This window comes from Mustelus asterias, chromosome 24, assembly GCF_964213995.1.
Source record: "Mustelus asterias chromosome 24, sMusAst1.hap1.1, whole genome shotgun sequence".
Lineage (NCBI taxonomy): Eukaryota > Metazoa > Chordata > Chondrichthyes > Carcharhiniformes > Triakidae > Mustelus > Mustelus asterias.
In genome coordinates, this window is record NC_135824.1 from 50,977,831 (window position 1) to 51,046,338 (window position 68,508).

The 68,508-nt window shown below is 47.1% G+C and overlaps 1 protein-coding gene across 5 annotated transcripts; it reads right to left on the minus strand.

The window, feature by feature from the left end:
* Positions 1-21,160: 21,160 nt before the first annotated feature.
* Positions 21,161-55,000, minus strand: srsf7a (serine and arginine rich splicing factor 7a). Of its 5 annotated transcripts, XR_013500801.1 has the most exons (9): positions 54,672-54,757; positions 38,671-38,895; positions 33,263-33,442; positions 30,874-30,960; positions 30,723-30,767; positions 28,174-28,221; positions 27,370-27,398; positions 23,573-23,623; positions 21,161-21,643 (listed from the first exon to the last, which is right to left on the minus strand). XR_013500801.1 is itself a non-coding variant. In XM_078241692.1 (8 exons), the coding sequence occupies exons 2-8, from the start codon at positions 38,883-38,885 to the stop codon at positions 21,589-21,591; spliced, it is 681 nt and encodes a 226-aa protein (XP_078097818.1). In that variant the 5' UTR covers positions 38,886-38,895; positions 54,672-54,855; the 3' UTR covers positions 21,161-21,588. The 5 variants fall into 5 exon arrangements, 4 of the variants coding, with proteins under 4 accessions (XP_078097818.1, XP_078097821.1, XP_078097819.1 ...); XM_078241692.1 differs by lacking the exon at positions 27,370-27,398 and having other exon boundaries at positions 54,672-54,855; XM_078241695.1 differs by lacking the exon at positions 23,573-23,623.
* Positions 55,001-68,508: the final 13,508 nt, after the last annotated feature.

Genomic DNA, 68,508 nt, shown 5'->3' on the forward strand with positions numbered 1-68,508 from the left:
TATACCTCTCCCAGAAGGCGGAGCCAACTGGGGTGTACCATAGGACTATATTAACAGGTAGAACAGCCCAACCCTAACCCCAACAGTAACATATCTACAGACTCATAGTACTGGCCAAACCATGGCTCAGCACTCCTGGTGGTAACCAACAATGGTTCACCACACACGGCAATGAAATTACTGCGAAAATCCCCTAGTCGCCACACTCCGGCACCTGTTCAGGTACACACCGAGGGAGAATTTAGCATGGCCAAAGCACCCTTACCAGCACGTCTTTTGGAATTCAGGAGGAAACCGGAGCACCCGGAGGAAACCCGCGCAGACACAGGGAGAACGCGCAGATTCCGCACAGACAGTGACCCAAGCCAGGAATTGAACCCAGGTGCCTGGCGCTGTGCGAACCACCGTGCCACCCTGAGTTGCACATGAAGATAATGGACTTGATGATCAAAGAGGTGGCTTTTAAGGAGCGTCTTCAAGAAGGGAAGAGAGGTGGAGAGATACAGAGAGGGAAATCCAGAGGTTAGGATAGAGGGAGCTGAAGGTCGCTGATAATGATGGAGTGATTAAAGTGGGGAATTCTCAAGAGACCAGTATTGGCAGAGCACAGAAAACTAGCAAGAGTTTGTCAGGCTGAAGAAGCTAAAGAACATCGGCATGAGGATACATCGCAGTACAAGGTGTCAAAACAGAACCTGATTTACGACTTGGAGTTTTTCAGAAATGAGATACACAGCATTGTAAGATGGAGGTGGGGTGATGTACTGATATTGTCACTGGACTAGTAATCCAGAGAGAAAATATTGTGGATGCGGGAATCTGAAACAAAAACAGAAAATGCTGGAAAATCTCAGCAGGTCTGACAGCATCTGTGGAGAGAGAATAGAGCCAATGTTTCCGGCCTTGATCCAGACTCGAAACGTTGGCTCTATTCCCTCTCCATAGATACATCTATCCATAGATGGATAGATTCCCTTTCCATAGATGGGGCGGCACGGTACCACAGTGGTTAGCACTGCTGCTTCACAGCTCCAGGGACCTGGGTTCAATTCCCGGCTTGGGTCACTGTCTGTGTGGAGTTTGCACATTCTCCCCGTGTCTGCGTGGGTTTCCTCCGGGTGCTCCGGTTTCCTCCCACAGTCCAAAGATGTGTGGGTTAGGTTGATTGGCTATGCTAAAATTGCCCCTTAGTGTCCTGGGACGCGTGGACTAGCGGGTAAAATATGTAGGGATGTGGGGGTGGGATTGTGGTCGGTGCAGACTCGATGGGCCGAATGGCCTCTTTCTGCACTGTAGGGTTTCTATGCTGTCAGACCTGCTGTGGCTTTCCAGCATTTTCTGTTTTAGTGACTCAGAGAGCCCGGGTAATGCTCTGGGGACCTGGGGCGGGGGGGGGGGGGGGGGGGGTCCTATGCGGCCCATCTGGGCTCTGAGTGCGGCCTGCACCAGACATTTTGTTGACCGTTGCCTGGACGCGGGGTTGCCACATTCCGCTGATTTCCATCCGTGTACTTATTTTCCTCCCGGTGTGACTGAAGCGATTCGCACGTAAAGCAAGGGTGAGTGAAGTGAGGTGAGTGCTGATTGCTCACAACACTGACTGTGAGAGCCGTGCGCTCCCTCTGTGTCCAAACTGTCAATATCTCTTATGTTTTTAACCATTTGAAGTTGATGAGAGTTCCATTGATATATAAATGATGAAGCATTTTCTATAACTCGCTATGAAATATCCAGGGGGGTTAGGTTTATTTAGTCTTATTCATGGGGTCACGGTGAGTGAACAAGCCCGGTTTCAATCTTGGGGCCTACTGAGATGAAGGAGGGCCACTCACGCGGCCCACTCACCAGCCTAGGTTGCCCAGCACTAATGTAGATGAATTTGAAATCATTCACTTTGGATCTAAAAGGCAACACGGTGGCACGGTGGTTAGCACTGCTGTCTCACAGCGCCAGGGACCCGGGTTCGATTCCAATCTTGGGTGACTGTCTGTGTGGAGTCTGCACGTTCTCCCCGTGTCTGCGTGGGTTTCCTCCCACACTCCAAAGATGTGCGGGTTAGGTTGATTGGCCATGGTAAATTGACTCTTGGGGGACCAGCAGGGTAAATACGTGGGGTTACGGGGATAGGGTGTGGTGAATAGGGGATTTTCACAGTGGCTTCATTGCGGTGTTAATGTAAGCCTACTTGTGACACTAATAAATAAATTTATTTTCAACTGTACAAAACCCTGGCACATGGAGTCTGTGAGCAGTTCGAGAAGGATATATTAACTTTGGACAGAGAACAGTATGGGTTCACTAGAATGTTACTGTGCTCCAAGGGTTAAGCTCTGGGGATAGAGATAAACTAGGTTTGTATTCCCTTGAACTTAGAAGGTTAAAGGAAGATTTGATTGAAATTTTCAAGGTATTAAGGGGGAGAGAGAGAGAGAGATATAGAGAGAGAGACTATCTCTGCTCGTGGGGTGTCTGGGGCTATGGAGCTTAGTCTAAAGGCTTAGAGTAGATCCAGACCCTTCAGGAGTGAGATTAGGAAATATTTCTTCCCACAAAGGGTGAAACAGGTCTGGCACTTTTTTTTTTGCACGGGGCTTTTGATGCCAGGTCGTCTGTCATTTTAAAACTGCGATTGGTATATTTTTGTATTCCAAAGGCATCCAGGAACTTGGGGCAAAGGCGGTGAGTTGGGATTCCATCAAACAGTTAAAAGGGGTAAATGGTCTCTGCCTGTCCCTGTCACAGAATCCCTACAGTGCAGAAGGAGGCAATTTGGCCCTTCGAGTCTGCACCAACTTTCTGAAATAACATCAAGCCACCCCCCCCCAACACCACCACCATACATCCCCATAACCCTATGCATTTAGCATGGCCAATTCACTGACCTACACATCTTTGGACACTAAGGGGCAATTTAGCATGGCCAATCCTCCTAACCTACACATCTTTGGACACTAAGGGACAATTTAACATGGACAATCCACCTAACCGATACATCTTTGGACACTGATGGGCAATTTAGCACGGCCAATCCACCTAACCGACACATCTTGGGACACTAAGGGTCAAGTTAGCATGGGCAGTCCATCTAACCTACATACCTTGGGACACTAAGGGGCAATTTAGCATGGGTAATCCACCTAACCTGCACATCTTTGGACTCAAAAAGGCAATTTAGCACGGCCAATCCACCTAACCTACACATCTTGGGACACTAAGGTTCAAGTTAGCATGGCCAATTCATCTAACCCGCACATCCCTGGACACTAAGGGGCAATTTAGCACGGCCAATCTTAGAATCTTAGAAACCCTACAGCACAGAAAGAGGCCATTCAGCCCATCGAGTCTGCACCAACCACAATCCCACCCAGGCCCTACCCCCATATCCCTACATATTTACCCACTAATCCCTCTAACCTACGTATCCCAGGACACTCAGGGCAATTTTAGCATGGCCAATCAACCTAACCCGCACATCTTTGGACTGTGGGAGGAAACCGGAGCACCCGGAGGAAACCCACGCAGACACGAGGAGAATGTGCAAACTCCACACAGACAGTGACCCAAGCCGGGAATCGAACTCAGGTCCCTGGAGCTGTGAAGCAGCAGTGCTAACCACTGTGCTACCATGCCAATCCACTTAACCTACACATCTTTGGACACTAAGGGGCAATTTAGCATGGCCAATCCTCCTAACTTGTACATCTTTGGACTCTAAAAGGCAATTTAGCATGGCCAATCCTCCTAACTTGTACATCTTTGGACACTAAGGGACAATTTCACATGGACAATCCACCTAACCTATACATCTTTGGACACTAAGGGGCAATTTAGCATGCCTCATCCACCTAATCTACATATCTTGGGACACTAAGGGTCAAGTTAGCATGGGCAGTCCATCTAACCTACACACCTTGGGACACTAAGGGGCAATTTAGCATGGGTAATCCACCTAACCTGCACATCTTTGGACTCAAAAAGGCAATTTAGCATGGCCAATCCATCTAACCCGCACATCCCTGGACACTAAAGGGCAATTTAGCATGGCCATTCCACCTAACCTACACATCCTTGGTCTGTGGAAGGAAACCAGAGCACCCGGAGGAAATCCATGCAGAAACGGGGAGGACTGTCTCTCCACCTGGTCCACCAGAATTGAAGGTAATGCTCAGATTTATGTCCTTCCCTTTATATAGTTGACTCCTTACAGGCCCCATACAGTCCACCTTGAGAGACTGGTATTTCCTGAGCTCAGCAATGATGGGACTGGTGATCAACAGATACAGCATTTGTGACAGCGATATAATACTCACACTCTGTCTCAATGGGGTAAAGTCCTGTTCCCAGAATCATTTGATCAGGATCAGGAATGCAGCTGGATGGGGTAAGAACTCATTTCAAATTGACGTCTGTTAGAGTTCAGATCTTTTCCCCAACATTTACTTCCAGTGTTTGTAGTTGCATTAAGTTCCCACAACCGACCCATGATTCTTATTCTCTGTTATATATGTATACCAGATGGCCCAGTGGTATTATCGCCAGGCAATTAATTCAGAAACTCAGCTAAGGTTCTGGGGACCTGGGTTCGAATCCCGCCACGGCAGATGGTGGAATTTGAATTCAATAAAAACTAATCTGGAATTAAGGATCTATCAATGACCATTGTCAATTGTCAGAAAAAGCCATCTGGTTCACTAATGCAAGTTTAGGGAAGGAAATCTGCCATCCTTACCCTGGTCTGGCCTACATGTGACTCCAGAGCCACAGCAATGTGCATTCTTGTGCCCCACTGCCCTGTGGGGCACAAGGGCAACTAGGAAGGGGCAATTATTGCCGGCCAGCCAGCAATGTCCATGAAATGGCGAGACAACAATAATCTCTCCCTCAGTGTCAATAAAACGAAGGAGATAGTCATCAACTACAGCAAGCGTAGTGGAGGAAATACCCCCGTCTACATCAACAGGGGTGAAGTAGAAATGGTCAAGAGCTTCAAATTTCTAGGTGTCCAGATCACCAACAACCTGTCCTGGTCCCCCCATGCCGACGCTATAGATAAGAAAGCCCCACCAGCTCCACTACTTTCTCAAAAGGCTGAGGAAATTTGGTATGTTTACGATTTACATAGATGATTTGGAGTTGGGGACCAAGTGTAGTGTGTCAAAATTCGCAGATAACACTAAGATGGGTGGAAGAGCAAAGTGTGCAGAGGACGCTGAAAGTCTGCAAAGGGATGTAGATAGTCTAAGTGAGTGGGCGAGGGTCTGGCAGATGGAGTACAATGTTGGTAAATGTGAGGTCATCCACTTTGGTAGGAATAACAGCAAAATGGACTATTATTTAAATGGTAAACAATTGCAGCATGCTGCTGTGCAGAGGGACCTGGGTGTCCTTGTGCAGGAATCTCAAGGAGTTGGTTTGCAGGTGCAGCAGGTAATTAAGAAGGCAAATGGAATTTTGTCCTTCGCTGCGATAGGGATGGAGTTTAAAAACAGCAAGGTTATGTTGTAGCTGTATAAGGTGCTGGTGAGGCCACACCTGGAGTACTGTGTACAGTTTTGGTCTCCTTACTTGAGAAAGGATATACTGGCATTGGAGGGGGTGCAGAGGAGATTCACTAGGTTGATTCCGGAGTTGAGAGGGTTGGCTTATGAGGAGAGACTGAGTAGACTGGGACTATACTCATTGGAATTCAGAAGAATGAGGGGAGATCTTATAGAAACATATAAAATTATGAAGGGAATAGATAAGATAGAAGCAGGGGAGTTGTTTCCACTGGCGGGTGAAACTAGAACTAGGGGGCATAGCCTCAAAATAAGGGGAAGCAGATTTAGGACTGAGTTGAGGAGGAACTTCTTCACACAAAGGGTTGTGAATCTGTGGAATTCCCTGCCCAGTGAAGCAGTTGAGGCTACCTCATTGAATGTTTTTAAAGCAAGGATAGATAAATTTTTGAACAATAAAGGAATTAAGGGTTATGGTGAGCAGGTGGGTAAGTGGAGCTGAGTCCACAAAAAGATCAGCCATGATATTATTGAATGGCGGAGCAGGCTCGAGGGGCTAGATGGCCTACTCCTGCTCCTAGTTCTTATGTTCTTATGTTATGTCCATTATGACTCTCACCAATTTTTACAGATGCACCATAGAAAGCATCCTTTCCAGCTTGGAATGGCTCCTGCTCTGACCAAAGCCACAAGAAATTACAAAGGGTTGTGAACGTAGCCCTGTCCATCACGCAAACCAGCCTCCCATCCATTGATTCCGTCGACACTTCCTGCTGCCTCGGAAAAGCAGCCAGCATAATCAAGGACCCCACGCACCCCGGACATTCTCTCTTCCACCGGGAAAAAGATACAAAAGTCTGAGATCACGTACCAACCGACTCAAAAACAGCTTCGTCCCTGCTGCCGTCAGACTTTTGAATGGACCTACCATGCATTAAGTTGATCTTTCTCTACACCTTAGCTATGACTGTAACACTACATTCTGCACTCTCTCCTTTCCTTCTCCCCTGTGTACTCTATGAATGGTATGTTTTGTCTGTATAGCGTGCAAGAAACAATCCTTTTCATTGTATCCCATTACATGTGACAATAAATCAAATCGAAATCAAACATCCCATGAATGAATAAAAAAAATGAAGGTGTCCAAGTTTGCAACTGAAAGAAGGAACATATATTTATATTGAACAGGCAATTAATGTCTAATTGCTGCAGCTCACTTAGTGGATAACATGTGGGATGCCGAGCACCTCTCAGACCAATGTGTAAAGGATAAATTACTGGGATCACATCTATTTACAAATGAATTAATACACAGACGCAAAAAAAATGAAATATACAGTAAATGGCAGAACCCTTAAGAGTATTGATAGGTAGAGGGATCTGGGTGTACAGGTACACAGGTCATTGAAAGTGGCAATGCAGGTGGAGAAGGTAGTCAAGAAGGCATACGGCATGCTTGCTTTCATTGGCCGGGGCACTGAGTTTAAAAATTGGCAAGTCATGTTGCAGTTTTATAGAACCTTAGTTAGACCGCACTTGAAATATAGTGTTCAATTCTGGTCGCCACACTGCCAGAAGGATTTGGAGGCTTTGGAGAGGGTACAGAAAAGATTTACCAAGTTGTTGCCTGGTTTGGAGGGCATTAGCTATAAGGAGAGGTTGGAGAAACTTGGTTTGTTCTCACTGGAGCGACGGAGGTTGGGGGGGTGACCTGATAGAAGTCTACAGGATTATGAGAGGCATGGACAGAGCGGATAGTCAGAAGCTTTTTCCCAGGGCGGAAGAGTCAATTACTCGGGGGCATAGGTTTAAGGTGCGAGGGGCAAGGTTTAAAGGAGATATATGAGGCAGGTTTTTTTACACAGAAGGTGGTGGGTGCCTGGAACGCGCTGCCGAGGGAGGTAGTGGAAGCGGATACAATAGTGACTTTTAAGGGGCATCTTGACAAATACATGAATAGGATGGGAATAGAGGGATATGGTCCCCGGAAGAGTAGGGGGTTTTAGTTCAGTCGGGCAGCATGGTCGCTGCAGGCTTGGAGGGCCGAAGGGCCTGTTCCTGCGCTGTAATTTTCTTTGTTATTTGTAACACATGGAGGATGCAGATACGCTTCAAGGGGATTTGGAGAGGATAGATGTGTGTGCAAAAATTTGGCAGATTGGCGCATTGGTTAGCACTGCTGCCTCACACAGCAAGAAGTTTAACAACACCAGGTTAAAGTCCAACAGTTAACCTGGTGTTGTTAAACTTCTTACTGTGTTTACCCCAGTCCAACGCCGGCATCTCCACATCATGCCTCACACAGCACCAGGGACCCAGGTTCGATTCCCGGCTCGGGTCACTGTCTCTGCGGAGTCTGCATGTCCTCCCCGTGTCTGTGTGGGTCTCCTCCGGTTGCTCTGGTTTCCTCCCACAGTCCGAAAGTCGTGCTGGTTAGGGTGCATTGGCTATGCTGAATTCTCCCTCAGTGTACCCGAACAAACGCCGGAGTGTGGCGACTAGGGGATTTTCACAGTAACTTCATTGCAGCGTTAATGTAAGCCTGTTTGTGACACTAATAAATAAACTTCAAACTTTAAAGAAATGTGGTGTCAGAAAAACAGAAATATAGAATATTTCTTAAATGGAGAGAGGTTGGGAAGTGTGGAACTCTGAATGTGTCTTTGTTCATGAGTCACTGTTCGTTACAGCAAGGGATGTTGTATTGTAGAACAGTGGCTCCCAATCTTTTATTTATCATGGCACACCTCGAAACTATAAAATAACTTTGAGACACACCTCTTACTTTCCCTGTCTTCTTCCCGCGCCGGGAACTTTGTAACTTCTCCCTGTCCTCTGGCCTTTTTTTTAAACCACTCCCTGTCTCTCTCGCTTCTGTGTGTGGCAAAGGTGTGGCTTTTGCTACCAAATAAACCTGTTGGACTTTAACCTGGTGTTGTTAAACTTCTTACTGTGTTTACCCCAGTCCAACGCCGGCATCTCCACATCTCTCGCTTCTCCCAGGGTCTCTGCACCCTTTTTGAGTTGTTGCTTTTTGTACGGGCAAATATGAGACTTTGTCTTCAGCTCCAAGTCACGTTGGTCAATGGACATGAGGCCTGACCAACATTAAAAAATGCGCGTCCGGCTCTTTCCCAGCCGGCACACCCGCGGGAGACCCGAGATTCGCCGGGTCTTGGAAATGTCGACCACAGAGCTGAGGACGAAGGTTAGTTTTTAGTTTCATTACAGGAATTTTGAATCATTTTGAGTCTTTTCTTGTGGAACACTGTGGGGGGTCTTCACAGCACACCACCATCACAGAATCCCCACAGTGCAGAAAGAGGCCATCCGGCCCATCGAGTCTGCACCAAATATCCAAAAGAGCATCCCACCCAGGCCCTGCCCTCCACCCTATCCATGTAACGCCACACATTTACCCTGTTAATCCACCTAATCTGCACATCTTTGGACAGTAAGGGGCAATTTATCATGGCTAATCCACCTAACCTGCATCTTTGGACACTAAGGGGCAATTTAGCATGGCTAATCCACCTAACCTGTACATCTTTGGACACCAAGGGGCAATTTAGCATGGCCAATCCACCAAACCTGTACATCTTTGGACACTAAGGGGCAATTTAGCATGGCTAATCCACCTAACCTGTACATCTTTGGACACTAAGGGGCAATTTAGCATGGCCAATCCACCTAACCTGTACATCTTTGGACACTAAGGGGCAATTTAGCATGGCCAATCCACCTAACCTGTACATCTTTGGACACTAAGGGGCAATTTATCATGGCCAATCCACCTAACCTGCACATCTTTGGAATATGGGAGGAAACCGGAGCACCCGGCGGAAACACCTGCAGACACGGGAAGAACGTGCAAACTCCACACAGTCACCCAAGGCCGGAATTGAATCAGGGTCCCTGGCGCTGTGAGGCAGTAGCGCTAACCACTGTGCCACCCACATAATTATTCATTCATGGGATGTGGGTCAGCATTTATTGCCCATTCCTAATTGCCCTTGAACTGAGTGGCATGCTATGCTATTTCAGAGGGTAATTAAGAGTCTGGAGTTACAAGCAAGCACCAGGACATTACGGATTTTTCTGACAACGACTTTTGAGTCCAGATTTTTTTAATTGAATTCAAATTTCACCATCTGCCATGGTGGGACTCGAACCTGGGTCCCCAGGGAATTACCCTGGGTCTCTGGATTACTAGTCCAGTGACAATACCGCTAATGCACTGCCTCACCCCTCCACTGAAAATGGTGGAAAATCTCAGTAGGTCTGACAGCATCTGTTGGAGAAAGCACAAAGCCAACGTTTCGAGTCTAGGAGACCCTTCGTCAGAGTCCAAAAACAGGTATCCATTTCCGCGCTCTTTGTGGGTGCTTGCTGTTCACCAACCAGCTGCTGGATTTCCTACATTAGGAAAGTGACTACACGGCAAAACTACTTCATTGACTGTAAAGCACTTTGGGATATCCTGAGGTTATGAAAATGCAACTGATGAAAAAAAAATTTCCCATGCAATTTCAAACCCAATATAATTAATTTCCTTCACCCACCCCTCCACCCAAAAGGCTAATATATATCTAGGGGGCGGCACGGTAGCACAGCGGTTAGCACTGCTGCTTCACAGCTCCAGGGACCTGGGTTTGATTCCCGGCTTGGGTCACTGTCTGTGTGCAGTTTGCACATTCTCCTCGTGTCTGCGTGGGTTTCCTCTGGGTGCTCCGGTTTCCTCCCACAGTCCAAAGATGTGCGGGTTAGGTTGATTGGCCATGCTAAAATTTCCCCCTAGATGCAGAGATTAGAGGGATTAGCGGGTAAAATATATGGGGGTAGGGCCTGGGTGGGATTGTGGTCGGTGCAGACTCGATGGGCCGAATGGCCTCTTTCTGTACTGTAGGGTTTCTATGATCTATGATCAAATTTATATTGTAGGGGAAGCAGTGGTATTATCACTGGACTTGTAATCCAGAGACTCAGGATAATGCTTTGGGGTCCTGGGTTCAAATCCCACCATGGCAGATGGTAAAAGAAATTTTACTGGCGGCACGGTGGCACAGTGGTTAGCACTGCTGTTTCACAACGCCAGGGACCCGGGTTCGATTCCCGGCTTGGGTCACTGTCTGTGCGGAGTCTGCACGTTCTCCCCGTGTCTGCGTGGGTTTCCCCTGTGTACTCCGGTTTCCTCCCACAGTCTGAAAGACGTGCTGGTTAGGGCGCATTGACCCGGATTGTGGCGACGAGGGGAATTCTAACTTCATTGCAATGTTAATGTAAGCCTTACTTGTGACTAATAAATAAATTTTAACTTTAAAATCTGGAATTACCGATGACCATGAATCGATTGTTGTAAAAACCCATGTGGTTCCTTTAGGGAAGGGAATCTGCAGTCCTTACCTAAACGTGACTCCAGATCCAGGGCAATGTGGCTGAATCTGAAACACTCTCTGAAAGGGCCGAGCGTGACACTCAGATCAAGGGCAAATTAGGGATGGGCAACAAATGCTGGTCCAGTAAACATCGCCCGCATCCCATGAGTGAAAAAAAATAACAGAACTGCTTTCTCAAAAGTAAATCCTAACAATAGGGAACTGCAAAAATACCAAGGTTTGAACCTTTGAAAGAGACTGACAAACAGAAGTTGCAGAATCTTTAATTCAAGGGGGCAGCTTTAGAAACACAGGTTATGGAGTATTCCATCCCTCTCACTCATACGCAGTCCCTTAGGATCGAGAATGTTTTGCTTCCACTTTGGTTCAGTGGGTTCTGAAATGGCTGATAAGTTCAACGCACAATTTGCAGGCTTTGCCACGATTTACAATCCCAGCTGATGTTACTACTGGACAGACAGGTCCCCGAACAGAACCCTGGCTCGATAGATCGTAACTTCAATTTTTTTTTTGTTTTGAGACGTGGATGGGCTGCCGATTAATTTTCAATAAAAGAATAAAACAATTATTAAACATGAAAAGATTAACTATAATACTTCCATCATAACCCATCTGCCCCCCCCCCCTCCCCCCGGCATTGTGGCACAGTGGTTAGCACTGCTGCCTCACAGCTACAGGGACCCGGGTTCGATCCCAGCCTCAGGTTACTGTGTGGAATTTGCATGTTCTCCGCGTTTCCATATTTCATCAGTTTCTTCCCACAGTCCAAAGACATGTAGGTTAGGTGGATTGGCTGTGCTTAGTTGTCCCTTAGTGTCCAAAGATGTGCTGGTTAGGTGGATTGGCTGTGCTTAGTTGTCCCTTAGTGCCCAAAGATGTGCTGGTTAGGTGGATTGGCCATGCTAAATTATCCCTTGGTGTCCAAGATGCGCTGGTTAGGTGGATTGGCTATGCTAAATTGCCTCTTTGCGTCCAAAGATGTGTAGGTTAGGTGGATTGGCCATGTTAAATTGCCTCTTTGTGTCCAAAGATGTGCAGGTTAGGTAGATTGGCCATGCTAAATTGCCTCTTTGTGTCCAAAGATGTGTAGGTTAGGTGGATTGGCCATGTTAAATTGCCCCTTATTGTCCAAAGATGTGCAGGTTAGGTGGATTCACCATGCATAATTGCCCCTTAGTGTCCAAAGATGTCTAGGTTAGATGGATTTGCCATGGTAAATGTGTAGGCTTACAGGGAAATGGCAGGAGGTGGGCCTGGGTAAGATACTCTGACAGAGAGTCGGTGCAGACTTGATGGGCTGAATGGCCTCTCCTGCATTGTAGGGATTCTATGATATTCTATGATATCATTACACATGCTCAGGGATTTATAAGGATAATACAAGTTGCAAAAGGTATCTTATATTCTAATGTTCTCAGAAAGTATACAGTCCATGTTAAACAAACAGGCCAACAGGGGTCAGATACACCACCCTCTGAAACCAAGTGATAGATGTCACCCAATATAACTGCAGTGGATTTCTCATCAAATCTCCCCAGATGTTTATCACACTGTGAGGCAGCTGGTCTCACTGGAATTCTGACTTCCACATGAGTGTTCCCAAACTCCACTGTCGGAAAACACAACTTGGAATCTTTTCCCAAACAATGCTTTCCCTCAGAAGCTTTCACCAAGGATCCACTTCCAGGATTTCAATCTCCCCTTTTAGTGTTCCTCTGCCTTGGAATGCCACGTGCATTCAAGCTTCCACACATTCTCTCAGGTATCCAGCCATGCCAACAGAACACGACTACTCACAGGTTTGTTTGAAGATGTCACCAAACCTTTGATTTACCTTTGTTCTATGTCTGCCTTCATCAAGAGGACGCTCCCAAGATATGGGAAATGGTCCATATTTTTTCAGGACCTTGGACCAGAATTCTCTGGCCATTCACGCTGGTGGGATTTTCCGGTTTCCGTGGGGTGACGTCAATGGGAATTCCCATTGAAAGTGACAGGGACCAGAGAATCCCGCTACTGGCAAACAACACGCTACCTCCCGCCGGTGGGAAACATGTGACTGGGAGGCCAGGGAATCTCGCCCCTGCTGTTAAATGATGAGAAGTGTCGTGCTTTGAGATTGGCTGGAAGAAGATGTTAGATTTCTGAGTATTTAAAGGCAACCGTCCAAACACCTTCTTCACTACCCTGTCCACCTGTGACGCCACTTTTAAGGAACTATGTACCAGCATCACTAGGTCTCTGTGGTGGCATTCCAGGGATTTGTGCCATTCCCAATTCCGACGTTGAAATCTCCAAAGAGAATCAATTGGTTGCCCGCAGGTTAAGGTTGGTATCGAATCTCTTTGGCCTCAAATGAAGGAATGTATGTGCTGATGACAGCGGGATGTTAATTCCTCTTCAGGTTGAACAGAGCAGTATATGAAGCATTCGCATATCCCACACGAGGAGTCATCTGTAGTACCAGACACTGTGGGTGGCACGGTGACACAGTGGTTAGCACTGCTGCCTCACAGCGCCAGGGACCCGGGTTCGATTCCTGGCTTTGGTCACTGTCTGTGTGGAGTTTGCACGTTCTCCATGTGTCTGCGTGGGTTTCCTCCGGGTGCTCCGGTTTCCTCCCACATTCCGAAAGACGTGCTGGTTAGGTGCACTGACCCGAACAGGCGCTGGAGTGTGGCGACTAGGGGAATTTCACAGTAACTTCACTGCAGCGTTAATGTGAGCATTACTTGCGACTAATAAATAAACTTTACTTGAAAGCTCATTTCTGATGGCGAGACCCATCCTCTGGAGGCGTCATTTCTTTTCTGTAAGACCCTTCCAGGAAAAGTGTACCCGCCACCTTGCTCCTTCAGTTGGGCTTCTCCTGCACATCATGTCTCACCGAGGGCAGCAATGTTAAGGTTGAGGATCCTGAGCTAAGATGGCAATGTGGCACTCAGGTCTGCCATTGCTGGGGTTGTTCAAGGGTTGCGACATTCCAAGACCCAATTTTCATATTGTCAAGTAGAGAATGCCTGAGATATTTTCAAAAACACGTTGTTTGTCATTTATATAAATGATTTCAATGAGAATATAGGAGGCGTGGTTAGTAAGTTTGAGGATGACACCATCCGCAGTGTGTTGACAGTGAAGAAGGATATTTAAGACTACAACTGGATCTTGATCAACTGGGCCAGTGGGCTGAGGTGGAGGTGGAGCTTAATTCAGATAAATGCGAGATATTGCGTTTTGGCAAGGCAAACCAGGGCAGGACTTACACAGTTAATGGTAGGGCCGGGGGAGTGTTGTCGAACAGGGACCTAGTGGTGCTGGCACATAGTTCTTTGAAAGTGGCATCACAGGTGGACAGGGTGGTGAAGAAGATATTTGGAACACTTGCCTTTATCAGCCAGAGCATTGAGTCCAGGAGTTGGGACATTATGTTACAATGTACAAGACATTGGTAAGGCCACATTTGGAGTACTGCATACAATTCTGGTCGCCCTGCTATAGGAAGGATGTTATTAAACTGGAAAAGGTGCAAAAAAGATTTACAAGGATGTGACCGGGACTGGAATGTTTTAATTATAAGGAGAGGCTGGATAGGCTGGGAGGAGGATGAGGAGGAGTGACCTTATAGAGGTTTATAAAATCATGAGGGACATAGGTAAGGTGAATAGCCAAGGCTTTTCTCCAGGGTTCCAAAATTAGAGGGCATAGGTTTAAGGTGAGAGGGGAAAGATTTAAAAGGGACGTGAGGGGCAAGCTTTTCACACGGAGGGTGGTGTGTATATGGAATGAGATGCCAGAGGAGGTGGTAGAGGCGGATACAATTACATTTAACATACATTTGGACAGGTACATGGATGGGAAAGGTTTGGAGGGATATGGGCCAAACAATACTTGTCACTGTATGCAAATACATGTGACAATAATAAATCAAATCAAATCAGAAAACGCATTCAGGAGACCTGGTCAGCATGGACGGGTTGGGCCAAAGGGCCTGTTTCCGTGCTCTGTATCTCTATGAGGTGTTTGTTGGGAGTACCACATGGTCTTAACAGAGAAGGACCTTTGTTAAATGGCAAAGGGGTTCCAAGATGATTGGAAGCCAGGCTCTGCTATGAAACACTGGCATGATCTATGCATGGTCATATGCAAGTACCTATGTGGTTGCAGGGACATAGGCAACTTATATCCCTGACTTCCGTCCACCCCTCCCTCTCCCTATTCCACCCCCCACCATCTTCCTCCTACATTCTTGCTGCAGTAATGCGCTTGCATCCAGTCACCCACTCTCCCAGATTTTGTCAACCTCCTACAGGACCCCCATGGTGGCACAGTAGTTAGCACTACTACCTCACAGCGGCTGGGACCCAAGTTCGATTCCCGGCTTGGGCCACTGTCTGTGTAGAGTCGGCACGTTCTCCTCGTGTCTGTGTGGGTTTCGTCCCACAGTCTGAAAGACGTGCTAGTTAGGTGCATTGACCCGAACAGGCGCCGGAGTGTGGCAACTAGGGGAATTTCACAGTAACTTCATTGCAGTGTTAACGTAAGCCTTACTTGCTACTAATAAATAAACTTTAACTTCTAACCCCAGCCCTTCAGTCACGATCCCTGAGCTGCCCTCTCTACTTCCAGGCCTCCCGTTCTTCCTCTTGTCCTTCAGTTCCCAGCTGGTCCTCCATGTGAGGAGGTCCTTCGGGATCGCAATTCTCCTTCCAGGGCTGAGGGATCACTACAGTCATGGATCCACCAGTGACTGAGGTAAGTCACCATCTCAAAGACTGTGGGGTCATCATAGAATCACACAGCACAGAGGCCATTCAGCCCATCAAGCACATATCTATTCTAATCCCATTTTCCAGCATTTCTTTCTTGGCCTATGCTATGTTGATCAATTGGGCCAACAGGTTGACAAATGATAGATGGGAGTTTAATTTAGATACATGAGAGATGATGCATTTTGGTAGATTGAACCAGGACAGGACTCACTCAGTTAATGGTAAGGTGCTGGGGAAAGTTATAGAACAAAGATCATGGGGTACAGGTTCATAGCTTCTTATAAGTGGAGTCACAGGTGGACACAGTGGTGAATAAGGCATTCGGCATGCTTGGTTTCATTGGTCAGAACATTGAATACAAGAGTTGGAACATCTTGTTGAAGTTGTACAAGACATTGGTAAGGCCACACTTGGAATACTGTGTACAGTTCTGGTCACCCTATTAGAGAAAGGATATTATTAAACTCGAAAGAGTGCAGAAAAGATTTACTAGGATGCTACCAGGACTTGATGGTTTGAGTTATAAGGAGAGGCTGGATAGACTGGAACTTTTTTCTCTGGAGTGTAGGAGGCTTAGGGTGGCCTTATAGAGGTCTATAAAATAATGAGGGGCATAGATCAGCTAGATAGTCAATATCTTTTCCCAAAGGTAGGGGAGTCTAAAACTAGAGGGCATAGGTTTAAGGTGAGAGGGGAGAAATACAGAAGGGTCCAGAAGGGCAATTTTTTCACACAGAGGGTGGGGTGTGTCTGGAACAAGCTGCCAGAGGTAGTAGAGGTGGGTACAATTTTATCTTTTAAAAAGCGTTTAGATACATGGGTATAGAGGGATATGGGCCAAACACGGGCAATTGGGACTCGCTTAGGGGTTAAAAAAAGGGGTGGCATGGACAAGTTGGGCCGAAGGGCTTGTTTCCATGCTGTAAACCTCTGTGACTGAGGGAGAATTTAGCACGGCCAATGCACCTAACCAGCACGTCTTTTGGACTGTGGGAGGAAACCGGAGCACCCGGAGGAAACCTACGCAGACACAGGGAGAACATGCAGACTCTGCAGAGAGTGACCCAAGCCGGGAATCGAACCCGAGTCCCTGGCGCTGTGAGGCAGCAGTGGCAAGCACTGTAGCGTGCTCCATAAACAAACACTCATTGGGAAACTTATTCCATCAACATAATGGGCTTACTGTAAATGCTGGAATACATGGCACAAACAATCCCAACTCACCGAGGGACAACAGGAGGTGGTTTAGAAACCATCACAAGATATTGTGCAAAACTGTACTGAAGGGCTTTTTAAATAGCCTTGGGTATCATCTTATTAGCCAGGTAGAGTATTGGACTGGCACAACCAATGGGAAATTACCCAACAGCATTTGGGGCTATTTGCAAGAATGTTTTTATAAACAATTAATTGCAACCCAGAGTACAACTGGACTTACTGTTATGGAGTGTGGAATGTTGTCAAATCTTTCAGAAAGGTTACAGCTCCTATTGACCCTAAATTTCATCAGATATCCCCCAGAGAGCAAGTCCGACTCAACCCCATCATACCATAGTCAACCAAGTTGCAATTGAGTCCAGGAAAGTGGAGTCTTACTAATTTTCAGGTTCCTATCAGTGACCATGAAATCATTGTTGATTGACGGAAAAACCCACCTGGTTCACTAATGTCCCTTTAGGGAAGGAAATCTGCCATCCTTACCCGGTCTGGCCTACATGTGACTCCAGAGCCACAGCGATGTGGTTGACTCAACTGCCCAACTAGGGATAGGCAATAAATGCTGGCCAGCCAGCAATGTCAATGTCCCACGAATGAATAAAAAAGTGGGGTGGAAGTGGAGAGGTGTAGGTAGGAGAATTCCAAAACTTGGCTTAGGCAAATGAAGACACAACTATCAATGATGGAGCAATTGTAATTACTTAGGATTGAAGCATTGAAACTAAACTCCACCTCAAATATAAGGAAACTATTATTTAAATGGTAAAAAAAATTGCAACATGCTGCTGTGCAGAGGGACCTGGGTGTCCTTGTGCATGAATCACAAAAAGTTGGTTTGCACGTGCAGCAGATAATTAAGGCGGCAAATGGAATTTTGTCCTACATTAAAAAGTGCGGTTTGTTGCAGCTGTACAAGGTGCTGGTGAGGCCGCACCTTATACAGCTGCGTACAGTTTTGGTCTCCTTACTTGAGAAAGGATATACTGGCACTGGAGGGGGTGCAGAGGAGATTCACTAGATTGATTCCGGAGTTGAGAGGGTTGGTTTATGAGGAGAGACCGAGTAGACAGGGCCTATAATCATTGGAATTCAAAAGAATGAGGGGAGACCTTATAGAAACATAAGATTATGAAAAGATTAAGATAGAAGCAGGGAAGTTGTTTCCACTGGCATATGAAACTAGAACTAGGGGGCATAGCCTCAAAATAAGGGGGAGGAGATTTAGGACTGAGTTGAGGAGAAACTTCTTCACACAAAGGGTTGTGAATCTGTGGAATTCCCTGCCCAGTGAAGCAGTTGAGGCTCTCTCACTGAATGTTTTTAAGGCAAGGATAGATTTTTGAACAGTAAAGGAATGAAGGGTTATGGTGAGGGGATGGGTAAGTGGAGCGGAGTCCACGAAAAAATCAGCCGTGATCTTATTGAATGGCAGAGGAGGCTCGAGGGGTCGGATGGCCTACTCCTAATGAAATTGGTGGAACCTCCAATCAACAATTCTGTTGCAAGATCCCTTGGAATGATGCCTGTATTTTCCCCAGCCCGTTAACTTTTGAATTAATTGCCCATAGATTTTGCTTCACTTCCAGTCCACAAACTCATCTGTTACAAGCAGAGAAAAAAACGCTGCATAAAAAAAACTCATTAATAGGTCTGTAGCATGGGCTGTTATAGCCGGATAAGTCTGTGCGTTTGTTGTTTTTGTAACAGTTCCCTAGACATCCAGGCTACAAAGCTATCTCAAGACTGTACAAGAGAGAGATTCCTTTGAAATGAGCTTAGAAGTGAACCAAATGTGCCAACGAGCAACTTAACCAATATAACTGAGAAATGGAATTACTGAGTCCACGCTTGTACTCCACAAGTCTTCATGTCTCAGGGTAATTCAATGAAATTCAATGTGTGGGTGTATGTAGTATTGAGACATTTAAAATGCAAACATTTGCTTTATCAACAAAAGACATTTTTCCTTTCAATAATGGCAACCCTCAGTAGATAACTCAGATTTTTTTCTTCATTCAACTAATCTCCAATGTACCCCAAAGATTCAGCCTTTATATTCCTCCTATTAACTGACATCTTGATAATCCCGATATATGGGGAGGTAGTGGTATTGCTGCTGACCTAGTAATCCAAAGACCCAGGGTTCTGGGGATCTGGTTCACATCCCACTACAGTAGATGGTGAAATTTGAATTCAATAGAAATCTGGAATTAAAAGTCCAATGATGAAAGCTCATCAATTATTGTAAAAACCCATCTGGTTCACCAATATCCTTTAGGCAAGGAAATCTGCTGTCCTTACTTGCTCTGACCTACATGTGTAGGGGAGATTTTTGGGGTCAGATAGAGGACATGTTCCTTTTCTTCGTGCTCCGCCACTTTTCTTTTGGCTCACATCCAACCCTTGTTGCTCTGTGATGCCTTGCCCTTATCTTGTGGCTTGTTGCCTTCTGGGCCTTTTTTTTCTTAAAAATTATTATAATTTGTGTTAGTTGTCCTTTAGGCAAGGAAATCTGCCGTTCTTACTTGGTCTGACCTACATGTGTAGGGGAGTGTAGTTATAGTAGCACTACTGCCTCATAGCACCAGGGTTCAATTCTGGTCTTGGGTGACTGTGTGGAGTTTGCACGTTCTCCCCGTGTCTGCATGGATTTCCTCCGGGTGCTCCAGTTTCATCCCACACTCCAAAGATGTGCGGGTTAGGTGGATTGGCCATGATAAATTACTCCTCATGAGTCCAGGGGATTAGCAGGGCAAATACATGAGGTTACGAGGATGGGGCCTGGCTGGGATTGTTATTGGTGCATGATCAATGGGCCGAATGGCCTGCTTCTGCACTGTGGGGATTTTAGACTGGACGATTTCTGCCCCCAAGATCCCTTTGTTTAGTTTAGTTTTTCGTTTATTAGTGTCACAAGTAGGCTTACATTCACACTGCAATAAAATTACTGTGAAAATCCCCTAGTCGCCACACTCCAGCGCCTGTTCGGGTACACCTAGGGAGAATTTAGCATGGCCAATGCACCTAACCAGCAAATCTTTGGACTGGAGGAGGAAACCGGAGCACCCAGAGGAAACCATGCAGACATGGGGAGAACATGTAGACCCCGCACAGACAGTGACCCAAGCCGGGATTCGAACCCGGGTTCCTGGTGCTATGAGGCAACAGTGCGAGCCACTGTGCCACTATTTTCTCTAATGGCCTATCCAATATTAAGACAAAATGAGCCAAATGTTCCTTCAGCTTAATGCTCGTAAAACTGATGCCATCTTTTTGGGGCTACTACCAGCTGTTTCTTCTGGCTTCATTCTGCAGGGTGGTGAATCTTGGGATGGTACTCCATCACAAACACTGTCATACATAGAGGTTACCAAGGCAATGCACCTGCCTCCGCAACACGCCACTCCTACATGCTGCTTTGCTACATTCAGATGAGCACTTGAAGCGCCATAGCATACAAGGCCATGGACCAAGCGCTGGAAAATGGAATTGATGGCCGGCAGAGACATGATGGGCCGAAGGGCCCTTTTGTGCCATAAGACTGACTAATGCTCAGCCCGCAGCTTAAACGGCCCAAATTCACAAACACCCATCTTCAACTTACCCAACACACTGCAGCCCATGAGCACCAGGTCCTGTACTATCTCAAATCTTTCCATTCAAGAGCCACTGATTTCATGTGCCCAAGTTCTATCTTTATATTCTGATAACTCAATGGATCGCCCACCCCACTGATGGCCACTTTACTCCTGTTCTACGCAACTCCATGAGCCACTCTCTCTACTTACCTCACTGTCAGAAGTCTCAACGCTATCCTCTCCTGGCATGCCTTCGATTCTTCTTCACTTATCTCTTCCTACTCAACACCTTGATGTGGACCTCAATTTAAAAAAATGTTGAGGCATCGATTGCATGAGTGTGACAAGCGGTTGTTGGTTTAGTCTGACCTCTCCAGATGTTCCCTTGCCAAGACTGCAGCTTGTCCTCAAATACAGCACAACTCCAGCCACTAAACATGGAGTACTGACTAAGGTCGTAGAGTCATAGAGGTTTACAGCATGGAAACAGGCTCTTTGGCCCAACTTGTCCATGACGCCCTTTTATAGAAACCCGGAAGCTAGTCCCAATTGCGCGCATTTGGCCCATATCCCGCTATACCCGTCGCAACCATGTAAATAGAGGTGATGCAAATGAAGCCATCCTGGGGACTTCACTACACATCTCACTCTTGCCAGCCTTGTACCATCTCAACCATACCATTTGAATACAGAGCACATACTTGAGTTACATTTTAAGCCTTTTTTTATTGGGAACTGGGAGGAAAAACTGTAGAGACAAAATAGTTAACCGGTTTTGGAAGCTTTAGAAATTCGCAATTGTATAATCTTCATGACATTACCTGGCACGCTCTGCAGCAAATTCACTGAAGCAGAATCTCTGTACTTTGATAAACGTGTAAAATTTAATACAAAGAAACGCAAGCATTTTTACTGAACCCTGCCAGTTAATGAGGAAGCTCCATAGAACAAGCTGTACAGTTTGTTTCACAACATTCAATTAATAACATTTACTCGTGCTAAGTGAACAGTAGTAACACTTTTCTGTGGAATGCATGCATGTAAAAAGGCACTAAAACATCTAGGTTAGTTAAAATGTGGTCAGATGACAAGGGCCCCGCTGCTCTGCTATTCACAAGGTCTTCCCATTTCAATCATCTTCTCGAGGACTTGGGCTCTTCCGAGAACTTTCTGAAGGGGAATGACTGAGGGAGAAAGAGAGAGAGTCAAAAGAGTAGCACGTGGACTCAAACCCTTTTTTGTGTTCAGCCCATTAAGGTAAAATTGCAGAGTGAACCAAAACAAAAACTCACTCACAAAGAAACCAAAGGCTAATTTAAAATAGAACATAAGCTAGTATCCATCACATAACTCTAGTTGTCCGTTAAAAGAGTAAACCGTGCACTGTGGAGCAGTGGTCACATGTTGGTTAGTGGACGGATTGGGGTGTTTATGACAATCTCTCCGCTTTCCCTGGCACCAGTTGGGCCTCATCTGGAGTACTAAGCCCAGTGCTGGGTGCCATACTTGAGGAAGGGTGTGAAGGTATTGGAGAGAGTACAGAGGAGATTCACAAGAATGATTCCTGGGATAAACAACTGTAGCTATGATATGATTGGAGAGGTTGGGTCTGTTTGTCTTGGAGCAAAGAAGGCTGAGAGAAGACTCGAAAGAGTTCCTGAGGGGGGTATGGACAGGGTAAATAGCGAGAAACCATTCCCTCTCAAGAGAACATCAAGAATTAGAAGGGCATGGATTCAAAAGAGTGGGAGAAAAAAAAGAGTAAAGTGATGAGAGGAAAAAATGTTTACACCCAGAGGGTGTCAGTCCTCAACGATGAGTTATTGAATTCATTTCCACAAGTAGCCAAGGTGGGATTTGAACTGTTGCCCATCCAGTACTGTAGCCTCTAGGTTACCGTAACATCTCTGGGGAATTCCTACTTGACTTCTCAAGACCACCATTTGAACAGAGTGGCTAACCCATGGTTCAGAGATCACAGCTCAATCAGGAACTCGAAGATGGCTTTCCACTCTCGTCTCAGCTGGTTTTTCAGCCCGGGAACAAAAGTCTGGCAAAATAAACGCTTCCTGACATCTGTAACTCCACAGATTTTGATAGGCGCACCCACCCCCCCCCCCCCCCCCTGCCCATCCCAAATCCATCTCAAACAACCATCCACCATATTGCTCCGTGCCTTGATTTTAAAAGTTTCAAGCCAGATCCTAACTAAGCTTCTGGGTCGTGTGAAATAAATAACCTCAACTCCTGGAGTCCATCCTTAGAATTGAGTTAAGATGCCCATCCAGTTTACGACTGCAGTAATTTCACAAAGTGTCCAGCGAGCACAATACCCACTGCAATCCGGTCATTTCAATTACAGACTGTTATGGCTCCCTGGGCAATAAGCTCTCACTCTCTCAACCGTAGGCACTTGATTTCAGTTTTCATATAAAAAGGACAGTGTACCTCAGGTGTAATGGTTGATTTGAGCCCACCCGTCTTCCACAAGGACAAAGGGCAAACACATTTGCTGCCATCTCATGTTTAATTACTGGCAATACCAGACAGATGGATCAGAACCAAAACGTTATAAGCTCCTCTCTCAAGTTGTCTTTTTAGCATCAAGAGTAAGTTAGGGAAAATACATTAGTGTTAATTGAGCTGGAGGTTAGTGTACAGGTAGCGGATAACACTGGAAAGGTAGAATCACCAACATTGAACTGCAGATTAACTGAAGCAGTAGAGAGCTTTGTGCTTTCCATTCTCCCGACCTGCCAAGTAAAGTTATACTCAATCACTGCTACTCACACCCCATCACCCACCTTCAACCCTCACCTTCCAAATCCCCCTCCCCACATCCAATTTAAATACAAAGCTACTGGTTTAGGTCCCTTCATACGACTACCCCTCCCTATCCCAATACATTGACTGCTTGTGTTGCATCTGTCCCCTCGCATCTACAGTTTGTTGGGTGGTTGCAGAGTGAGGGCCCACGGGGCACAGTCCAGAATGGCACAACTGGCGAGGCATTCATTTTTCTGATTTACACCACAAATCCTTTTGGGTCAGTTCTACCTCAAAGGCATTATACAGAATGCAACTTGTTGTTACCCGGAGTGGAAGGGACTTACCTTTCCCATTTAATGGAAAAAGACCTTGACCGAGACCGTGACCTTGAAGGGCTGAACACAAAGAGAAATTTTAAAGCAACCAGTGTCCGGCTCCCACCATATCCCAATTAAAGTGATAATCGCCCCGGACACACCCCAACCCGGGGCCCTCGTCGCCCTGACGCTCCACAGCCTGGGCCCCGCGCCGCCCCGGATGCACCCCAACCCGGGCCTCGCACCGCCCTGAACGCACGCCAACCCGAGCCCCTCGCCGCCCCGGACCCACCCCAACCCAGGCCCCTCGCCGCCCTGGACGCACCCCATCGCGGGGGCCCCTCGCCGATCTGGATGCACCCCATCATGGGGGCCCCTCGCCGCTCGGGACGCACCCAAACCCGGGCCCATCACCGCTCCGGACGCACCCCAAACCGGGCCGCTCGCCGCTCCGGACGCGCCCCAACCCGCGCCCCTCGCCGCTCCGGACGCACCGCAACCCTCGCCCCTCCGGACGCACCCCAACCCCGGACCCACCCCAACTCGGACCCCTCGCCGCCCCGGACCCACCCCAACCATGGCCCCACGCCGCTCCGGACCCACCCCAACCCTGGCCCCGCGCCACCCCGGACCCATCCCAACCCGGACCCCTTGCCGCTCCGGACGCACCCCAACTCGCACCCCTCGCCGCCCCGGACCCACCCCAACCCGGGCCCCTCGCCGCTCCGGACCCACCCCAACCCAGACCCCTCGCCGCTCCGGACCCATCCAAAACCGGGCCCCGCGCCGCTCCGGACGCACCCCAACCCGGACCCACCCCAAACCCTGGCCCCGCGCCGCCCCCAACCCGGACCCCTCGCCGCCCTGGACCCACCCCAACTCGGGCCCCGTGCTGCCCCGGACCCACCCCAACCAGGGCCCCGCGCTGCCCCGGACCCACCCCAACCAGGACCCCGCGCTGCCCCGGACCCACCCCAACCATGACCCCTCGCTGCCCCGGACCCACCCCAACCCAGACCCCTCGCCGCCCCGGACCCACCCCAACCCGGACCCCTCGCCACCCCGGACCCACCCCAACCCTGGCCCCGCGCCGCCCCCCAACCCGGGCCCCGCGCTGCCCCGGACCCACCCCAACCCGGGCCCCGCGCTGCCCCGGACCCACCCCAACCCGGACCCCTCGCCGCCCCGGACCCACCCCAACCCGGACTCCTCGCCGCCCCGGACGCACCCCAACCCGGGCCCCTCGTCGCTCCGGACGCACCCCAACCCAGGCCCCTCGCCGCTCCGGATGCACCCCAACCCGGGCCCCGCGCCGGCCGGGACGCACCCCAACCCGGGCCCCTCGCTGCCCCAGACCCACCCCAACCCGGACCCCTCGCCACCCCGGACCCACCCCAACCCGGGCCCCTCGCCGCCCCGGACCTACCCCAACCCTGGACCCTCGCCGCTCCGGACACACCCCAATCTGGGCCCTGCGCCGGCCGGGACCCACCGCAACCCGGGCCCCTCGCTGCCCCAGACGCACCCCAACCCGGGCCCCTCGCCGCCCCAGACGCACCCCAACCCGGGCCCCTTGCCGCCCCGGACGCACCCCAACCCGGGCCCCTCGCCGCTCCGGACACACCCCAACCCGGGCCCCTCGCCGCCCCGGACCCACCCCAACCCGGGCCCCTCGCCGCCCCGGACCCACCCCAACCCAGGCTCCGCGCTGCCCCGGACCCACCCCAACCTGGGCCCCGAGCCGCCCTGGACGCACCCCAACCCGTGCCGCCCCCCAACCCAGGCCCCGCGCCGGCCCGGACGCACCCCAACCCGGGCCCCGCACCACCCTGGAACCCTCGCCGCTCTGGACGCACCCCAACCCAGGCCCCTCGCTGCTCTGGACACACACCCCAACCCGCGCCCCTCGCCACTCCGGTGGCAACCCGGGCCCCACGCCGCCCCGGACACACCCCAACCCGGGCCCCTTGCCGCCCCGGACCCCACGCTGCTCTGGACACACCCCAACCCAGGCCCCTCGCTGCTCTGGACACACCCCAACCCGGGCCCCACACTGCTCTGGTATCACACCCCAACCACAAACCGCACAGCTCTGGTCACACTGCAACCACTCAGGTTTCGAGCTTGGGTAGTACAATGTTGTCGTGATAAGTTGAATCTGATCAGATTTCTCTTCAAGCCATGAACCCTTCAGTTATCAAGAGGCCATGCAGTGTCTGAACCAGGAACACGTGTTGTGTACACAGTGATTTGCTGCATCCCTGACCCACAAGTTATCATTCTCCCCGGCTCCCCCATACTTTCTAATGCCACAGTTGAACTAGAGTTTAAAAGTCAGGTGAACAGCCTGCAGTGTATCCATTACTCATTAATAGTTGCTAGTCATGTTGCGCGACTTATTTAAACAGGAAAAGTACACAATCCCTGCCACTTTACCCATGATGGCAAATGGCGGGTGCAGAGCGACCCGTGATACAGACAGCCTCCAACATCTCCAGTTTAGGGAAGGATTAACACTCCTGATCACTATCCAGTGAGCCCGGCAAGCAGATAGGTTCAGCTATTCTACCCTAGCTACACAGTTGACAAAGCACAGGGCCACCTCTTTCAGTCTCTGTAGGTAAATGTTCAAGTACAGGTCAGGATGTTTAGAAAAAGGGAGCAAAGAAGACATATATTTCAGCATACTATGCATGCAATCATGTATTACACAAGAGCAAATTTACCAATTTGCCACTTAAGACACTCACCAAGTAGTCAATCAAGGTCAAAATTAATTTCAAGACAGTATCGGTAGGAACGCTGCATTGTAAAGGACGCCTCAGGCATTTTAAAGGAGATGCCTAGATTTTTCTGAGGCGCTATCTTGCTGCTCCTGGCTGCTTACGTGTCACGAGAGGTTCAGTTACAGGGCAATACATTTGGGCAGCAAGGCACTGCCTGATGCATGTCACTAAGCTACCCTAGCTTAATCCTAGCACAGTGCTGTTGGGCACCCCAGTGGCCTTGGATCATTGGGAGGATTCAGCAACTCGTATAACTCCTTTAATGCAGTAAAACACCCCAAGGCACTTCACAAGAGCGGTTATCAAACAAAACTCAGCACTGGGTTACACAAAAGTAAAAATAGGATAGACGGTCAAAGATGATGTGTATTAAGAGGAGGAGAGGAGCAGAGATGCAGAATGTACAGTGAGACCATTTTGGGGGCTCAGGGCCGGGGCAGGTGGAGGCACAGGAGCCAATGGTGAACCAACTAAAACAGAAGATGTACAAGAGGCTAGAACGGGAGGAGTGCAAAGACCTTGCAAACTTGTATAGCTGGAGGAGGTCACGGAGCTTTGGAAATGGTGAGGCCCCGAAAACAAGGATGGGCATTTTAAAACTTGTTGGACTGGGAGGCAGTGTAGGTCAGCATGTACAGGCTGATAGACAACCAGGACTTGGATGAGTCAGGATAAGGGCAACAGAGCTGTGGATGAGCTCAAGTTCACATATTATTGAAGGAGGCCAGCCGGGAGAGCACTGGAACAGCCAAACTGAGAGGGAACAGGGCACGAAAGAGGGTTTCAACAATGTCAGCTGAGGCAGGGTTGGAATCTGGCGATGTTACGGAGATAGAAATAGGTACTCGGCGTTGGTGGGACATGTAGGTGGTCGGCAGCTCACCTTGGGGGCCCCCCTCCCCCTCATGATTTCCTTCTTGCATGCCATCACACAATCCCCGCCAGAAGTGACAGGATCAGGCTCGGACGCAATGCCTCCCGCAGTCAAATAGTCTATCAACATAAAGACAAGACTCTCAAAAATAAAGTGTTACTTACGCATTCATCAGGCATCAAGTGGTAAGAGCCTTTGGAGAGATGGGGATAAAGTTGGTGTGGGAAAAAAAATTCTAATCATTTGTGCCTTTAAAAATCTACTTTTGACCAAACAGTTAGTCACCCCGACACCGTTCTTTGGGTTAGTGGTGATTTTTTTTGTCTGATTGCACTGCTTTGGAGTGCCTTGGTTCGATGTTAAAGGTGCCATTTGTTGCTGTAAAATGACTATGCATTTCCGGATAATTACATCTACCTGGCAAAGTTAGATGGAGTCTTAATTAAAAAAATGCTTCCGGCCAATTGTTTCCCCTCCTTTTGATGTTGCTTGCACCATCCCAATCCCTGGCCCTAACGGAGCATTGACCACCTGGACCTTAAATGCTGACAGGCCAGAGGGGTTCACAGCTGAGCGGATTCTGGTCTCTGTCTAACATGCACACGGGTGGATTTCTATCAGGAGAGACTGGATAATGATCAGGAGATGTAAATCTTCCCCCCCCCCCCCCCAACCCAGGGAGGCAGAGGTTAAATGAAGGACCCACACACCACAGCAATCTTCATTAAGGTTGCCTAACTCAGCACAGACCAGATAATGAACCACAAACTTGCTTTGTGCTGACGTGCATGGCCCATTTACTCACGGAGCCAGGAGCCCCAGAGAGAACGTTTACTCCCCTCCACACAGCCCCTCTTCTTTCAAGAAAATGGCCATTCTCGTCTCCCCCTCCAACAGTAATCCGCAGAAAACTTTTCCAACATTTCTGAGCTGCTGTTTACTCGGAGCAGAAACAAAATTCCACCTACCTCCTTTGAATTGGAGATCTGGACTTGGACCTCATTGGAGTGAGGGATCTGCAGAGAGAAGGTTTGCAATTTAAACCCCATTACATACTAACCATTTTACTGTCATTTCATTTTATACCCCAGTAACCTTAATATTTTCACAGTAACTTCATTGCGGTGTTAATGCAAGCCTACTTGTGACACCAATAAATGTAAAACTTAAACTATGCTGAACTGTTTCTGTCCATGCAATCCAACAACAAATTGCAACAGATCAATGGGACACCATTCAGCCCATCAAGTCTGCACTGGCTCTCTGACAGGAGCATCTTTCCCAGGCCCTGTTACCTCACACATTTACCCTGCCAATTCCCCTAAGCTACATATCTTGGGACACTAAGGGACAATTTACCATGGCCAATCAACCTAACCTGCACATCTTTGGACGGAAACTGGAGCACTCGGAGGAAACCCACGCAGACACGGAAAGAATGTGCAGACTCCACACTGACAGTCACATCCAAGGCTGGAATTGAACTTGGGTCCCTGGCACTGTGAGGCAGCAGTGGTAACCACTGTGCCACCGCACAAGCCCATCATTAACTACTTTAATCTTGGGTCATACCAACAGCATGACTCAATATGAAGCTATTGGGCCAACAGGTCCAGCTAGTTCATGCAGGTGAACAGATCCACACTAGCATCTTCACTTTGTACTTTATCTAACCCTTTCTGCTTATTCTTCTGTTCCTTTCTTCTTCAGGGAGTTCCCCAGCTTCTCCCTAACAACATCTATGCTCTTTGCCTCAAATATACCAATCCCATGCGGTAGCACTAACCAGCAGTTAAGAATAAAAGAATCTTAAGGTTCACAAGAGGCACTTAACAGTTAAAAATCTATCCTCCGTCTCATCATGGATCAAGCCCAACTACCCACCATATCCGTTCATTCTTCTTTTTACAGATGTATCAAACCGCCTTGTCCTCATTCATACTGACGGCTAAGAACATAAGAAATAGGAGCAGGAGTAGGCCATCTAGCCCCTCTAGCCTGTCCCGCCATTCAATAAGATCATGGCTGATCTGAAGTGAATCAGTTCCACTTACCCGCCTGCTCCCCATAACCCTTAATTCCCTTACCGATCCCCCAGGAATCCATCTATCCGTGGCTTAAACATATTCAACGAGGTAGCCTCCACCACTTCAGTGGGCAGAGAATTCCAGAGATTCACCACCCTCTGAGAGATTAGGTTGATTGGACATGCTAAAATTGCCCTTAGTGTCCTGGGATGCATAGGTTAGGGGGATTAGTGGATAAATATGTAGGGATATGGGGGTAGGGCCTGGGTGGGATTGTGGTCGGTGCAGACTCGATGGGCCGAATGGCCTCTTTCTGTGCTGTAGGGATTCTAAGATTCTAAGAAGTTCCTCCTCAACTCTGTCCTAAACTGACCCCCCTTTATTTTGAGGCTGTGCCCTCTAGTTCTGGTTTCCTTTCTAAGTGGAAAGAATCTCTCCACCTCTATCCTATCCAGCCCCTTCATTATCTTATATGCCTCTATAAGATCACCCCTCAGCCTTCTAAACGCCAACGAGTACAAACCTAATCTGCTCAATCTCTCCTCATAATCTACACCCCTCATCTCCGGTATCAACCTGGTGAACTTTCTCTGCACTCCCTCCAAGGCCAATATATCCTTTCGCAAGTAAGGGGACCAAAACTGCACACAGTATTCCAGCTGCGGCCTCACCAATGCCCTTCCTTGGTAAATTTATTCTTTTAGCATTCCAACTATTTCTGTTTATGCTCTCAAGCTTTTTTCTAAAAATGATAAAACTTGCAAACCCCAGGTATTTTCACACTCAAAGTCATAGCCCAATTAGGCATGTTTGATTATCACATTAGATGAGCCCCATCACATTTGGTCATGGGTGCCAGAGAGAAAACTAGAGCGCAAGCACCAGAGAGCTCCAAATCTCCTTGTGGGAACTAAGCAAGCCCCGCCATTCAATTAGATCCAGATTACCTTCACCTCAACTCCACCTACCTGCCTTTGCTTGATGCTCCATAATATCACCAACTAACAATCTAGCAACCTCAGTTTTGAAATTTTCAATTCATTGAATCACCATAGAATCCCTAGTGTAGGAGGCCATTCGGCCCATTGAGTCTGCACCGACTCTCTGACAGAGTGTCTTAACCAGGTCCTCTGCCTCACCCTATCCTCATAACCCCACCTATTTATCATGGCTGATCCGCCTAACCTACACATCTTGGGATACTAAGGGACAATTTAGCATTGGCCAATCCGCCTAACCTGCACATCTTTGTGGGAGGGAACCCATGCAGGCACGGGGAGAATGTGCAAACTCCACGCAGACAGTTACCTGAGGCTGGAATTGAACCCGGGCCCCCAGTGCTACGAGGCAGCAGCGCTAACCACTGCGCCACCCCAAATTCAAAAGCCTTTTGGAGGCAATATCTCCACCACCTTTGTGCGAGGAAGCGCTTCCTGGCATCAACCCTGAACAGCCTAGCTCTCAATTTAAGATTGTTGATTGCCACTCACCGACTTCTCTTCTTAGAATACGAAGGAGACCGGGACCGGGATCGGCTGCAATGGAAAAAAAAAAATCATTTACAGAACACCAAAGGCGAAAGGAAAAGTCTTTTCTGTCCCAACAAAGCTCACACTCTGAAATCAAGTTCAGTTCACTCACCGATCGCGGCTGCGACTTCGCGATCTGGTGTAACGACGCCCCCTTGATCTGGATCTCGAACGGGAACGAGACCGAGACCGTGATCGACTAAAACAGAAGAGAATATAATGAGCTCGGGCGGTGCCAGGGCACCTGTGACAGCTAACCATGCTGCACAAAGTGTCAAAAAAAAAATTATTAAAACGGTTACTTTTTAAAAAAGTTAAACGTGGATTCATATAGCCAATTTATTGAAGCGTTAAAAAGTCACATTAAAATTAAATACTTTGTTATAAAAAAAGGCTTGTAAAATTAAAAACTACTCCTGATAAGAAATTAACCTTTACAGAACAGATTAGCCGTCTCTGCCCCCAGAGAGATCTAGAAGATCTAGAAGACGCAGGTTGGTCTAATTATGTTCATTTCTCGTTGTGTCTAGCAGATCTTCCAAACACAGAAAGCCCAAATCAGGATACATGTGGTGCTTGATTGTGGAATATTTGAGGGGAGTTTGGACTAGGACGGACTAAGTTGGACGCTCCTCTAGCAAACCGGAGAGCCTGATTAGTTGGCTTGATGGGCGTACTTTAGCGTTACATCTTTTAAACTGGCCAATTTTCTGTATCACAAAGACCGTAGACTGAATTTTTTTAAGGCAGGACGAAGCAGAACCTCAGGTAGAGGTATATGCGCACAACAGAAGATCTGAACCCGCAGTGGCCAATGTTTGCTAGAAGGCCCGGTTGCCATGAGGGTCAGAAGATCATTAATCATGGCGACAGACTCAAATGCAGCAACCTGAAAGGTTGGATCAGGTGAATCGTTAGCCAAAGAATTATCACACCAGAAACATTGTTAACAGCCCTTGAAAAACACAGCAAAAACTGGTGGTTAGGGATGAACAATAACAGGGCTAGAATTGTGACTGAAAACAAATCACATCAACATTTTAGATCTACAAAATTGCCCCCCCCAACCCCACCCCAGAAGGCCCATTAGGCAAGTGCACCACACTGTGAGGTACTAAGGGTCAGAGACTAGAGGATCCCATATTCAATTTCCAGTCGCACCGAGTTATTAGCCGAGGCCGCCATTAAACTGGCCTCAATGCCACTGAATCGACGGGACTGGAGGGCAAGGAGAGAAAAGGAGTGGGTGTTAAGGGAGGACTTTTGCTGGAAAATGCAGGAAGCAAAGCCAAGCCAGTTGACTCTTATGCCCTCCACCAGGTAAGGACCAGTTAAACTCTCAGGTTAAGAATAGCCAATTGTACAAGCCACAAGTGAGAGCCCCACTCCAGGAGAACCACACACGTTGTGGAGGAGTTAAAAGTGGTTTCTCCATCTGGCAATTTACCAGAGGGTTAGAGGCTATAATCAATGTGGGCACTGGGCAATTATTAAAAATAATTATTGTTCCATCCCTACCACCAAACAATTAATATATTCCCCAAATCTAGAAATATCAGTAAACTGTCTGGACCTGTCCTCACTATCACACTGGCCTAAACCTGCACCTCACTAATTGCTGACTTTCAATCCATTTCATAGCAGCCGAAATCTGTTAATTTGGACAGACTAGGCACGACCTTCTCCAGAATCAAACTGGTCCTGCTTGGAAGTCCCAATTAACAGGGTTCAACTGCAGAGTACAGGTACAATGCATAGCAAAAGCTTACTTTACATATATACAGGGTAATTTTTTTTAAAAAAAAGAGCAAAACATTTAAACATGTACATATTATAGCGTTCAAACAGAAGATAGGTCAGACATTTAATGTACATTTGCAAATTAAAACAGTTCAAAAAACATCTAAACTGCTAAAAGCTAAGATATAACATTCTGGATACCTCAATTACCAAATTCAGTTACCTACAGCCTAGAAAAATTCAACAGAGCAACCTAAACATTGCACTGGTTTTTCTTTTGGTGGGAGGAGGGAGAAGGAAGTGGGGTACAGAGGCAACGCTATCTTCTAAAGCTGTAGGTAATGGGACTGCCTGAATGCTACTCTGTGCTAGAACAGAAACAAGTTGAGCTTTACCAGTCGCAGTGAGGCTGTTAGACCAGGAGTTTCAGTGCTTTGGATTCAAGGATTTGGCCATTTTTGACCAAATAATATTGTGCAAATTGAACCAGAGAGAGGAACAGTCAAGAAAAAGCTTGCGTTGCCATCTCCTAATGAAACATTAGTGCCAGAGCGACACTGAGCTGGTAAAATTTATGCAACCTATCTTGCTGCTCCCCCTACAATTTCTATACAGCATTTCCCCCCCATTTTTCCCCCCCCAAGATTTTTCAAGGGCCAGTTACATAAATAGCAGTTTCTTCCCAAGGCTCATGCTTATCCCGCTGACCGGACGACACTGATATCCCCCGCTTTCCAATCAGCGTGGCCTCGGCAGCTTACCTGATGCCGCGCCTTCTCTTGCTGTAACGGTAGCAATCGTAGGCGTAGTGGCCTCGCTCGCCGCACTGATAGCAGCGATCATTGGGGTCAAACTGGCGGCGAGCAGGGGGACGGCCATAGCGCGATTTGCGTGACATCCCATTTGACAGCTCGACTCGCACCCTCGATCCACACAGAACCCTGGAGAGAAAGAGCGAGACGTTAATGTTTCTAAAGAGAGGCAACAGTCACTCACAACATAGGCAGCTACACATTCACTTCAAATGCTTAACCCCACGGTGAATTAGTCAGTCGTAGAGTGCAGAAAAGGCCCTTTGGCCCATCGAGTCTGTGCTGACAATGTTGACCACTAAAAGCAGACTAATCCCATTTTCCTGCACTTGTCCCATATCCCTAAATGTTGTGATATTTCAAGCGTTCATCCAAATTTTTTTTTAAAGGTTGTAAGGTTTTCGGCCTCCAGTATCTTCCCAGGCAGCGCACTCCAAATTCCCATCATCCTCAGGTGAAAAGATTATTTCTTCAATCCTGTCCGAATCTCCTGCCCCTTACCCCAAAACTATATTCCCTCGTGATGGACCTCTCAACCAAAGGGAACAGCTGCTCCCTACTCACTCTGTCCATACCCCTCAACCTTATACACCTCAATCATGTCCCCCCATCAGCCTTCTCTGCTCTAATGAAAACAAGGTAGGAGTTTTAACAACACCAGGTTAAAGTCCAACAGGTTTATTTGGTAGCAAATGCCATTAGCTTTCGGAGCGCTGCTCCTTCATCAGATGGAGTGGATATCTGCTCTCAAACAGGGCACAGAGACACAAAATCAAGTTACAGAATACTGATTAGAATGCACATCTCTACAGCCAACCAGGTCTTAAAGATACAGACAATGTGAGTGGAGGGAGCATTAAGCACAGGTTAAAGAGATGTGTATTGTCTCCAGACAGGACAGCCAGTGAGATCCTGCAAGTCCAGGAGGCAAGCTGTAGGGGGTTACTTATAGTGTGACATAAACCCAAGATCCCGGTTTAGGCCGTCCTCATGTGTGCGGAACTCGGCTATCAGTTTCTGCTCAGCGACTCTGCGCTGTCGTGTGTCGTGAAGGCCGCCTTGAAGAACGCTTACCCGAAGATCAGAGGCTGAATGCCCGTGACCGCTGAAGTGCTCCCCCACAGGAAGAGAACAGTCTTGCCTGGTGAAGCCTTGCCTGTCGTCCACCTAATGAAAACAATCCAAGCCGATCGAGTCTCTCCTTAATAGCTCAAATGCTCCACCCCAGACAGCATCCTGGGGATTCTCCTCTGTGCCATCACATCCTTCCTATAGTGAGGTGATCAGAACTGCGTACACTACTCCAGCTGTGGCCTAACCAACGCTCTGTACAACTCCAACATGACCTCCTTGCTCTTATACTCTATACCCTGACATAAATTAAAGAAAGCATTTGTAACCATCTAGTTGCATTCAGCACTAAACCGCCCTGATCTCCAACAATATAAGCAAGAAACACCAAATGCTGGAAATGCACAATAGCTCTGTCAAGCTTTGAAAGAGATTGGGATTCAAATTTCTGACAAAGTTCCTCTAACTCAAACACTAGCCATCTTTGAAGAAGAGTATTTCCTCTGCATATTTCCAGCATCTGTTTTATTTTAATCCGAATATGTTTTTTCCAGAACAAGCGCACTCAATAAAAACGATTTAACACACTAATAGGGAGGGCAGGAAAGTGGATGTGAGGAATGTCAGATTAGCCATGATTCTATTGAATGGCGGAGCAGGCTCAAGGGGCTGAATGGCCGACTCCTGCTCCTATTTCTTATGGCCTTACGTCAGCAAAAGCTGAAAAGCCCATTGGAATCAAATCGTGATCGAGTTCAGCACAGGGCCAATAATCACTCTTGCCCGTGTCAACCAGGTTATTCAGTCAACAGGCCTCACAAGACAAACCCAACGCAAAATCCCCACAGGCATTTCCAGGTGAGGTAGGAAGAGGGGCAAGTATGGCCGATTTTGCCGTCCTTAACACAGGATAGCGAAAACACTCATTCCCCTCCAGCCACAGCGGAATTCAGCTAAAACAGCACAGGCTTGGAGGGAAACATAGAAACAAAACATTTATGGTGTAGGAGGAGGCCATTTGGCCCATCATGTTTGTGCCAGCCAAAAAGTAGTAATCCAGTCAAATCCTCCTTTCCAGCTCTTGGGTCCACACACCTGTAGGTTATCGCACTTTTAAGCGCATATCCTCTCAGGCAATGAGAACTGGATCCCCATCATCTTCTGGGCGAAACAATTTTTCAATTACTCTTCTGCCAATTACTTTAAAACCCATGCATCTGGTTATTGCCCTCTAATCCCACCCAACCTATTTAGGGGCCGTACAATTTTATACACCTCAATTAAATCTACCCTCAGTCTCCTCAGTCCCAAATAACACACACCAAGCCTGTCCAATTATCCCTTATGGCAAAACTTCTCGATTCCTGGCAATACCTGCATAAATTCCCATTGTAAACTCTCTGGAGCAATCCCATCCTGCTCAGAAAACCTATACACTCTACCCTAGTTGTGACTTAACTCAGGTTTCAGGCAGATCTAGCATAACCTCCTTGCTCTTATATTCTAGGCCTTGGGCCATAAAAGTATCCACGTGCCTTAACTACCTTATCTGTCTGTACTGTTGCCTTCAAGGATTTGCGAGCATTCACTCCAAGATCTTTCCATCATTCTACACTTCTCAATAAAGCTGCTATTTTCTTTACACACTCCCTTGCCTTGTTTTCCCTCACCAAATGCATTACCTCACACTTGCCCACATTTGAGTTTCACTTGCCCCTTTTCTGCCCACCTGGCCAGTTCACTGATACCTTCCTGCTCTCTTGGAAAGAGAAGGCTGAGGTGTGATCTAATACAGGTCAAGATCTGTGAAGGGACGATGCAGAAGGTGTCCACACTTGTGGGCAAAATCAAAACTGGGGACCATAGATAAGTCACCAATAAATCCAACAGTGAATTTAGGTAAAACCTCCTTATGCAGGGAGTGGTTAGAACATGGAACTCACTACCACAATGATCGAGGCAAAACAGCTCAGATTTATTGAAGCAAAATTAGGTAAACACAAGGGCAAAGAGAAAACGTGAAGAGGGGGTGGGAGGAGGTTTGTGTGGAGCACCAAAACTGGCATGGACCAGTTAGGCCACAAAACGCAAGTATATTAATGGGTTGAAGGGTTATGGGGAGAAGGCAGGAAAATGGGGATGGGGAGCATATCAGCTATGATCGAATGGTGGAGCAGACTCGATGGGCTGAATGGCCTAATTCTGCTCCTATATCTTACGGACTTGTATAAAATCCTCGAAACCCGACAGTGCAGAAAGAGGCCATTTGGCCCATCGAGTCTGCACCGACCGCAATCCCACCCAGGCCCTACCCTCTTATCCCTACATATTTACCCGCTAATCCCTCTAACCTACGCATCTCAGGACACTAAGGGGCAATTTTAGCATGGCCAATCAACCTAACCCGCACATCTTTGGACTGTGGGAGGAAACCGGAGCACCCGGAGGAAACCCACGCAGACACGAGGAAAATGTGCAAACTCCACACAGACAGTGACGCAAGCCGGAATCGAACCCAGGTCCCTGGAGCTGTGAAGCAGCAGTGCTAACCACTGTGCTACCGTGCCGCCCCGGTATACTGTACATTCTAAGCAAGACTTGGGGGGGGGGTGACATAAAACATGGCACAAGTGAGCAGCCAGATGGCAGCAGTGTGCACGAGCCCCAAGCAGAGCAACAGCTTCAGAGAGGTGACTGTAAATTCACGACGCAGCGGGGAGTGGCGGATTTGCTCCAAGGTGATGAGGCTTACGTCATTGAAATTCGGCGGCATCCTTTCCCACCGCCGCTCCTGCGGTTGTCATGTGACGCCAGGTCGCCGTACGCTCAGCGAGATGCCACGCCATCTGACTGGGTCAGATCAGGTGATGGCAGCGGCTTGTCAGTGGGGCGGCCATTTCAAGGGACAGTCCACCCCTTGGCCAAGCAGCCAGGGGGACCATTCCCAGAGAATCTACAAGCTGAGAGAGGGTGCAGTTATTACTGTCACTTCTGTGCCAACATGAAAAGCCCTACCACTGATTTCAGTTTAAGGTCAGTGTCGGAGGAGGTACTGAAGTCTCCACCCCTGTCCTGCTGATTAGTTGCAGTGTTTTCTGTAGCTTTTCAACATCCTCAGTATTTCGCATTGTAATGTAGTGAGAGAAAAAAAATCACAAAGATGGGTACCTGACACACAAAATGGTCGCCTGGAAAGAGACATTAAACAGGCACTGACTTTTAGCACAGACAGCTACTCAAAATTAAAACATGCAGCACAGACAGTTATTTAAAGTTAAACATGCAGGAAACAAATACTGCAGGAAGCCAGTAAGAGCTTGAGGCACTTTAAAGATAAGGACAGACCCGGGACAATAAGGTATGCTAAAGGGATCAGCCATAGATGAGGACAGAAACACATAAATGCAGCAAAACCAATCACTGTATGTATAGACCGAAACCAGTCATTGATAGAGGAAATGTCTCCATTCTATGAACAATGCGATGTTAAATGCCCATGTCTGTATCTGTCTGACTGTAGCGATGTGTTAACCTATCGATCATCATGATCTGCCTACTCAACTATAACGATGTGTTAAATGGCTAATGTCCGGACTATCTATTGCAGTGGTTCCCAAAGGGTGCGGCGCGCCGCACTGATGCGGCAAGAGAGGATGGCAAGTGTGGCGGCAAGATTCAAGGACAGTCAGAGAAACATTTAAACATGGATTAGATATTTTTCCAAAGTGATTGTTTTATACTTTCTGGATGACCCATGATCATATTATAAAGTAGTTGTGTTCTATGTTATGAATAAAGCACTGCTAGGAGTTGTTTTTTAAAAAACAATGTATTTCTTATCAATAAAAAATTCGGTGTGACGCGAGCAAATTTTTATTCCGAAAGTGCGGACCAGTGAAAAAAGTTTGGGAACCACTGATCTATTGCATGAAAAGTATAAAAGTGCTCAACTCCGATTGTATTATTGAGAAGGTAGCTGCTAAGGTACTGCGGAGTACCAGTGCTTTCTCCCTGAAGCTTCGTGTCCGAAATAAAGCTGTATTATTGAACCTCCAGTCTGGCTCCGGTGGTAATTTTCCCACAGCGGTAAGATGCTAGAAAACTTACTAAAAGACCAGATAAAGAAAATAACAAAAAGAAACTAGGGATGGGATCTGGGATTGTTGTGATCGTTTATGACCAAGGCAATTTACCTTCCAAACTCAGGACACCAGGGAGCCCTGACTGAGGATTTCTATTGAAACAAAATATTGTGCCCATTTCGGGGGCGTTTCCAAGATACTCACTTGCCATCCATCCCACGCACAGCGTCCTCTGCATCTCTTGGGTCTTCAAATTCCACAAAAGCAAAGCCCGGGGGGTTCCGCGCGACCCACACATTCCTCAAAGGGCCATAGTAGCTGAAAGCTCGTTCCAGCTCTCCTTTAGCAGCTCCCGTCCCCAAATCACCGACGTAGACCTTGCAGTCTGAAGCTCTGGAGCTTCTGGAGTAATACGACATTCTTCAGCCCCTTGAAAAGGCAAAAAAATAATCAATTCCAACAAAAGCAATCACTTTCTTCCCTTAATCAATCATTGGCCACTTTCGATGTTTCAAACTATATCTGGAGTTTAATCATTTACAATTCCACACACTTGAAACGCTTTAGTTCCAGGTTTCTATAATAGCTATGGCTTTTAGAGCACTGCAACACCACCACTTTCAAACACTTGGCTGTTAATTGTGACCAGATTTCACACAGCAACTAACTCCACTTGAGAAACGCTTAACTGAGACACTTAACACAACAATGCAGCATAAAACACCTCATTGGCAACTAATATTTGCAAACTTTGAGAGCTTTATGTCCTCACACAGCTGCACTATATTCATTTGAGGGATGGATATGGATGTCACTGGCTAGGCCAGCATTTGTAACCCATCCCTAAACTACCCTTGTGAGGCTGGTAGTGACCCACCTTCTTGGTTTGGGTTACTGTCTGTGTGGAGTTTGCACGTTCTCCCCATGTCTGCGTGGGTTCCCTCTGGGTGCTCCAGCTTCCTCCAGTCCAAAAGACATGCTGGCTAGGCGCACTGGCCGTGCTAAATTCTGTTTCAGTGTACCTGAAAAGGCGCCGGAGTGTGGCGACTAGGGGATTTTCACAGTAACTTCATTGCAGTGTTAATGTAAGCCTACTTGTGACAATAACAAATAAATAAACTAAACTAACATGCTTGCATCTATGTTCGGACATCTGCTGGCGCTGGAGCAGGTTGTACAGCAGGTACACCAGCAGTGCAGCACTCCAAATATATCTGACAGGTCAGAACTTTTACACAGACACATAACTGGTTTTCCTCTCCCAACATATGTTTCAGAAGGGACAGTTACTATTTTGTTTAATATCACTGTAATTAGGGAGTAAGCAAAATCCAGCAACGTCTCCTTACATCATTCAAGTAGCCTCCCATTTCACAGTTACATAATCACACCAGAATTTCCGATTCTCTCTAAAGTAATGCAAAGCCGGACCAATATGGGCAGCACACAATGTGCTGATGCAGTATTATATGGTGTGGCACAGTGGTTAGCATTGCTGCCTCACACAGCACCAGGGACCAGGGTTCGCTTCCTGGCTTGGGTCACTGTCTGTGCGGAGTCTGCACGTTCTCCCTGTGTCTGCGTGGCTTTCCTCCGGGTGCTCCGGTTTCCTCCCACAGTCCGAAAAGACGTGCTGTTAGGTCGATTGGCCGTGCTAAATTCTCCCTCAGTGCACCTGGACCAGCACCGGAGTGTGGCGACTAACTTTATTGCAGTATTAATTTAGTGGAATATGCTTGGAGTGTAGTGTTCAATTCTGGTCGTCACATTACCAAAAGGATGTGGAGGCTTTGGAGAGGGTACAGAAAAGATTTACCAGGATGTTGCCTGGTATGGAGGGCATTAGCTATGAGGAGAGGTTGGAGAAGCTTGGTTTGTTCTCACTGGAGCGACAGAGGTTGAGGGGCGACCTGATAGAAGTCTACATGATTATGAGGGGCATGGACAGAGTGGATAGTCAGAAGCTTTTTCCCCAGGGCGAAAGAGTCAATTACTAGGGGACACAGGTTTAAGGTGCGAGGGGCAAGGTTTAAAGATGTACGAGGCAGATTTGTTACACAGAGGGTGGAGGGTGCCTGGAACTCGTTGCCGGGGGAGATAGTGGACGCGGCTACAGTAATGACTTTTAAGGGGCGTCTTGACAAATACATGAATGAGATGGGAATAGAGGGATATGGTCCCAGGAAGGGTAGGGGGTTTTAGTTCAGTTGGGCAGCATGGTCGGTGCAGGCTTGGAGGGCCGAAGGGCCTGTTCCTGTGCTCTAATTTTCTTTGTTCTAATGCAAGCCTACTTGTGCCACTAATAAATAAATTTAACTAAAACAATAGTTGAACTTGCAAAAGAGAGTAGGAACTTAAAATTAATTCAGAAAAGTATTTTTTGGTACATGACCAACTCCATTAAATACGAATTATGTCTTCCAGTTGTGTAACGGATTTCGTTCTCTGCAATCTCTTTTAGGGAGCAGGTGAGTATTATTTTTTAAAAAGCCATTTCAACTTTGCTGTTTTCTAAAAACTTACACAATTTCTCATGCTCCCCATGTCATGAGGACCAATCTGTGTCAAGGACAATTCAAGGCCACAATGCGCAGCTGATCATGGGGCTGGCACGCCTAAGCTGCACAGGCGCTGCAGGGACACTGAGAATGAGAAATTGACTGTGCCTTAAATTTTAAAACAAGATGACTTCTGAGTATATTTTTAGTGTGGCTGATTAACCCGCGAGCAGCCAGATTGCCTTTTCCTGGATTAATACAGAATAGGCAACTCAGTGTCTCTCTGCAGATATGGGGTGAAGAAGGGACCTGCGACATTGAACTGCTTGAGGCACTCTGGAAAAACATTTTCCCTTCAGTCACCAGGTATTTTGGCAACAATAACTCCTCGCAAATGGTGATAGTGCAGCAAACAAACAAGAACTTGTTTCAAGATCGTGCATTTTCAGTTGCAAACACACCTACGCTAAATTTCTAGGTCAACTGCAGGCTCTCAAATTAAGTGACATACACGTGGAAAAGTGCTTCATAAACTGTATCGGTTGCCTTGAAAGTTTAAATGCATGAACCAAAACCAACCAGCTTTTCGGACTAAACATAAGCCCTCTGAAAATCTCCATGAGAACAGGAGGTAGCCATTTATAGAACCTTAGAATCCCTACAAGTGCAGCAAGATGCCATTAGGCCCATCAGGCCTGCACTGACAACAACCCCATCTAGGCCCTATCCCCCTAACCCCATGTATTTACTCTGCTAATTTCCCAGACACTAAGGGGCAATTTAGCACGGCCAATCAACCTCACCCGCACATCTTTGGACGGTGGGACGAAACCCACGCAGAAACGGGGAGAACGTGCAGACTCCAAACAGTCACCCAAGCGAGGAATTAAACCCAGGTCCCTGGCGCAGTGAGGCAGCAATGTTAATGACTGTGCCACCGTGCCGTCCCCAGTTAAAGTCAATTCCAATCAATTAGATCATGACTGAACTGTATCGCAACTCCATTGTCTTAATGCCCCATCAATTAATCAATCTCAATTTCAAAATTTTCAACCATCCAGCCATAAGTCCATCGTAAGCACATCTTTGGGTTGAAAAGTACATGCGCTACCTGCTGGATGAGGGTGCCGATAAGAAGCAATTTTCTCAACACACCACGCATAGAGTCACAGCTGAGATGATAGATTTGTACAAGAAAGCTCATGCTATTATTAGAGAACATCCTGTTCACGAGAAGAAGCCCAAGAGAGAAGCCAAGCAATAGAGATGGAACTGTCCCAAGATATCAGCACGATGGCACAGTGGTTGGCACAGCTGCCTCACAGCGCCAGGGACCCGGGTTCAATCCCAGCCGTGGGTCACTGTCTGTGTGGAGTTTGCACATTCTCCCCGGGTCTGCGTAGGGTTGCTCCGGCTTCCTCCCACAGTCTGAAAGACGTGGTTAGGTGGATTGGCCGTGCTAAATTGCTCATTAGGGTCAGCGAGATTAGCAGGGTAAATATGTGGAGTTACAGGGGATAGGGCTTGGGTGGGATTGTGTTGCAGTATCGATTCGCTGAATGGCCTCCTTCTGCACTGCAGTGATTCTATGCCGTTGGAACAGAGAAAGGATTGTACTGCTCAAAAGGAGGCCAGCGCTCTCAGGCACAGAATGGCGACAGTTTAAAGGTCGACCTGGCGATTCATTTAAACTGTAAAAACAAAAAAAAAACTACTTTGTGGCTACTGAGTGCAAAGATGTGCTTCTGGACATCACCTTGGAAGAACCTAGGTCAAATTTTAAGATCACTGCTCCCTTCTTGTCTACAACACCCACTCCACCAGGGAAAAGATATTTATACATGCCTCAAAATCTTTTAATCAGCTTACACGTCAGTTAGATCACTCATTGCTCACACAGGAACATACAGTAGAGATGAAAGCACCATGGGCATTGCAAGGGAGCAAAGATAGAGACCCCCACAGTTAGTGAGTGAAGATAAGGGAGATTTACTTGTTTTACAAGTGCAAGAGACCACCCCCTGACCATATAGAGACCCGTGTCAACTAACAACTCCAATACACTCAGTAATCACACAACACACTTAATAACCAGCAACAAAAGCTGCACCTGAAGTGCACCAATCCCTCAGGGTTTCAGAGAACAAAACAGAGAGTGCTGCAAGCCCTTGAGGCTGATCAGGAATTACATGACGATCCTGCATGCAAAATTACAGTAAATGGCACAGGGTAGTCTGAAAATGTTACACATTAACCTTTGAAAAGTTCTACCATCCCACCACAGTCATGATGCCTTATGCATCACAACACACACACACACACTCCCTAATCAGCTAGAAGCAGACAATTGAATCTAGCCAAAACACTGACCCTGAATTATATGACAAAATATCCGCCTCTTGTACAAGGTGATATCCTCCCCTTTGCAAAAGCAGATCCATCTTTTGCTTCAGGTAAGACAGCCAGCTAGTGTTTACAACACAGGCTAGCAGTTTCATTATTCTCTGACAAAAGGAAGAGTCTCCCAACTCCCAGTAAACACGAACAGACCATTAAGCCCAGCTAATCGAGACTTGTGCCCCCATGTAAGCTTACACCCTCACTCCATGCGCATATCCTTTTTACTTCTTTCTGCTTTTTATGCAGCTTCTCATAAAAATGCACCTAAGCCTCAACCATTCCCTGTGACGGCAAGTTCCATGCTCGAACCATTCTCAAAGTTTCTCCAGAATTCCTGACTGGATTTATTATTGGCCATTTTAAATTTACAGCCTCTAGCTTTGGACCCCTGCCCCCAAACGGAACCGTCTTCTCTCCATTTTAACCGCAACATTTGCAATTTTAGAAGCTTCTACAATGCCAGCCCTAAGCCTTCTTTCTCCAAGGAAAAGAACACTAGCCTGTTCAATCTTCCCTAGTAGTCACAACTCAGTCCTGATGATCACTCTTATAAAGTTACTTACACCATCTCCACTTCCTTTATGTCCTTTGTTAATATGGAGATCAGAACTGTACCTAGAGCTATTTAACCGAGGTCTATACAAGTTTAACATACCCTCTGCTTTTAAAATACTATTCCTCCAAGACTGGGCCCCAATGCTATTGTTTTTTTAAAAAAAATAGTTTTGTTGACCCGTGCTGCTATGAATCTGAAGTTCAGCCCTTGCAAAACTTGTAAACATAACCCATGGTCCTCCCTAACCTATCCAATTTTTAAAAAATTCATTCGTGGGACATGGGCGTCACTAGCTAGCTGGCATTTATTGCCCATCCCTAGTTGCCCTTGAGAAGGTGGTGATGAGCTGCCTTCTTGAATCGCTGCAGCCCACATGCTGTGGGTTGACCCACAATGCTGTTTGGGAGGGAATTCCAGGATTTTGACCCAGCGACAGCGAAGGAACGGCCGATATATTTCCAAGTCAGGATGGTGAGTGGCTGGGAGGGGAACTTGCAGGTGGTGGGGTTCCCATGCATCTGCTGCCCTTGTCCTTCTAGATGGAAATGGTCATGGGTTTGGAAGGTGCTGCCTAAGGATCTTTGGTGAATTGCTGCAGTGCATCTTGTAGATAGTACACACTGCTGCTACTGAGCGTTGGTGGTGGGAGTGGATGTGGTGCCAATCAAATAGGCTGCTTTGTCCTGGATGGTGCTTCTTGAGTGTTGTTGGAGCTGCACCCATCCAGGCAAGTGGGGAGTATTCCATCACACTCCTGACTTGTGCCTTGTAGATGGTGGACAGGCTTTGGGGAGTCAGGAGGTGAGTTACTCACTGCAGCATTCCCAACGTCTGACCTGCCCTTGTAGCCACTGTGTTTACGTGGCGAGATAAATGGAAATAATTTGACCACATGAACAAATTAACATGCTATTAAGCATTGCTATGTTCAAACTGCAGTCAAATCATCCTATAGTTCTACACTTCCCTCTCGTGCACACACCCAGTTCTACTAATGATGAAATACTGTGAAGCTGGAAGTCTGATGCAGAGAAACAGAGCTAACGTTTGAGATCATTGACCAGATGCCTGAACTTTTCTCTCCATGGATGCTGCCTGATCGGTTGAGTATTTTCTGTCTAGATCCCAACTCTTCTCTAGATCTGCTTTGTAGTTTTAAAGTAGCAATTCTTTTTATTCGTGGGACATGGGCGTCGCTGGGTGGGCAGCATTTATTGCCCATCCCTAGCTGCCCGAGGGCAGTTGCGAGTCAACCACATTGCTGTGGCTCTGGAGTCACATGTAGGTCAGACCAGGTTAAGGACGGCAGATTTCCTTCCCTGAAGGACATTAATGAACCAGATGGCTTTTTCGGACAATGGTTTCATGGTCATCAGTAGATTCTTAATTCCAGGTATTTTTGATTCAATTCAAATTCCACCATTTGCCGTGGCGGGATTCGAACCCGGGTCCCCCAGAACATTAGCTGAGTTTCTGGATTAATAGTCTAGTGATAATAACACGAGGCCATCGCCTCCCATCCAAAGCATATTAGTGAACCAGAGGGTTTTTTTTTCAAGAAAGTCAACTGTTTTGTGGTCATCATTAAGACTGAATTGAATGTGATCCTCCTTTGCAAAGCCTCAGTGCTCCATCACAACAAGGGACCAACGCTGGGTGCAGATGCTGCCCGAGACTAAAGATTTGCATTTTTATTCTTTCATTCAATAATTTATAAAGAGAATCCACAGACCTCTTAAAAACCTGTTCCAGCCAGACAGAGACAAAAATACAAAGGCAAAAACCTAGCCTTCAAAATCACACCTACTTTGTATATACATAAACCTGGAGAACTTTCCTTCTGGCAGGTGTTGTGTACACAAGTCGCCATATGAAAATACAAATGCAAACAGGTACAGCTGCTGGGTTACATCGACTTTCTCCATTTTCAACCTCTCAATTCCACTCTGGCTCTCTTCGGCAATGATAATTCTGCAGCTTCCTCACCTCTGCCTCGAGTGCACTTGCCCTCTTTTTAGGTCAAACCAAATAAACAAACTCAGATTAAGTCGGGACAAAGTAAAAGAGGCAGCTCCCCAAAAAGGAGGGGGAACAGCCCGAACAGAAATCAAAGTACAAAGGAAACTTAAAAACATCAAATTAAAATGTGATTATTAGGGTCAATAATGCACCCCAACCCCTGCGGTGCCCAGCGGGCGCAGAAAGAGTCAACCGCGCCTGTGGACACCGCATGCTCCCTCTCTAGGGACACCCGGCCGCGAACGTAGCCGCGGTAGAGGGGAAGACAGTCAGGATGGACGGCCCCCTCGATCGCCCGCTGCCTGGACCGGTAAATGGCGCGTTTTGCCAGGCCCAGGAGCAGGTTCACGAGGAGGTCGCCATCCCGACCCTCCCCTCTCCGCACCGGGTGTCCGTAGATCAGGAGCGTGGGACTGAAGTGCAGACAAAACATCAACAAAAGGTTCTTTAGGAAAACATAAAGGGAGTGCAGCCTAAGACACACAACATAGACATGGTCCACGGTCTCCACAAGGCCGCAGAAAGGGCAATCTTCGGAGCCCGTGAACCAGTGAATCCTACGGTTGTGCGGAACTGCTGCATGCATCACCCTCCACCCCAGGTCCCCGACGTAATTGGGGGAGATCCCTCCGTAGAGGGACCTCCAGCGGGGACCTCCGCCGCCCGGCGGCAACAAGGCCCGCCAAGGTGTATCCGGGCGACAGGCGAGGAGGCGGTAGTGGATCGAGTGCACTTGCTCCCAGCAAAAGCCCTCACTCTTATAACCAGGCCGTCAACCCCCCAATATAGCCCATCATTACTCCCTTATGTCCAGGGAGACCTGAACATTGATATCATCCTGGACCAGACTCCCATGTTTTTGCTCAGGGGCCGGTAATTTTAGACAAAGTTTGAGATCCAAGGTGCTTACTAAGAGAATAAATTCACAAGATTCCAACATTTTTGAGCAAACAAAATCAACTTTACTATACAAAGTTAGAAAAGTAAAGCCATTTACAATTTTATCGTGTCCTCTAACATTTAGAATTAACAAGGCACATGAGAATTATCAGGAAAACTGTGGCCGAACACATTACACTGCCCAATAAATGGCAAAAGCAAAACAGATTCCACTGACCTCTCTTTTAATCTGTTCGTATTATAAGTAGGCTTACATTAACACTACAATGAAAATCCCCTAGTCGCCACACTCTGGCGCCTGTTCGGGTACACTGAGGGAGAATTTAGCACGGCCAATGCATCTAACCTGCACATCTTTCAGACTGTGGGAGGAAACCCATGCAGAGAAAGTGCAGACTCCGCGCAGACGGTGATCCAAGCTGGGAATTGAACCCAGGCCCCTGGCACTGTGAGGCAGCAGTGCTAACCACTGTGCCACCCTCAGCAACACACTCGTATCAGCATTCGCCGAGTTACACAATCTTGTTAAAATTCTGCCTCTCTCTCTCTCTCTCTCTCTCTCGAGAAATTGCAAGCTCCTTAGTCTTCCCTTATGAAGATCTAGCCTTGGAGTTCTCTCCAAAAGACTCCGATTGCTCCAGTGGTGGTTGACCTTGTAGGTCTTCAATCTGATATTTCATTCTCTGGATTCCTGAGGCTGCACTCCAGCACCAGCTAATAGGCACAACTTTAGTTCTTCAGCCATGCTGAGCAGAACAATCCTGCCCAAGGCTTGCAGCAAGAAAACAACAACTTTATGCTGCCTTCTCACTCTCCAGAGCTTCTACCAAGCCCTCAGTACTTGATGCATTTTTACTGCTTAGTGCCTCTTTCTTTGCTCCTTTTCCTGGGGTTCCTACTAATAGTCTCTTCCCCCACTCCTCTGTCACCCTGGCTTCCCTCTCTGTGTTCCCTATCCTGGGACTCTCCTCTGGTATGGCACGCCAAGAGTTGGGTCCCAAGGATGGATTTCTGCGCCCTTTTCTCTTCTCACTGGCATACTGGGCTCCAGTTCAAAGAAATCGCATACACTGGACTGTGCACACGGAGCCCACTCCCAATTTATGCCCTGTGCGGAAATCCCAGGAGTACACTGGGATTTGTAATTCCTGGCCTCAGCCCCAGAATCAAGCAAGTCAGGCACGTACACAGCACTTAATGGATTTAATTATTCATCACTGGAAGTGGCTGGACTGCATCTGTGACCAAAACTACGCACTACTCCACAAGAATTAGAGCAAGGCTAGGCCGTTCGGCCCCCTGAGCCTGCTCCGCCATTTGAGAAGATCATTGGCTAATCGGAGTTGCGTCCTCATCTCCACTTCCTTTTGTCTGCTGCCCATAACCTTCAACTTCCTTGTCGATTAAAAATCTATCCAACTCAGCCTTGAACATATTCAATGACCCCATGGTCACTGTTCGGTCCAGAAGGCAAAAAAAAAAAAATCCTTTGGCTTCTTTCCAATTTCTCATCCCCTCTCCAAACTTATCTTATTCCTGAAACTCACCTCAGTCTCTGCTGACCACCCAGCATTGCTTCCTGGCCCACTATGTTAGCTCATTTTGTAAACGATTCATTCCGCCAGATACTATCCCCCCCATTTTGTGAATGGTTCTCTCTCCTCGGATACTATTCCATCACCCCTCCCATATTTCAAATGTGCAGTGATCACTCCCTGAAAAGCGCACCACTTAATCACTCTTGCACACTACACACCCCACCTTCATTTCCTTTCCAAGTCCCTGAACAATTTATCACTTTCAAATCCGTGCCCCACCTTTCTTGCAACTTCATGTTTGAGCTTGCCCAATCAAGATTCGTACCCTGCCACAGCACTGACATGAACAAAGAACAGTACAGCACAGGAAACAGGCCCTTCGGCCCTCCAAGCTGTGCCACTCATTGGTCCAACTAGACCATTCGTTTGTATCCCTCCATTCCCAGACTGCTCATGTGACTATCCAGGTAAGTCTTAAACGATGTCAGCGTGCCTGCCTCCACCACCCTACTTGGCAGCGCATTCCAGGCCCCCACCACTCTGTGTAAAAAAACGTCCCTCTGATATCTGAGTTATACCTCGCCCCTCTCACCTTGAGCCCGTGACCCCTCGTGATCGTCACCTCCGACCTGGGAAAAAGCTTCTCACTGTTCACCCTATCTATACCCTTCATAATTCTGTACACCTCTATTAGGTCTCCCCTCATTCTCCGTCTTTCCAGGGAGAACAAGCCCAGTTTACCCAATCTCTCCTCATAGCCAAGACCCTCCATAACAGGCAACATCCTGGTAAACCTTCTCTGCACTCTCTCTAAAGCCTCCACGTCCTTCTGGTAGTGCGGCGACCAGAACTGGACGCAGTACTCCAAATGTGGCCTAACCAGCGTTCTATACAGCTGCAACATCAGAATCCAGCTTTTATACTCTATGCCCCGTCCTATAAAGGCAAGCATACCATATGCCTTCTTCACCACCTTCTCCACCTGTGCTGCCACCTTCAAGGATTTGTGGACTTGCACACTTAGGTCCCTCTGTGTTTCTATACTCTTGATGGCTCTGCCATTTATTGTACAACTCCCCCCTGCATTAGTTCTTCCAAAATGCATCACATGGCTCCAATCAAAACCATAAATGACATTGTGTATGGCTGGTAGATTAGCCATCCTCAACCTCTCTGCAGCCTTTGTTATGACCGACCTCACAATCCTCCTTCTACAACTCTTTGTTGTCCGAGGGCAGCCATTGCTGCATGTCCCTTTGTCTCTTCAATCGTAGCCAGCGAATCTCCTGTAATGGCTAACCTGCCCACCCTCATAACTCTGGAGTCCTCCTTAGTGTTTAACTTCTCGACCCCCAACTATTTCACTCTCGTACTATCCCATGCAAAAAACATCTGATGACATAATGCCAGACTGGCAAAGTTTCTCGACAAACTATCCCATGTTATTTCGAGTCAGAAAGAAATGCTACTCACCATTAGACAAACAGAAAAGTGGGAAAGGAAGACAAGCAGATAGCTACAAGAGAGAGAGAAATGATTGGAGGACCATGCAATGGCGCAGCACGCTTTAAACCTACAATCTTAACTGGGGCAGGTGCCAAATGGCGGACGGGTCCTTCACAACCAAGGGAAGATGTATTCTAAACTTGGATCCTCAAACATTTATACTTTTGCTCCATAATCCTGACAAAAAAGGCTCTCGCCAGTAACAGAAAACAAGTGCAGAACGTAGCCACATGTCATCCGCTTATCTGCTCAGCCCGAATCCAGTGTGATGTACACAGTAAATAGGGAGTTCAACCTGTTAGCTGCTTCTTCCGCCAAGAATTACTGGAACGTTAGTGCTGTATGGTGTCACATAGCAACAGAGTGAAACAGACACCACAAAGCCACGTCAAAGTGATTAGAACCTGAGCTTGCTTATTCAGCACTCCGTATTCCAAAATGGAAGCATGGCCAGAAAGTATGAAGCATAAAGCAGCTTGTGCCAAAACCCACATATGTCACTCAAGCTCTGTAGCTGACAGGATCGCAAACAACCCACTATAAATCAACATAGCCACAGCTTAAATCACAATGTATCGTAGCACCGTAGCTGGTTACTGAGAATCCCGAAAGACGCTCACCCAGAGAAACTCACTAAGATTAATGGATCCACTTTATACAGAGCAGGAACAAACAGCAATGGTTCATGCCAATGACACTGACCCGTACCAGCCAGAAGCAGGTCACAGTAGATGAGTGGTTTGTTGTAATAAGCCACCAGGCTCGACAGTTTAAACAGATTTATTTTACCTCCCTCACTTTTCCATTCCTGGTAAAAACAGATATTAACCAGGGTAGCAAAGGTCTGGAATCCTTCCAGCATTCTTTATTGGTAATATTCTGGTATCAGGAGCCAGAAGATTGTGGGTTCAAGTCTCACTTCAGAGACTGGAGTACAAAATCATGGCTGGCACACCAGTCCCATATCGAGCAGGGAATTTTCTTGGCCAATATTTCTCCCTCGATCAACATTGCTAAAACAGAGTGTGTGGCCATCATCAAACTGCTTGCTTGTTGGAACTTGTTATGCATAAATTAACTGCCACATTTTCTAATTACTACATCAGCTACACTTCAAAAGTATTCTGACTGTGAAACACTTCCGGCTGTCATGAAGTTGTGAAAAAGACCATCTAAATGGACGCCTTTCTTTGCAGCATCACACAAAATGGCAAATGTAACATCGCTATTTTAAAAAAAAGGGAGGAGAAAACAGGAACTCACAGATCGGTTCGCCATTAGTAGGGAAAAGTATAAAGGACGTGATAACAGGACACTTACAAAATATTGACCAGATTAGACAAAGTCAACATGGATTTATGAAAGGGAAATCATGTTTGACAAACCTACTGGGGTTTCTTTGGGGACATAAATAGTAGAACTTGGAATACTGTGTGCAATCCTGGTCACCCTGTTATAATGTGGACAGCGCAAAGTCCCTGAGCAGAGACTGATAGCCAAGTTCCGCACACATGAGGATGGCCTAAACCGGGATCTTGGGTTTATGTCACACTATCAGTAACCTCCACAGCTTGCCTCCTGGACTTGCAGAATCTCACTGGCTGTCCTGTCTGGAGACAATACACATCTCTTTAACCTGCGCTTAATGCTCCCTCCACTCACATTGTCTGTAACTTTAAGACCTGGTTGGCTGTAGAGATTCGCATTCTTGTCAGTATTCTGTAACTTGATTTTGTGTATCTGTACACCCTATTATAGAAAGGATATTATTAAACTAGAAAGAGTACAGAAAAGATTTACTAGGATGCTACCGGGAGTTGATGGATTGAGTTATAAGGAGAGGCTGGATAGACTGGGACTTTTTTCTCTGGAGCGTAGGAGGCTGATCTTATAGAGCTCTATAAAATAATGAGGGGCACAGATCAGCTAGTTAGTCAATATCTTTTCCCAAATGTAGGGGAGCCTAAAACTCGAGGGCATAGGTTTAAGGTGAGAGGGGAGAGATACAAAAGTGTCCGGAGGAGCAATTTTTTCACACAGAGGGTGGTGTGTCTGGAACAAGCTGCCAGAGGTAGTAGTAGTGGCGGGTACAATTTTGTCTTTTAAAAAGCATTTAGATAGTTACATGGGTAAGATGGGTATAGAGGGATATGGGCCAAATGCAGGCAATTGGGATTAGCTTAGGGGTTTTTTAAAAAAAAGGGCAGCATGTACAAGTTGGGCCGAAGGGCCCATTTCCATGTTGTAAATCTCTAAGACTCTATAATATAAAAGGGTAAACTAGTGGATGTAGTGTATCTTGTTCCTGAAAGCCTTAGATAAAGTACCAGAAAAGAGGCTAGTGTGCAAAATTAAAGTACATGGGAGTGGATGCAATAAATTTGCACCGATTGAGAAAAGTTAGCAGACGGGAAATAGAGTAGGAATAAACGGATCATTTTTGGAGTGGCAGGGGTACCACAGGGATCAGTGCTTGGGCCCTAGCTATTCACAATATACATCAATGGTTTGGATGAGGGAACCAACAGTGACGTGAAACTTGGTGGGAATGAGTGGTGGTGAGGATGTTATGAGGTTTCACGTGATTCACCTCGGATACTATCCCCCCATTTTGTAAATGTTTCATTCTCCTCAGATACTATCCCCTTGATTTAGGCAAGTTGAGTGAGCAGGCAAACACATGGCAAATGCAGTATAACACAAATGTGAAGTTATCCACTTTGGGAGGAGAAATAGAATGGCAAGAATATTTTTCAAACGGTGAGATTGGAAAATGTTGATGCACAAAGAGGTCTGGGTGTCCTTGTACACCAGTCTCTGAAAACAAGCATGCAGGTGCAACAAGCAATTAGAAAGACAAATGGTTATGTTGGCCTTGATTGCAAGAGCACTTGAGTGCATGAGAAGGATTTCTTCATGCAGCTGTACAGATCCTTGGTGAGACCACACCTAGAGTAGTGTGTGCAGTTTTGGTCTCCTTATCCAAGAAAGGATATACTTGCTACAGAGTGCAGCGAAGGCTCGTCAAGACTGATTGCAGAATTGTTGTACAGGGCGAGATTGGGTCAATAGGGTCTGTATTCACTGGAGTTTAGAAGAATGAATCTCATTGAAATGTATAAAATCCTGACAGGGCTGACCAGGATGAGGGTGGGCTAGAACAAGGGGTCACATAGTCTCAGGATATGGGTGGGGTAGGCCATTTAGGACAGAAAGGAGGAGAAATTTCTTCACTCAGAGGTCTGTGGAATTCTCTACCACAGAAAGCTGTTGAGGCCAAGTCTCTGAATATATTTAAGAAGCAAATGTATAGAATTCTAGACTCTGAAGGTGTAAGGGATATGATCAGCCATGATCACATCAAATGGCAGAGCAGACCAAATGCCCTACTCCTATTTTCTCTTTCTAAAAGCCTCTTATTTGTGCACAAGCTTCCGCACTATATCAGTATGTTATTTGACCATGGGAGCACTTGAGCCAAATGCAGTTCTAACATCCACATATTTGTTTTCCAGCAACAATCATTGGCTTAGTGGTCAGGAGCACAGTTGATTTCTCTCCTTCCCTGGGACTATGCCTCTGTCATGGTTTAACTGGTGTTCTGGGCTGTGTTTGGGCCATTAACCAGGTATTAAACTGGAGATTCTGTATTGCTCAGCTAATCAACTTACTGAGGCATCCGAGAATTTTATTTTAACATGAACACACTTTTAGTACCAGGATGCAAATAGCATCACTTTACAACCCAAATTCCAAAAGTAATACCCAACTAAACTTTGCTTGAGAAAAACAGACAGTGAAATTGGTGTAAACAACCAGTTGGATTGAAATCTTCCTTCTATAAAAGTCAAAAGAACACGCCAACAAAAACAGAAAATGCTGGAAAATCTCAGCAGGTCTGACAGCTTCTGTGGAGAGAGAATAGAGCCAACGTTTCGAGTCTGGATGACCCAACGCTCATCCGCCCACCGCCTCCCATTAAAGCAATGAACAGACCCTGTAGGTACTAGGCTCAATCCACATTGCTGACAACAGCGAAAGCAGTGGTAGAATTCCTACAGATGGCCTCTCAACATTCCCAGAAAATGGAGGCTCAATAAATGTGGAGGACACACTCCTGCAACTCAGTTAGTGCCCATACCAGGGAACTAGAGGCTCAGGTTACCTCCAATATTGGTCTAATTGGCACAAGTACCGGAAGGTAATTGGAATACCCATTAAAAAGGGAAGGAGAGAATGCTGATAATATTTGAGAGTAGTTGCTTTCTTGTGTGTCATCTAACCAGTTCAAAATATAAATAAATGCAGACCATCACCTATAAGGTCAGGGGTTGCCCCAGTACAAGGAGTTGGGGATTTACAGCCACAAGTAACCCTTTCTCTGCCCATTGACTGACTGAATACCAGGTCTCAGCAGCGACACCGGGGATATAAAGAAGCCCCAACTCCCAAACCTGGTTTTCCCCGGGACATGCGGTCAATCTGACCCGGCCACAGGTCCACCAACACCGCCCCTCTCCTCCCCAACTAGCCGGCTCTGGGCCTTGGGCATGAACCTCCAGCCGGCTGCTGCCCCTTCTCTTGCTCGGCCGCCTCATCACTCGAGCCCGCAATAACAAAGGCTTGCGGCCTACTCCACGCGGCTGGTGCCAAGCCTGGACCCAGGGCACAACAAGGGAGCGGGGGATTCGCTCGTGTCCCGGGCGGGAGGCCTCGCCTTACCGTTTAAAAAAAAACCCCCACTCCCCCCCACCTCAGCGGCTTTCACCCCAGATTTTCTCCTTTTACCGTTTTCTTTCCCTCCGTCCCGCTCTCAAGCACCTGCGGAACTCCGCGCCTGCGCAGCTCCCAAAGGCCGGGCACCACCACGCATGCGCCGTTAGGTATCGGGGAGGAGGTGGGGGCACCAGTAAGGAACACGCGCAATTAGGTATTGGGGGGGCGTCGGTTAGGAGCATGCGCAGTTAGGTATGGGGGGTGTCGGTTAGGAGCATGCGCGATTAGGTATCGGGAGTCGGTTAGGAGCATGTGCCGTTAGGTATCGGGAGGAAGAGTTAGTTAGGAGCATGCGCGTTTAGGTATGGGGAGTCGGTTAGGAGCATGCGCGGTTATGTATCGGGGAGTCGGTTAGGAGCATGCGCGGTTAGGTATCGGGATACGTTCCGGGAGGAGGAGTTAATTAGAAGCTTGCGCGTTTAGCTATGGGGTGGAGGAGCTGGTTAGGGGCATTGCAGTTAGGTATTGGGAGGAGAGTCGGTTAGGAGCATGCGTAATTAGGTATCGGGAGGAGAAGGAGGAGGGGAACGAAGTGTTGGGTTGAGGCATGCGCAGTGCGGGCGGCTCCGTCTTGCCGCTGATTGGCTCCCGTAGATTTGGGCGGGAAGTGAGCGTTCGCTGCGCCCGAATTTGGCGTCGAGACCTAAAGCGCATCAAATAACGTTTAAAGTTTATTTATTAGTGTCACAAGTAGATTTACATTAACGCTGCAATATTGGCTCTTCGTGCTTCATTGAACTGCTGAGGCAATTGGTTGGAAAGTGAGCGCCCGCTCTGGTAAGTGGTTGAATTGGGACAAGTGGGCCGGAATTCTCCCATCCGGGCGGATTACTGACAGTGTGAAACCCCATTGACAGTCGGGTGGGATTTTCCAGCTTTTAGACCAGCCCGGCCGCAGTATTCACAGAAATCACAGAAACCCTACAGTACAGAAAGAGGCCATTTGGCCCATCGAGTCTGCACCGACCACAATCCCACCCAGGCCCTACCCCCATATCCCGACATATTTACCCACTAATCCCTCTAACCTACGCATCTCAGGACACGAAGGGGCAATTTAGCATGGCCAATCGACCTAACCCGCACATCTTTGGACTGTGGGAGGAAACCGGAGCACCCGGAGGAAACCCATACAGACACGGGGAGAATGTGCAAACTCCACACAGACAGTGACCCAAGCCGGGAATCGAACCCGGGTCCCTGGAGTATTCCGTATGGCCTCCTTTGCCTACACTTTAGCATTTGTTCTGCTTTAATTAACATAGAAACATCGAAACTAGAAGTAGGAGGAGGACCTTCGAGCCTGCTCCGCCATTCATTTTGATCATGGTTGATCATCAAATTCAATATCCTGGTAATACTTCTTTCACCTTCTCATTTCTCTTGGGGTTATGGATGCCACAATGCAGGTTGACCACCTTTTTTCCATCTCCTGTAACTCACCCATTCCTCTTCCACTTGAGTCTCTCGCCACCTATTGTGATCTGGTCATAGAATCTCTACAGTGCAGAAGGAGGCCATTGACCCATCAAGTCTGCAGTGACTCTCCGAAAGAGCATCTTACCCAGGCTCCCCCCCCCCCCCCCCCCCCCGCCCTGTCCCTGTATCCCCGCATATTTACCATGGCTAGTTCATCGAACCTATCCATCTTTGGACACTAAGGGTCAATTTAGCATGGCCAATCCACCTAACATAAACATCTTGGAACACTAAGGGACAATTTACCACCCAAACTGCACATCTTTGGACTGTGGGAAGAAACCTGAGCACCCAGAGGAAACCCACGCAGACACGGGGAGAACGTGCAAACCCCACACAGCCAGTGATCCGAGGTCGGAATTGAACCTGGTCCCTGGCACTGTGGGGCAGCCGTGCTCATCACTGTGCCACCATACGGCACATCTTATGTCTTCCTCTCCTTCCTCGCCATCCCATCTCCATCATTCCCCTCATTACATTTCCCCTCTCTCTCTGCAACAGATGACCAAACCATTTCAACCTCTTCGTAGCTATTTTCTTTGGTGCTTCAACAATCTTCACTGACCTGCTTGTTCCTGATCTTATCCTTTCTTGTCGCTCCACGCATCTGCATCCCATTCGTATCCAGTTATTGTTCCTCTCTTCTTGATGTTTTTTGCACTATATCACAAGGCTGATCCCACATGTTCTCATAGATCCTTCCATTCAGTTGCAACAAAACATTTATTTAGTCAAGTAATACTCCGCTGCACTACTTCCAATTACTCCAACCAGAGCTTGCTTAATTACCATACTTTCACCTTCCGTACCTTCACCTTGAGCCATAACTGGCCTAAAAAGTTTTAAAGTTTATTTATTAGTGTCACAGATGGCTTACGTTAACACTGCAATGAAGTTACTGTGAAAAGCTCCTTGTTGCCATACTCCGGCGCCTGTTCGGGTACACTGAGGGAGAATTTAGCATGGCCAATGCACTAACCAGCATATCTTTTGGACTGTGGGAGGAAACCGGAGCACAGTCCAAAGATGTGCGGGTTAGGTTGATTGGCCAGGTTAAAAATTGCCCCTTAGAGTCCTGGGATGCGTAGGTTAGAGGGATTAGCGGGTAAAATATGTGGGGATAGGGCCTGGGTGGGATTGTGGTCGGTGCAGACTCGATGGGCCGAATGGCCTCCTTCTGCACTGTAGGGTTTCTATGATTCACCCGGAGGAAACCCATGCAGACACGGGGAGAATGTGCAAACTCCACACAGTCACCCAAGGCTGGAATTGAACCTGGGTCCCTGGCGTTGTGAGGCAGCAGTGCTAACCACTGTGCCGCAGGAGAGAAGAATCTGTGAGGAGCTGCTACTCTGGTCACAGATTCTGTCTCTCCCCATCTTGTTGCCCCTCCAGGGACAGAATATGTGTTTGGAAGAGCAGCAAGGACAGAAGACATGGAGGTGATTTACTTCCCCCCAAATGCTGGAAAAGCTGTCCCCTTGAGCAAATGTTTGGGGAAAAGATTCGCAACCCGGCATCCAGACGGCATTTAAACTACCATTTACTGTTACTTTTTTCCATCAGCCTCGCTCCATTTCAAGTTCAGTGGTCGTGGTAGCTCATTAAGCTCTGGCAATTTATTAACAGGCAGCACATTATCAGGTAGGAATCTGTCATCCCAGATGCTGCTGTTTGTTTTGTGAAGCAGTGAAGGAATATTCTGATGTTTCAAAGGGGAATTGGATTTTATAATTGCATGACGCTGGCACAGGGCTTTGTGAGCCCATTAGATGTGGAGTTAGTGCAAATCTTTTGGACTTTTTGTTTCGATTGATGAAAAATACTCCTTGTCCTAAATTCCTAAAATAACCTTCTTCCCCTTTTCAATATCTTACTAAGATAACAGAAAATTGGTGAATATACAGTAACGTAGTGTACAGAAAAATGTAACCTCTATTATAAGGATGTGCATGTTAGGTGGATTGGCCTTGCTAAATTGCCCCTTAGTGTCCAAAGATGTGTAGATTAGGTGGATTGGCCTTGCTAAATTGCCCCTTAGTGTCCAAAGATGTGTAGGTTAGGTGGATTGGCCATGCTAAATTGACCCTTAGTGTCCAAAGATGTGTAGGTTAGGTGGATTGGCCATGCTAAATTGCCCCTTAGTGTCCAAAGATAGAACATAGAACACTACAGCACAGAACAGGCCCTTCGGCCCACGATGTTGTGCCGAGCTTTGTCTGAAACCCAGATCAAGCTATTTCCTCCCTATCATCCCGAAGTACTCCATGTGCCTATCCAATAGCTTCTTAAATGTTCCTATAGAACATGTGTAGGTTAGAAGGATTATCCATGGTAAATGTGTGGGGTTACAGGGATAGGGTGGGGGAGAGGGTAAGATAATCTGTTAGAGAGTCGTGCAGACTCAATGACCGGAATTTTCCTGTCCTGTGGTATTTAAATTGTTTTTTTTGTTGAAAGGTTTGGGTTTTGTGTGTGTGTGTTCTAATTTGCATATGAATGGGACTCCTAACTTTAGCGTAGTATGAATGATAACCAAGGTTGTTTTTTTCCCCCCTTATGCCAGTGCCCAGCTTGTGAGAGGGAGATCAGTTGTGATCTTCCTGACTCATTTTGACTAATTCAGCACAGACCTGGAATCACAATTAGTGCCAGATCACAATACATTGACCCACTCACAGCTCCACCTGCGATCTTCACGGAATCTTTATGAGAGTTTTGGAGACAGGGAAGGGCGAATGGTGTGGGCTTCTTCACTTAGTTGGAAAGCAACACACCATTTTGAAAAGGATTAAAGAGCACACACATGCTGGAAAATACATCAGGTTTACGCACGTTGCCTAAGTAAGAGTACAGAGTTTATCATGTCATTTTGAAGCGGTAGAAAAGGCCAAGGGAGATGTATGCTAAATATTTGACTTCTGTGTACCTGGCATATTAATTACATATGGTACACAATTTTCTTTCTATCTGGTCTGGCTGCATCTGAACATGGGTGGCACGGTGATTAGCACTGCTGCCTCACAGCGCCAGGGACCCGGGTTCAATTCCCGGCTTGAGTCACTGTCTGTGCGCAGACTGCACGTTCTCCCCGTGTCTGCATGGGTTTCCTCCGGGTGCTCCGGTTTCCTCCCACAGTCCGAAAGACGTGCTGGTTAGGTGCATTGGCCATGCTAAATCGCCCTTAGTGTCAGGGGGACTAGCTAGGATAAATGCATGGGGATAGGGCCTGGGTGGAATTGTGGTCGGTGCAGATTCGATGGCCGAATGGCCTCCTTCTGCACTGTAGGATTCTATGATTCTGTAAGGTCCAGGTAGTAGAGTTTGGAATGACCTCAAGATTAAGGAGGGTGGAATGTGGGAGATCAGCCAGGAGTGTGTTAGAATAGTCAATTATAGAGGTATTGAAAGCATGAATGAGGGTTTCAGCAGATGTATACAATCAATGTATTACCATATCTATCTAAAGAAGGAAACCCTAAAAAAAACCTAACACAAGTACAGAAGTTAATGATATTTACCTACTGCATTATCTTAATATAGGAGTTAGTGAGAATGAAAAGGAATCTTGAAAACCAAAGAGTAGTCCCAGAAAATCAATAAGTAGACCTTGGGAAAATCTCTTTGACCCCTGAGCTAACTCCTTGCCAGTGGTAACATTTATTCTGAGGTGGAGGGCAGAATGAGCCTGATTTGAAAGTTGTGCGCAGACCTGAGAGTTTTGATTTTAAAATTCTCATCCTTGTTGTCAAATCCCACCATCACTCATCCCCTCCCTGGTCTGTGTAATCTTCTTCTAGACCAGTGGTTCACAACCTTTTTTTAGGTCATGGCACAGCTTTATACGATAAAAAATTCTGAGGCACATCTCCTATTCTCTCCAGCTGAACTGCCCTCTTGCAAAAGCCTTTTATCTCCAAAACCTCCTGAAATCTTGTCAAGCCACCCCGCCATTTAAACGTTTATTTATTTATGAGTCACAAGTAAGGCTTACATTGACACTGCAATGAAGTTACTGTGAAATTCCCCTAGTCGCCACACTCCGGCGCCTGTTCGGGTCAATGCACCTAACCTGCACGTCTTTCAGAATGTGGGAGGAAACTGGAGGAAACCCATATTTAATACAATTTTCATTGGTTTAGAAGTTTACAATGAAAGCCTTATCGCATTTGCATGTCAAATACAATATTGGAGCCCATTCCTCCTTTTCTTAACTTCATTGCTTCCTGTTTTTTACCCCATACTGGGAACTTTTTTTTCTTCTCCCCGTCTTCTTCTCTCCTGTTTTCCTTTCCAACCTCTCCCTGTCTCCCTCGCCTCTCCCAGGATTTTGAACCCCTTTTGTGTTTTTGCACAGGCACATGGGGCCTTTGTCTTCAACCCTGTGGTCAGCATCTCCGATCCCCAAAGAACCTGGGATTTCCTGTGCATGTGTCAGTCAGGAAAGGGGCATGGGTGCGGTTCGGAATGTTTTATGTTGGTAATCCGAACCGTGCATGCGCAGTCGGGCAAGAGCCACACATGCGCAGTTCTGATTTTATGCATCGGTTAGGCCCACGCATGAGAGCAATGTACGAAATCCAAACCACACCTGTGCGGCCCATTCCCAGCCAGCGCGTGCGTGCGGAGGCCTGAGGTTCATCCTCACCCGGAGATGGGGCTGAAAACGAAGATTAGATTTAGCTTATTTACATTTATGTTTAATCGTTTGAAATCTTATTTTGCGGCACACTTGTGGGGCCCTCATGGCACACCAGTGGCACAGCACACTGCTTGGGAACCTCTGCTTTAGACCCACAACCCTCCAAGATATCTGCAGTCCTATAATTCTACCCTCTTGAGCATCCTCGATTTTTATTACTCCACCTAAGATGTCTGTATCTTCAGCAGTGTGGGCCCCAAGCTCTGGAATTCCCTCCCTAAACCTCTCCACTCTCGAGCTCCATCTTAAATCTACCTTTTTGAGCAAGCTTTTGGCTATCTAGTTCAATATCATTTTGCTTTTTAATGCTCCTGTTCATAGAATCCCTACAGTGCAGAGGGAGGCCATTCGGCCCATCGAGTCTGCACCGACCACAATCCCACCTAGGCCCTATCCCCATAACCCCAAGCATTTACCCTAGCCAGCCCCCTGACACTGAGAGGCAATTTAGCATGGCCAATCCACCTAACCCACGCATCTTTGGACTATGGGAGAAAACCGGAGCACCCGGAGGAAACCCACGCAGACACGGGGAGAATGTACAAACTCCACACAGACAGTGTGGACAAGCGACTTTCGTGCCCTTGTATCTTCAGAAGATTCAGGTTTTCTGACGGGCCATCTTGTCGATCTTGACAAATGATGGGTGTAGTTCAGGACTCGCGTTGTTTTTGACATTGTAGGATCGCAGGCAAACAACTCTGCCTCCGTCATGTACAGTCCACAGATTAGAGGCAACAAGGTCCAGGAACTGACCTGATCGGAGATAATTATGAGGACACACTGCATAGACCAGCCCTGTCTTCCCTTGAGTATAAAAGATTATGAACTAATTGCATCTAAGATGGTTAAAGGAGTTGATGGGTAGATAAAGAGAAACTATTTTCACTAATGGGGAAATCCAGCACAAGGGAAACATAACACAAAAATTAGAGATATGCATTTGTTTATGGGATGTGGGCGTCACTGACAGGGCCAGCATTTATTGCCCATCCCTGAGGGCATTTAAGAGTCAACCACACATCGCTACGGCTCTGGAGTCACATGTAGGCCAGACCAGGTAAGGACGACAGATTTCTTTCCTACAGGACATTCCTGAACTAGATGGGTTTTTACAACACTGGTTAATGGCCGTCATTAGACTTTTAATTCCAGAATTGTACGAAATTCAAATTTCACCATCTGCCGTGGTGAGATTTGAACTGGGGTCCCCAGAGCATTCCCCTGGGTCTCTGGATTACTAGTCTGGCGGAAATTTACGAGGATGTTGCCGGGATTAGGTGGCATGCCTTATGAGGATAGGTTGAGAGAGCTAGGTCTATTCTCCTTGGAGAGGCGAAGGGTGAGAGGTGACCTGATAGAGGTGTATAAGATGTTGAGAGATATTGATAGAGTGGATTCTCAGAGACTTTTACCCAGGGCTGAAATGGTTGTCACGAGAGGCCACAGGTTTAGGGTGCTGGGGGGTAGGTACAGAGGAGATGTTAGGGGTAAGTTTTTCACTCAGAGGGTGGTGGGTGCGTGGAATCGGCTGCTGGTAGTGGTGGTGGAAGCGGATTCGATTGAGTCTTTTAAGAGACTTTTGGATAGGTTCATGGAGGTTAGTAAGATAGAGGGTTATAGGCTCATCTATAACCCTCTATCTTACTAACCTCCATGAACCTATCCAAAAGTCTCTTAAAAATGAGCCTAGAAGGTAAGGAAATTGTTCGGCGCAACTTGTGGGCCGAAGGGCCTGTTTGTCCTGTAGCTTTTCTATGTTCTAAATATCGCTGTGCCATTGCCTCACCTCGTGGTAATTTATCCCCTGGGGGTATAATTGAGCGGGTTGAGGATTGAACGCTTCTTTACACAAAGGGTAGTGGAAGTTTGGTATCAAAACAGAAAATGCTGGATAAAACCCAGCAGGTCAGGCAGCACCTGCGGAGAGAGAAACAGCATTTCGAGTCCATATGACTCTTCTTCAGGGAGCAGGACTTCTTCAAGTGGAAATTTATAAAAGTGGAAATAACCATTGAGGCTGGGGGGGGCGTCAATTGAAATTTAAAATGGAGATCGGTAAACGTTCATTAGACACATTATTAAAAGTTACAGGGATAGATCAGATAGCAATATGGTCATTTAAAGGAGAGAGGCAATGATGCAAGGATAATAATGCGTCTGATTGCCTCACAATTCCCAGGTAACATTCCTGTTTTAAAAAAAATTTCATGCATCGTGTCGGTGTGATGGGCCCAGGGGCACAGAAAACATTTCCTTTTCCCAGTGCATATTATTATGAGTCCCTTGTTGCCATAATTTCTGCTGCTGTTGGAGACAACTTGAGGAAAAGGTCTCTTGTGTTGATATAAACAGGAGGATAGATGATCGGATAATTCAGTGGAAACACTTTCCCTGTAAATTTCAACACTCTGAAAAATAAAAGCTCAAACTTATGCCTGCTGACCGGAATTCGCAGGGCTCAACCCAGCTTTTGATTAATATTGTCCAAATTTTAGAGCTCGACTCCAGCAATGATGCTGATTAAGAGATATATTAGAAACTCAGACGCCCAGTACTTCTGAGAGGGCTTGACAGAATGGATGCTGAGAGCTTGTTTCCCAGAGTTGGAGAGCGAAGAAATTGGGGGCATCGTTTCAGGATGGGGGGGCCAGCCATTTAGGACTGAGATCAACAGAAGTTTCTCCACCACTGAAGTTGTGAATCTCTGCAAATCTCTACCCCAGTCGTCTGTGGTTGCTCACTTGATGAGTATATTTAAGACTGAGATTGAGAGACTTTTGGGCATGGGGGGAATGGTGGGATATGGGGAGGGAAGTGAAGTTGATGTTGAACATCAGCCATGATTTAACCAAATCATAGAATCCGTGCAGCACAGGAGGCCATTTGGCCCTTCGAGCCCGCACCGACAACAATCCCACCCAGGCCCCACGTATTTACCCTGCAATCCCCCTGACACTAAGGGGCAATCAATCAGCATGGCCAATCAACCGAACCTGCACATCTTTGGACTGTGGGAGGAAACAAGGGCACCCGGAGAAAACCCACGCAGACACGGGGAGAATATGCAAACTCCACACAGTCACCTGAGGCCGGAATTGAACCTGGATCCCTGGCGCTGTGAGGCAGCAGTGCTACCACTATGCCACCCTTAGTCTGCAAAGGAACAACCGTTCTGTGCGGTAAGAAGTTCCATTTGCGTCGAGCCAAACAACTTAATGCCAAAACAGCAAGTTGACAGGGTGGCAGGGTGGCACAGTGGTTAGCACTGCCGTCTCACAGCGCCAGGGACCCGGGTTCGATTCCGGTCTTAGGTGACTGTGTGGAGTCTACACGTTCTCCCAGTGTCTGCGTGGGTTTCCTCCGGGTGCTCTGATTTCCTCCCACTGTCCAAAGATGTGCTGGTTAGGTGGATTGGCCATGCTAAATTGCCCCTTAGTGTCCAAAGATGTGCAGGTTAGGGGGATTAGTGGGTTATGGGACTAGATAAAATAAAATCGTGGGTCAGTACAGACTTGATGGGCCGAATGGACTCCCTCTGCACTGTAGGGGTTCTATGATTCTGTGATAATGTCAGTGAAGGGAAGCCCAAAACCAAGGGTCCAATTGCCATTGCGACAATGTTGAGCATTTCCAAATGGAATTATGCAGATCAATTTCTTGGTAATGTAATGCTTACAATGCAGTCTTCCTTCGATATTCAACATGAGAAAGTGATTGGGAAGTATAGAAATGAGCTCTGCCCTCGAACCTGGCAAGTCTGTCAGTATCAGCTCACTGCTGCATCCCAACAGTGAGAGCAGTGAGGTTGTAAAAGCCTACTTATGATGTCAGGAGGAAAGTTAGAAAAAAATTTACACGCAAAGGATGGAAGTTTGACCTTCTGCTGCAAATGGCAGTTGGTGCTGAGTCAGTGGTTAATTTTAAATCTGAGATTGATAGGCTTTGGTTAATCAGAGCCATATGGTGCAAAAGCAGGTCCATGGAGTTAGGTCAGAGAACAGCCATAATCTCGTTGAATGGCAGAAGCAGCTCAAGGTGCTAAATGATCTGCTGTTCCCGTATCTGCAAGTCAGTACTGACTGCCATTGAATCCCTGCAGTGCAAAAGAAGGCCATTTGGCCCATCGAGTCTGCACTGCCTTTGGTCCAATAACAGAATAAGGAAACATTTTTTTAATTCATTGTTTGGTAGTCCAGAACTTAAGCATTGCTGAGGAAGGAGACATGTTGAGCTTTTCGTCTTGCACTCATCAAGACATTTCGCAAGAATACCAGTTTAAGGGGAAAACATCAATTTATACTGTATGAGTAGAGAATGCTGATTGGCTGGTAAGTGGACTCTGATTGGTTGAGGTGTTGTCATGGAGAATACACCAGTTGATGGTGACTGACAGATAACTGACAAGCATTGTTTGAAATTTAAACCAGGCAGCTTGATCCCGATTGGTTAAGGCATTGCCCTGGGGAATGAATCAGCAAATGGCTGTCACCTTTAGCTGAAACAAGTGCAATCTGTGTACATGTTCTTTCTGTCTGCCAAAGAGCAGGGCCTTACGTAAGGGCGGCACGGAGGCACATGGGCAGCACAGTAGTTAGCACTGCTGTCTCACAACGCCAGCGACCTGAGTTTGATTCCCGGCTTGGGTCACTGTCTGTACAGAGTCTGCACGTTCTTCCCATGTCTGCATGGGTTTCCTCCGGGTGCTCTGGTTTCCTCCCACAGTCGGAAAGAAGGGCTGGTTAGGTGCATTGGCCATGCTAAATTCTTGCTCATTGTACCCGAACAGGCGGCGGGGTGGAGTGTGGCGACGAGGGGATTTTCACAGTAACTTAATTGCATAATTAATAAATAAACTTTAAACTTGATATATGTAGGCTCCAGTACACACAAATGTGCCACACTGTCAGCCTGACTGACAATCTTAAATTGGCCTACTCCAGTGTTTCTATAACGCGGTTGCGGGTGCACTCTGGGCTGCTGAGGTAAGTGTGGTAGATTGGGAGCTTGCCAGTAAGACACTACTCTGCTTTCTACACAGCGATAGATTTATAGGGAAGAACAATGAGCTAAATCGGAGTTGATTATATGGGAGTAAGAGAAGTGTCATTGGCTCATACTTGCTCTGTCAGACAACTTGCCTGTTCTGTACAGTTACCAACCGCTAGCACAAAGTCAATCTGTTGCTCGCACGTGTGAAGCTGTACGATGGCTCACTTCTAAAAGAGGTCCCTCATCCAGGACGCATGTTGTAAGCACTTATTTTTGTATTAGGCTGTGTGGTTCCCTGTGTGATCTTTCGAGTTTGGCCATTCATGAGTATTTCAGCTGCGCTCACAGCTAAAGCTGGCGTCTTAATAACAGAGCAACCATTATGAAATACTTGCATTTATAAAGGTTGGACATCCCAAAGCGCGCAGCAAAGTGATGAAGTACTACTAAAGTGTAGTCACTGTTATAACGTAAGAAGTGGCAGTCAATTTGCACATTGTCATTTGTGGGAGTATGCTATGTAATAATCTGCTTTAGTGATGGCTAAGGGCTAAATATGATCTAGGACACTGCGGAGAACTCCTAGTTTTTTTTCAATGCTGCTGCATGGAATTTCGCTGGCATCTAACGGAATCTTGGTTTAGCTACTCATCTGAAAGATGGCACCTCCGACCCTGCAGCATTCCTTCGGAGTGGACATTGTGCTCAAGTTTCCAGAGTGGGTGACTTTGAACCCACAATGTTCTGACTCAATGTGTTGCCCATGACACAATGGTTAGCACGGCTGCCTCACAGCGCCAGGGACCCGGGTTCGATTCCCAGCTTGGGTCACTATGTAGGGTTTGGATGTTCTCCCCGTGTCTGCGTGGGTTTCCTCTGTGTGCTCCGGTTTCCCCCCACAGTCCAAAAGACGTGCTGGTTTGGTGCAATGGCCGTGCTAAATTTTCCCTCAGTGTACCCGAACAAGCGCCAGAGTGTGGCGACTAGGGGATTTTCACAGTAACTTCATTGCAGTGTTAATGTAAGCCTACTTATGATAAATAAGCTAATAAGTAAACTTTTTTAAAAAATCATGCATGTTTTTAACTGTAAATCCAGCAGAGGAGAAAGAGATGGATTGGGAAAGTGGAATATTGGTTCTCCTTTCCCTGAATAATAAAATGGTGGTACATTCCTTTGATGCATTTTAACTTCTGTTAAAACAATAAGAACAATAAGGAAAACAATAAGGTACAGTTCTTGGGCTGGCCATCAGAGGGAGCACTTGAACATACCTTCTGATTTCAATGCCAAATGCCCTCTCCATATTTACAGGCCACTTGGATTGCTAACCTGCTGAGCTTCTCTTGCATTCTCTGTTTTTATTTCAGATTCCAGCGTAGACAGTATTTTGTATTGTTGCCTTACACTTACACATATTGTCCACAGAATCCTCCACCTTCTGATGGGAGGAAGCAGCTGCAGTAACATCTAACAGCCTCACAGTGTCAGTCATCAACTTATAATGGTTTATTGCTCAGTAGCGTCACCAAAAGGCAGCATGACATTAGTGCACCCGTACAGTGGCCAATGGTATAAGACTGCTGAAACATTGAGGCTGTTCGATTTTCTTTAATTCATAGAATCCCCACAGTGCAGAAGGCAGCCATTCGGCCCATCGAGCCTGCACCAAGTATAATCCCACCCAGACCCTATCCCCGTCACCCCCTGACACTAAGGAGCAAAGTAAATTCAAGATGGCGCCAATCCACCTAACCCACACATCTTTGGATACTAAGGAGCAATTTAGCATGGCCAATCCACCTAACCTGCACATCTTTGGACACTAAGGGGCAATTTAGCATGGCCAATCCACCTAACCTGCACATCTTTGGATACTAAGGGGCAATTTAGCATGGCCAATCCACCTAACCTGCACATCTTTGGATACTAAGGGGCAATTTAGCATGGCCAATCCATCTAACCTGCACATCTTTGGACCGTCGGAGGAAATCGGAACACCCGGAGGAAACACATGCAGACACGGGGAGATTGTGCAAACTCCACACAGACGGTCACCCAAGGCCGGAATCGAACCCGGGTCCCTGGCAGCGATGAGGCAGCAGTGCTAGCCACTGTGCCACCCCTGTTCACAGCCAGATGGTTTTGTGATGTCGATTGAGGGATAAATATTGACCAGGACACCAGGGAGAAACTCGCTCTTCTTTGAAGTAGTGCCACGGCATCATTTATACCCACCTGAGGGGGCAGATGTTGTTTAACATCTCATCCAAAAGAAATAGTAGCACTTCAACAGTCACCTTGTTATTTCCAATGCTAAACACGAAGGGAAAGATGGGTGATGCAGGATGTGTAATGATGAAGGCTGAATGATTCCCATTGCCTTTAGTTGAGGGAGTCCCAAAACAAAAACAATGCCAGTGGTTGGTAACTGCTACCTCACAGCGCCAGGGTCCTGGGTTCAATTACAGCCCGGGTTCAATTCCAGCCTCGGGTCACTGACTGTGTGGAGTTTGCACGTTCTCCCCGTGTCTGCGTGGGTTTCCTCCGGGTACTCCAGCTTCCTCCCACAGTCCAAAGATGTGCAGGTTAGGATGATTGGCTATATTAAATTAACCCTAGTTTCGGAGGGATTAGTAGGGTAAATATATGGGGTTACGGGGATAGGGTGGGATT

What these genes read in the sequence shown, in the direction of transcription:
- srsf7a (XM_078241692.1), bottom strand. Translation starts at nt 38,885, where the DNA reads ATGTCGTATTACTCCAGAAGCTCCAGAGCTTCAGACTGCAAGGTCTAC. An exon ending in AAGAGAAGGCGCGGCATCAG is followed by an intron (nt 30,961 to 33,262) that starts GTAAGCTGCCGA and finishes CTTCTGTTTTAG; the next exon opens with TCGATCACGGTCTCGGTCTC. An exon ending in TTTTCCATTAAATGGGAAAG is followed by an intron (nt 21,644 to 23,572) that starts GTAAGTCCCTTC and finishes TTTCTCCCTCAG; the next exon opens with TCATTCCCCTTCAGAAAGTT.